Genomic DNA, 52,457 nt, shown 5'->3' on the forward strand with positions numbered 1-52,457 from the left:
TACCAATTGCCCAGGCAAAATAAGCTCTCCAAGGAGAAGGACGGGCATAGCTGGTGCTGAACTAGGGGTATGTCTACACTACAAAATTAGGTTGATTTTATAGAAGTCGATTTTTAGAAATCGATTTTATACAGTCGATTGCGTATGTCCCCACTAAGCACATTAAGTCGGCGGAGTGCGTCCTCACTACCGTGGCTAGCATTGACTTACAGAGCGGTGCACTGTGGGTAGCTATCCCACAGTTCCCGCAGTCTCTGCCACCCATTGGAATTCTGGGTTAAGCTCCCAATACCTGATGGGGCAAAAATATTGTTGTGGGTGGTTTTGGGTACATGTCATCATTCGCCCCTCCCTCCGTGAAAGCAACGGCAGACAATTGTTTTGTGCCTTTTTTCCTGGGTTACCCATGCAGATGCCATACCACGGCAAGCATGGAGCCTGCTCAGCTCACCGTCACCGCTGCTGTTGTGGGCAAGTCTACTGTGGGGGCTGCTGTGATCCAAGTAGCCAATGCAATCATTGACGTTCTGTTATCAAGGGTAGTGACTCTGGGAAATGTGAGGGCCTTTTTAGATTTTAGGTGCATCATATTCCTGTCTTTTGTCACTGGTGAAGAAGTCTTGCAGCCGTACATTCCAGTCCGATCGGCACTGTAACACCCCATAGCACTTCTGTGGTTGACACATGTAACAGCTCCAGGGCTCTTGCTCTTTTGCCTTGGCCGAGGTACCTTGCCCTACCCGGACCTCCAAGCATTTGACGCAGAAGCACCTTCAGCAGCTGGCATTGCTACAAAGCAGCAGCTCCTTGCCTTCGCAGCAGACGGTGCAGTAGGACTAGGTACCATCCTTGTCGGACATGTAGCTTGTCCGGGGATTCTGGGAACATCTTTCCCTGCCTGGCTCATAGCAACCTCCAGGGCACAGTGTATGGCTCCACCACTTCCCCTGCAACTCTGCTCTCCTGCTCCCCAGCGACAAGCTCGGCGGATCTGTTCTGGTCCTCCTGGGTGCCTTCGCAGCAGACGGTGCAGTAGGACTGGTACCCGTCCTCGTCGGACATGTAGCTTGGCCGGGGGTTCTGGGAACGTCTTCTCTGCCCGGCTCCTAGCAAACTCCAGGGCATGGTGTACGGCTCCACCACTTCCCATGGCTCCCATGGCTCATGAAACCTGGACAGTAGTAAGGAGCAGTTCAATTATAGGCTGAGCAAGTGCAGAATGGTGGTAGAATTTGCCTTTGGACGTTTAAAAGCTCACTGGCGCTGTTGGTCAGGCCTCAGCGCAACCAACATTCCCATTGTTATTGCTGCTTGCTATATCTGTGAGTGTAAGGGGGAGACGTTTATGGCGGGGTGGGAGGTTGAGGCAAATCGTCTGGCGTCCGATTATGAGCAGCCAGACACCAGGGTGATTAGGAGAGCACAGCAAGGCACGCTGCGCATCAGAAAGGCTTTCAAAACCAGTTTCATGACTGGCCAGGCTTCGGTGTGACAGTTGTGTGTGTTTCTCCTTGATGCAAACCCGCTCCCTTTGTTGATTTTAATTCCCTGTAAGCCAACCACCCTCCCCCCTTCAAAATAAACCATGCATTCTTGAAACCATGCATTCTTTCTTTATTAATTAAAAAAAAAATGAGATAACGGACAATGATAACGGTGGGGTGGGGGAGGAGGGAAGTTCAAGGCCACATTGCTTATTGTAGCCACACTAAAAATCAAACTGTTTGAATGACAGCCTTCTGTTGCATGGGCCATCCTCTGGAGTGGAGTGGCTGGGTGCCCGGAGCCTCCCCGCCCTGCGTTCTTGGGCGTCTGGGTGAGGAGGCTATGGAACACGGGGAGGAGGGTAGGCGGTTATACAGTGGATGCAGCGGGGGTCTGTGCTCTTGTTGGCTTTCCTGCAGCTCCAACAGAAGCTTCATCATGTCCATTTGCTCCCCCAACAGACGCTTCATCATGTCCGTTTGCTCCCCCATTAGCCTCAGCATCGCGTCCTGCCTCCGCTCTTCGCACTCAATTCTTTCCTGGCCTCTGCCACTGAATGCCTCCATGCATTAAGCTGTGCCCTATCAGTGCGGGAGGACTGCATGAGCTCAGCAAACATGTCATTGCAAGTGCATTTTTTTTGCCTTCTAATCTGCGATAACCTGAGGGACGGAGATGATAGGGGGAGCGTAGAAACATTCTATGCTCTATGATTCTGGGGGGACTGCATGGTCACCTGTGCCGCTGAGTTCGCCACGCTGACCAAACAGGAAATGAAATTCAAACGTTCCCGGGGCTGTTCCTGTGTACCTGGCTAGTGCATCGGAGTTCAAAGTGCTGTCCAGAGCGCTCACAATGGAGCACTCTGGGATAGCTCCCGGAGGCCAATACTGTCGATTTCCGTCAGCACTACCCCAAATTCGACCCAGTAAGGTTGATTTTAGCACTACTCCCCTCATCGGGGAGGAGTACAGAAGTCGATTTTAAGAGCTCTTTAGGTTGACGGAACGGGATTGGTTGTGTGGACGTGGTCATTTCTAAATCGACCTAATGCAGCTAAATTCGACCCAACCCCGTAGTGTAGACCAGGGCTAGGGCTAGTGGGGCATGGAAATGCCAGGCAACAAGCCTAAGTCGGCAGAACGCCTCGGCCTGGAATCTCTTTGGGGTTCTGCCTAGCGTGGCAGGGCCCCCCAGTTAGCAGGGAGGGCCCAGGGAGGTGCCCATGCATGTGCGTCGGTGACGGCCTCACTAGGAGCCCTGCGCAGCCGGCTCGGCTCTGGGGGAGGGAGCCGCCAGCCAGTCTGGCTCGCACATCGGCCACATGGTGAAAGGGTCAAGGCCAGTCGCCGGGGGCAGGTAGCGCGGGCCAGGAGCGTCCTTGCTGGGCCCCTCGGTGTTCGGCCAGCCTCTTGGCTGAGGGACGTCAAGGCAGCTGTGCCGATGTGTCCGGAGCTATGGAGGGAGGAGTGGGCTTGGCTCCCCAGAGCCTGACAGGGGGCTTGCTGGTGTCCTCCCCACCCCACCTTGCCCAGCCTCTCCTATGCCCCCCTTAACTCCCATCTCACCCGGCCTGCCCCCAGCCTGGCTTTCCCAGTGCCCCCCAACTCTCATTCCACCCAGCTTCCCCTGTCACCCGCCAACCCTCGCCCCCTCCACCCTCTCCAGTCCCCCTGCCCCTTTCAGCCTCCACCCTGCCTGGCCTCCTCCTTTGCCCCCTAACTTCCATCCCACCCAGTCTCCCCAGCGGCCCGTGCCCCCCAACCCCCACCTCACTCAGCCTTCTCATTGTCCCCCAACCTTCACCCCACATGGCCTCCACAGTGCCCCCTGGCCTCCCCAACCCCCACTATAGCTAGCTTTTCCAGTGCCTCCCAAGTCCCAACCCATCTGGCCTCCCCCATCCCCTATTCCCTCCCAGATCCCTTCCCCACCCAGCCTCCCCTCTGCTCCCCAACCCTCACCCCCTGGCCTCCATGTGACAAAGTGGGAATTTTCTGTAATATTTTTTCTGATGCTAATGCGTGCCTCAGTTTCCCCCAGTACTTTTCAGTGCAGGAGGGTTAACTCTGCTCCTGGGGCAGCGCAGGAGAGATGGGGGGGGGGGTGTCACCTCGCTGCCTGGCTTGTTAGAGGACTGGCTGAAACTGACCCGAATCAATGGAGGATCCAGAAAGACGACGGTAGCCCCTAGCACTGAACAGCTGACACCCCCCAACGCACTGGGCCCTGCAGAGTGGGCAGGTCTCTGCCCAGGGGTCTGGCTCAGCTGGACTCGCTGGGCAGAGCTCAGGGCGTGAAGCAGCAAGGCTGGAGCCCAGGGGCTCACTCCAGGAGGTAGTGAGGCCACATGGCCTCCCCTTGCAGAAGAGTGGGACCCCTTGGGGGGGGGGTCTGGCCCACTGAAGAAGGCACTGGTGAGACCTCATTTGGAGTACTGTGTGCAGTTCTGGTCTCCCATGTTTAAAAAGGATGAACTCAAACTGGAACAGGTACAGAGAAGGGCCACCAGGATGATCCGAGGAATGGAAAACCTGTCGTATGAAAGGAGACTCGAGGAGCTCGGTTTGTTTACCCTAACCAAAAGAAGGCTGAGGGGGGATATGATTGCTCTCTTTAAATATATCAGAGGGATAAATACCAGGGAGGGAGAGGAATTATTTCAGCTCAGTACTAATGTGGACACGAGAACAAATGGATATAAACTGGCCGTCGGGAAGTTTAGGCTTGAAATTAGACGAAGGTTTCTAACCATCAGAGGGGTGAAGTTTTGGAACAGCCTTCCGAGGGAAACAGTGGGGGCAAAAGACCTCTCTGGCTTTAAGATTAAGCTTGATAAGTTTATGGAGGGGATGGTTTGATGGGATAACGTGATTTTAGTCAATAGGTCAATAACGTGCCATCGCTGGTAATTAGTAACAATGGTCAATGATGGGATATTACAAGTTACTACAGAGAACATTTTCGGGTGGGTCTGGCTGGAGAATCTTGCCCGCATGCTCAGGGTTCAGCTGATCGCCATATTTGGGGTCGGGAAGGAATTTTCCTCCAGGGTAGATTGGCAGAGGCCCTGGAGGTTTTTCGCCTTCCTCCGCAGCATGGGGCAGGGGGTCACTGGCTGGAGGATTCTCTGCGACTTGAAGTCTTTAAATCATGATTTGGGGACTTCAACAGCTGAGTCAAGGGAGAGAATTATTCCAGGAGTGGGTGGGTCAGCTTTTGTGGCCTGCATCATGCGGGAGGTCAGACTAGATGATCATAATGGTCCCTTCTGACCTTAAAGTCTATGAGTCTATAAGTGGATCCTCCAAGGGACTGTTTAAAAGCTGGGGGTTAGCACCGATCTTGTGGCTCTGTGACACCTCCCCCACCCCACTCGGCTTCCCCGATGCCCCTGATCCCCCCATCCCCACCTCCCCTGGCCTCCCCAGCCTGTCCTGCTCCAGGACCCGCATCCCCCCCTCCCCGGTGGGGTAACACTCTTGGGCAGGTCAAAGGTCTCTGGGGATTTTATTCTCGTGCTCTGGCTGTGGGGGCCCCCTAGGAGCAGAGCAGCTGGCGGGCCTCCTCCAGGCTGCTGCGGGGGTGCATGCGGCGGCGGCGCAGGCGCTGCACACTGGCGTCCACGTGGAAGCCCGTCTGCTTGTCACGGATGGAGGCGTGCAGGTGCCGCTGGGTGGCCTGCATCTGCTGCACGTTGGCCGCCGCCTTCTGCATGGAGCGCTCCAGCAGCACGCTGCCCTAGGGGAGGGACAGGCGGACAGGGAACACTGTCACCTCCCTGCAGCCAGGTGAGGTACCCCAGCCTAGCTACACCTCACCCCTAACAGCCTGGTGAAGTCACCCCTCCTCCAGCAACATCGTCACCTCCCTGCAGCAGGGGGAGGTACCCCCACCTAGCTACATCTCACCCCTAGCAGCCAGACAAAGTCACCCTTCCTCCAGCAACACCATCACCTCCCTGTAGCAGGGTGAGGTACCCCTGCCAAGCAATGCTGTCACCCCTACAGCCATCACAGCCAGGCAAGGTACCCCCACTCAGCAACACCATCACTCCCCTATGGCTGGGGAAGGTATCGCTGCCAACCAATGCTGTCACTCCTACAGCCATCGCAGCCAGGCAAGGTATCCCTACTCAGCAACACCATCATTCCCTACAGCCGGGCAAGATATCCCCATCCAGTAACTCCATATAGCTGGGCAAGATACCCCCAACTAGTAACACCATCACTCCTGAAAGCCCCCTCAGCTGTGCAAGGTTCCCTTGCCCAGAAAAACCATCACCCCCATAGCCATCCCAGCAATGCAAGGTACCCCCATCCAGCAACACCTTCACCCTCATACAACTGGGCAAAGTACTCCTGCTCAGAAAGACCATCACCCCTATAGCCATCTCAGCCATGCAAGGTACCCCCATCTAGCAACACCGTCACCCTCATACAACTGGGCAAAGTACTCCTGCTCAGAAAGACCATCACCCCCTATAGCCATCACAACCAGGCAAGGTACCCCCAGATGGGCAACAATGCCGCTCCCTGCAGCAGTACCAGTGGGTGCGATCACTGGAAATTACCTGGGTGAGGATCTGGGCCTCAGGCAGTTGGGTGCCCACATGGCGCTGGTACACCCGCACCAGGGGCCGAGTCAGCTTCTCCCGCGCCTCCAGGTCCTGGCTGGACTCAGGGCCCTAGAACAATGTAGCAGGGGTCAGAGCAGGGCAGCATCACCTGGAAGAGCCCCCTCCACCCCCAGTCGGTCCCTTCTTCCCCTGCCTATCCCCCGGGTGCCCCCAGCCAGTCTCCCCTTCCCCTGCCCATCCCCCGGGTGCCCCCAGCCTGTCCCTTCTTCCTCTGCCCATCCCCCGGGTGCCCCCAGCTGGTCCTTTCTTCCTCTCTGTCCATCCCCTGGGTGCCCCAGCTGTTCCCTTCTTCCCTGCCCGCCCCCCCAGCAGAGTGTCACTCCCTGCCTGCCCCCAGCTGGTCTCCCGGTAAGGATAAGGCCTTTGTCTGTAGCCATATTGCAAGTCCTAAAGCCTAAGGCCTTCCTTTGCACCCAGATTAAAAGAGCCGCAGCCATTAGCTGAGAAGCAGGAAGTCACATCCTCACATTCCATCTAAATTACATTAAAACAATGTAATATCAGGCTGTTAAGAAGGAGACCCCGTCCTAATGGCACCCACTATCACCAGATAAAGAAACAGATCTTAAGATGGTTAAAGAAAACTTAGTTTGACAGAATTGTGTCTGTCAAGAAATCACTTATCAATAGTTGTGGTTGTGAAATCCTCATTTCTTTATTGTTTTGTCATTATGGTCCCCACTTCCCTGTTGTTTGTCTGTATGATCTCTGTCTGGTTCTTTAATTGTTTCTGTCTGTTACATAATTAATTTTGCTAAGTGTAAATTAATTAAGGTGGTGGGGTAGGATTGGTTAAAAAAATTGTTACAATATGTTAGCATTGGTTAGTAAAATTTTAGTAAAATGATTGGTTAAAGTACAGCTAAGCAGGCTTCAAGTTTCACTGTATAAACTGGGGTCCAAAAGGAAGTTCTTTGGGAACCAACTCCAGGACACAGCCCCAAGAACAGAGCTGCCAGACCTCAACACCCTGCCAATGACACCGTGCAGAACCTGGAGTCCCCCAGATGACCTGATCCTGACGGGCCATCAAGAAAAGTTCATCTTATTGGGAGTGGTGAGCATTTAATGTGTGGTGTGTGCATTCTGGTTTTTGGTGATTGTTAATAAATAGAGGTTACGTAGGATATTACTGTGCAGGGCTCTTTCACTGGTAAAAGATCCCGTAAACCCCTCAAAAGATTAAGCTCTGAGTCCACAGGGAAAGGATGTTTGCCTGGAGCCCATGGAGGGGTAAAGTTAGGTGCCTTTTGCCTGGAGTCCTAGGAACTGAAAAAGGGTTGGGGTGCCTAAATAAAGAGGGTTAAGCCTTGAGCCCTAGGAACTGGGTAAAGGTGGGTGCCCTAGAGTGTGTGAGTAACAGAGAATTTTAGCGGGTAACACCCCTGCCCGCCCCCCAGCAGTGTCACTCCCTGCCTGCCCCCAGCTGGTCCCTGCCTGCCCTCCCAGCACAGGGTCATCCCCCGCAACCCCCTCCGCCCCCACTCACCATGGTCATGCCCTGGGTGATGCCCAGCTCCCCGTGGAAGCGCTGGCAGCGGTTCAGGGTGCTGCGCATGCCCCCCAAAGCCATGTAGAGACGCTCCTGGCCAGGGAGGGAGCACAGGATGAGGTGTGGGGGGCATGCTGGGTCCCCGCAGGGATGGGTCACCCCACCCCTCAACCCCCAGGTTTGGGGACCACACCAGAGACCTTCCCCCTAGCCTGTAGGTGGGGCCTGAGCCCCCCGTGGCCTCCCAATGGGGGTGGGGCACAATCAGTCCTTTAGTGTGCCATCCCCTGCCCCAGCAGTGTGGATCTGGGCCTGTGGGTCTGATATAGGGATGGGGGCATGAGGGCAGTGTGGGGCAGGGGCTGTGGGGCTGGTATAGAGCTGCCTATGGGGATGGGGGGAGTGTGAGGCAGGGGCTGTGAGGCTGGTATAGAGCTGGGGGGATGGGGGAGCATAGGCAGGGACCGTGGGGCTGGTATAGAGCTGGGGGGCATGGGGGAGCATGGGGCAGGGGCTGTGGGGCTGGTATACTGCTGGGGGCATGGGGGAGCGTGGGGCAGGGGCTGTGGGTCAGGTATGGGGATGGGGTAACATGGGGCAGGGGCTGTGGGGGTCTGGGAGGGGGGATGGGGAGAGCATGGGGCAGGGGCTGTGGGTCTGGGAGGGGGATGGGGGGATGGGAGAAGCATGGGGCAGGGGCTGTGGGTCTGGTATAGAACTGGGGGGATGGGGGGAACATGGGGCAGGTGCTGCAGGGCTGGTATAGAACTGGGGACATGGGAGAGTGTGTGGCAGGGGCTGTGGGTCTAGTATAGAGCTGGGGGGATGGGGGAGTGTGGGGCTTGTATAGAGCTGGGCGGATGGGGAGAGTGTGTGGCAGGAGCTGTGAGTCTGGTATAGAGCTGGGGGGGATAGGGGAGTGTGGGGCAGGGGCTATGGGTCTGGTATAGAGCTGGGGGGATGGGGGAGTGTGGGGCAGAGGCTGTGGGTCTGGTATTGAGCTGGGGAAATGGGGGGGAGTGGGGAGGGGCTGTGGGTCTGGTATAGAGCTGGGGACATGGTGCTAGCATGGGGTATGGGCTGTGGGGCTGGTGGGATAGGGGGAATGTGGGGCAGGGGCTCCCCCAGCCAGGCTGAAAGCCCCACTGGTTTGGGGCTCCAGGCGATTTATGGGGCGGGTATGAGGAAGTGGGAATTTTCTGTTATAGTTTTATGATGTTTGCGTGTGCCTCAGTGTCTCCTCACTTGCACAGGGCTCCTGGGGGCGGGGGCGGGGCCGGGGCCGGACTGTTGGCTCTCCGGACAGGTCAGTCTGAATGAGGCCTGGCTGAACTGGCCGAGGCCGACCCCGGCTCCGTGGCGAATGCACCTGGACAAGGGGAAGGCCAATTGCCCAGCCATGCACCTAGTGCCCAGCGCCCCAGAGGGAGCTGGATCCCCCGCTCTGCTCAGGGAGGCTGGGCACAGACTGGGCTGGAGCCCAGGGGCTCTGTCTAGGAAGCAGGCCCGCCAACGGGGTGGGAGTGGGGGCAAAGGGGGCAATTTCCCAGGGGCCCGGGCATTTTAAAAGGGCTCCTAGGCACGCGCAGCGTGGTACCGGCGGCAAAGGCAGGGGCAGGGTGAGGGGTTCCATGGGGGGCAGTGTGCAGAGGGGCAGAGGCAGGTGGAGGGGTTCCATGGGGGCAAGGGTAGGAGGAGGGGTGGGGTTCTTTGGGGGGCAGCATGCGAGGGGACAGGGGCAGGGGGACGGGTTCCGTGGGGGGGCAGCATGTGAGCGGCAGGGAGAGAGGTTCCGAGGGGGGCAGCGTGCAGAGGGCAGGAGGGGCGGTTCTGTGGGGGACAGGGGCAGGGGGAGGGGTTCCGTGGAGGCAGCATGTGGGGGAAGGGATATGGGTTCCATGGGGGTCAGTGTGCGAGGGGCAGGGGGAAGGGTTCTGTGGGGGGCAGCGTGTGGGGGGGCAGGGATAGGGGGAGGGGTTCCGTCGGGGACAGCTTGTGGGGGGCAGGGGGAGAGGCGGGGTTCTGTGGGGGTCAGCGTGTAGCGTGGGGGGGAGGGGTTCCATGGGGGACAGCGTGCGGGGGGGCAGGGGTAGGGTTGGGGTTCTGTGGTGGGAAGCATGCGGGAGGATGGGGGAGGGGTGGGGCTCCAGGGGGGGCAGTGTGGGGGGGCCAGGAGGAGGGGTCTGTGGGGGGGCAGCGTGTGGGGGCACTGCATGCGGGGGACAGGGCTGGCGTTCCATGGGGGGCAGCGTGCGAGGGGCAGGGGGACGGGTTCCGAGATGGGCAGCATGCAGGGGGCAGGGGGAGGGGTTCCATGGGGGACAGTGTGGGGGGGGCAGGAGGAGGGGTGAGGTTCCGTGGGGTGCAACGTGCGGGGGACACAGGCAGGGGGAGGTGTTCTGTGGGGGGCAGCGTGCGGGGGGGGCAGGGAAAGTGTTCCATGGGGGTCAGTGTGCGGGGGGGCAAAGGCATGGGGAGGGGTTCTGTGGGAGACAGGGGGAGGGGTTTCGTGGGGGCAGTGTGCAGGGGGGCGAGGAAAGGGTGGGGTTACGTGGGGGGTAGCATGCGGGGGGCAGGCGTTCCATGGGGCACAGGGGGCAGGGGTTCCATGGGGGGCAGCTTGTGGGGAGGCAGGGAGCATGCCTCCCCCCCATACCTTGAGCACCAGGGTCTCGTCCATCTTGCGCTGCAGGCTGCCATCTAAGGCCTCCTGGGCCTGGTAGCGTGAGGCCGTGGCCTGGGCTGTGGCTGCCCTGAGCGTGGCCAGCACCTCCTTGGAGCGCAGGGTCAGGCACCGTGCCTCCTCAATGGCCGCCGCGCACTCTGGAGGGACATGGGATCAGAACTGCCTCAGTGAGGCTGGGCTCAAAATCAGGGTACTCATGGGCTGTGGGGGGGCTGAGTGGAGTGGGGGTCCCTGGGGGTACACAGGGGATGAGGGAGCTCTTGGGGGGGCTGAGTGGGGGGGGTGAGTGGGGTGGGGGTCCCTGGGAGTATGCATGGGCTGAGGGGGGCTGAGTGAAGGGTGGTCTCCAGGGATACACAGAGTCTCTGGAGGTCTGCGGGGGGGGGGGGTCTCTGGGATGGGGTGGGGCCAGGCCATACCTGGTGTGTAGGGCCCAACGGGGCTGAGCTTGTGAGTGGGGGCTAATGGTGGTACACAGGGGCTGAGGGGGGCTCTTGGAGGGCTGTGGAGGGTCCCTGGGGTGGGGCGGGCCAGATCATACCTGGCGTGTAGGGCCCGACAGGGCTGGGCTCCGGGGTGGGGTTCCTCACTACGAAGGGGGACGGGGGACGGCTCAGGCTGAGCCAGGACTCGCGCTCGGCTTCCAGCAGCACCATGCGCAGCGGCTGCCCCAACAGCTCCAGCACCTGTCCCCGCTCCTGGCACAGCATGCCCAGGGTTTGCTGGCACCTGCCCAGCACCTGACATGGAGGACATGGGTCAGTGTGTTCCCCACACCCTCAAACCCCCACACCCGCCCAGCGCCTGGAATGGGGAACAGGGGTCAGTGTGTCCCCCACACCCCTCACTCCCCACATCCGCCCAGGGCCTGGCACAGGAAACACAGGTCAGTGTGCCCCCCACACCTGCCCAGTTCCTGCTAGAGAGCGCGCCAGTGTGAGTGCCCAGCTCAGAGACAGCTGCGGGCAGAGGGACCAATCTCTGCAGCGCCTCTCTCGGCACGAGACTGCGGAGGGCCCAGCAGGGCAAGGGGGAAGCCATGGGAAGGGCGGGTGGAACCTGGGCAGGGAGGGGTGGAAGGAGAGACATGGGGCAATCCCTGGGATGGAGCAGGCTCCGGGGGCGAGGCGCCCTGACCGCAGGGCAGGCTGGTGACTGGTAGGCAAAGAGCACGGCGAGGGACAGAGCAGGGGACTCAAGACAGGCCAGCAGGGGACGGCCCGAGGGGGTGCAGGTTGGCTGAGCTGCTCCCTTTGGGATGGGATTTGGTGGGGGATGCCAGGGCAGCCCAGTGAGTGGGGCAAACGGGGAGACACCGGCAGGGAGCAGGCACATCAGGTGCCCAGGGGAGGGGCCAGCACCCAGTCTACGATGGGAAGATGCCCCAGTGTGTAGCATGGGCAGGGTAGACAGCCCCAACCTGTCACTACGGGGTTCCCAGGCTGCGTCCCAGAGGGGGGTGGGTGGGCTCCCTGCCAGCCACCAGGGAGATGACAGTACTCCTGGCCCTGACGTAGTGGGCTAAGGGCTGCTGGCGTCCCGCTGAGAAGAGTCCCCGGCTCCAGCACCTGGCCCAGTGCCCCAGGGGGTCCAGAGTGGGACATTGGACTGAGGGTTGCTGGGCTTTTCGGTGCCTGGGATGGAGTGCTGAGTACACTGCGGAGCCCAAGCCCCTGTCAGCAGGGGGCCCGGCAGAAAAAGGAGCTGGTAGCCCAGCCCCAAGGGGGCATGCTGGCAGAGATGGCAACCCCCCGACACATCTGCCCACCCACTGCCAGATCGACCAGGCAGTGCCCAGCACCTGCCCTGGCATCTAGTTGCTGTCTAGGCCTTTGGCCCCCGTCCCGGCCCCACCTTGAGGTGCGCCTCCGACATGTCCATGTCCCCCTCCAGCTCCACCTTCAGCCTCTGCAGCTCCTTGTGTTCCCACCGCAGCAGTGCGTCCACTTGGTCTGGGGCCTGCGCCGCGGGGGGACGAGCAGAGACGGGGGCAGAGTGAATGCTTTGTGGGGAGGGATAGTTCAGTGGTTTGAGCATTGGCCTGCTAAACCCAGGGTTGTGAGTTCAATCCTTGAGGGGGCCACTTAGGGATCTGGGGCAAAATCAGTACTTGGGCCTGCTAGGGAAGGCAGGGGACTGGACTCGATGACCTTTCAAGGTCCCTTCCAGTTGTAGGAGATAGGGTATCTCCATTAATTTAATGCCAGCCATTGCAGGCTTGGTGCTGGCTGCACTGGGGGGATCTGGGCTGGGAGCAGGGCTGGGTGTGTGTGGTAGGGATATGGGGCAGGGGGTGGATAGGTGTGGGGTTACCACCTGCTCTGTGGGGGGGCGGTGTCCACGGGTGGCTGTGTTGGGGGGGGGTGACTGTGAGGGATATGGGGCACGGGGAGGATGGGGAACATCAGGGGACTCTCATCTGCTCAGTGGGGGCTGTGCTGGGAGGGGATGTGGGGTGCATGGGAGGGATATGGGGTCCATGGGGCTCTCACCTGCTCTGTGTGGAGGTGTCGTCGGTGCCCGTGACAGGTTGTGATGGGGGGTGATGGGGCATAGGGGGTGGATAAAGAGTGTGTGGTGAAATATGGGGGACTTCTCACTAGTTTGGTGGGGGATTGGTCCCGGTGCCTGGCCATGCTGGGAGGTGGTGGGGCACAGCGGGGGATATGCAACTTGGGGGTATCTGGGGCATGGGGGGGCACAGGGGGCGGGGGGCTTTCACTGGCACAGTGTGGAGCTGATGCCTGCACCTAGCCCTGTGGGTATGATATGGGGCACAGGGGGCTCTCACCTGCTCAGTGGGGGGGCGGGGGGGCGGGCCAGTGCCAGCAGCTGGCCATACTGGGGGAGTGGCACGGCTTGGGGGAATACAGGGTGTATCGGGGATATGGGCCATGGGGGGATGTCACCTGCTGGTGCCTGTGTCTGGGTGCGCTGGGGGAACATGGAGTGCTGGGGCTATGGGGCACGGGAGGGATACAGGGCAGGATATGGAGTCTGGGGGGAATGGGGAGTGGTGAGATATGAGGTGGGGGCTGTCACCTGCTCAGTGAGGGTGGGGGTGTCAATGCCAGCATCTGACCATACTGGGGGGTGATGGGCACGAGGGGGGGATATTGGGTGTGGGTGAATCTGGGATCTGGGGGGGCTCTCACCTGCTTGGTGGGGAACCGGTGCCCACGTCTGGGCATGAAGGGGGGGACATGGGGCGTGGATAAGGGGTGCGGAGAATATGGGGCACAGGGGATATGGAGCATATGGGGATACAAGTTATTGGAGCTCCCACCTGCCTGATGGGGGGCTGGTGCCCATGCCTGGGTGTGCTGGGGGGTTACAGGATACGGGGGATACAGGGTGATAGAGGGCACAGGGGAAATGGGGCGCGGGGTATATAGGGTGGGGGCTCTCACCTGCTTGGCTGGGGACTGGTGCCCACACCTGGCCATGCTGGGGGGATACGGGACACGGGGGATACAGGGCGCGAGGGGATAGAGGGCACAGGGGATACGGGGCATGGGGCGATAGAGGGCACAGACGGGGAAATGGTGTGCGGGGAGATACAAGGCGTGGGCTCTCACCTGCTCGGCCGGGGGCCGGTGCCCGCGCACCAGGGCACTCTGCTGGTTGGTGAGCAGCGCAGTGCGCACCTTGGCCAGGGCAGCATCGAGGCGCTGGCGTGCCAGGTTGAGGCGCTTGGCCTGCTCGTTGAGCTCGGTGAGCGCCTGGCGCAGCCGGCTGACCACCAGGCGCACGGCGCTGGCGTAGCGGGCAGCCAGCCCATTGCTCTGGCTGGCGCAGTGGTCCCGGAAGCAGGGCAGGGGCAGCTGGCTCACCCAGGGTGGGGGCTTCATCTTGCTCTTCCACAGCGTGATGCCCGGCCCCTCGGGCGGCTTCTCCAGCGTCTCACCAGCCGCCGTCACGTCCAGCTTGAAGCGCCAGCCCTGCAGCCGTGTGCGGCGCTCGTAGGGTGTCTCCTGGGGCTGGCCTGAGGGGTGCGGTGGGCGCCACTGTGCCACCGCCTCCCGCCAGCAGCGCCCCCGCAGCTGCTGCGCTGACCGCACCGTGGCCTTGGCCTCATTGCGCCAGGCCTCCGGGCCCGCCCGGCCCCACAGCAGCTCAGCGGGGGGCCCCATGACTGAGCTGGGGGGAAAAGAGGGGTCAGCACCTCCTGGCTTGAGGGACCCCCTCTGACACAGACAGCCAGGGTCCTGAGCCCCGCCCCCTAACCCCTTCAAGGTGCCTTCCGGCCTGGGACCACCCAACTCAGGGTTACTCCAGCCCCACGGTGTGTGAATGGGTCTGACACAGGGCAGGGGATACTGGGCTGCCTAGGCCTATGGGTCAGATTCAGGGGCCAGGGAGAGATGGGGGGATAAGGGGCTGGCTACCTGGTGGGTCAGATCTGGGGGCAGGGAGGGGTGGGGGGAATAGGGGACTGGCTGGCCACTGGGTCAGACCTCGGGGGCAGGGAGGGGCCGGGGACTAGGGGTTTGGCTGCTCCATGGTCAGAGCAGGGAGAGGTGAGGGCTAGGGGTCTGGCTGTCCCGAGGATCAGAGCTGGGGGTAGGAACGGGCAGGGGGCTGGAGGTCCTGTGGTCAGGGCAGGGAGAGGTGGGGGGATAGGGGCTGGCTGCCCCATGGTGGCTCTCCCTGCCTGTGAGGTGCTATCCTGCCTGATGTGGGATCAGGCTGAACCCGGTTCCCTGTGCCCCACGGGTGGATGCCCCAGTGCCGGCGGTGCTGCCAGATCCCGAGGGCTCCTCCAGGGCACCCGCCTCCCTCGTCGCTTGCACCGCCTATCAGGGTCTGTGCCTCACCGTGGAGACTGTTGCCACGGCAGCGGGCACTCGCCTCACAATGCCCCTGTTCCATGTGGTTGTATGTGGGGGTGATCCGTCTCACGTGGCCTGGAGGGAAAAGGGGGGTGCCATGGGGGGATCAAACCCTCTGAGCCATCGGGGAGCAGACGGATAGGATTTTGCCCCTGGTACTGGGCCCGGTCCTGGTGGGGGAGCTGCGGGGCTGGGCAGTGTCTCTCCAGGGCAAGGGGTTGGAGTGACACCATAGTGCGGGTAAGGGTCTCACTACTGCTGCCAGCCGGGGGAGAGCTCCTGTGCACACCGTGCACAAGCGAGGACACCCTGGGCTACCCTCCCCTAGTGCCCATAGCTGGGGAGAGCGGGACTAGGGGGCAGAGAGCAATGCACTCTGGGAAGGGGGCTCCCACCGCCTGGCCAGTTGGGAGGCAGGAGGCCAGAGCCTGGTGCTCGGAGGACCAGGGCTGGGGGATGCCCTGCTTGCCGCCAACGCCAGGCCCGGGCACACCATCACTGTGACATGCGGCTGTGCAGACCTTCCGTAGCAGGACCAGGTGCCGTGACCCAGGGGTTGGCCATGGCATTTGGGGCAAGTTGTGAGCCGGAACTGGGCCTGCTAGGAGTGGGCAGGAGAACAGCCCCTGGAGGGGACACGCCCGCCCCCTTCTGCCAGCCCATCCCCCAGTGCTGGTGATGCCTCCGCCCGCACAACCCTGTCCTGATGGGTTATGCTTTAGGGATTATTGCGGGGCAGTTCTCCGGCCTGTCGCTCAGACTGGATCATGGGCACAGAGATCCCTTCTGGCCTGGGAATCTCTGAACCTACGACAGCCCCATGCTACCCTTCCACCTGGCCGTGCAGGCCCAGGTCCGAGCTTTCTCCCTGGGTCTGCCTGTCCCACCCTGAGTCTCATCCTGGCTCCCTTCCCCCTCAGGTCCCCATCATCCCCGCGGTGAGGTCATCGTGCTGCAACTTCTTGATCAAGAGGTTCACAGTGGGGGAGGAGGGCTGGAACCCTGGGATCAACCCCCTCCCATGTGGGGGCCCTACAGCCCCCCCCCACCCATCCCTGGCTCTCCTCTCCCCATCTCTCCCTCAGGGGAATGCACTGTCCAGATCCTCCTACAGATGCCGACACAGGGGCTGGGCCCAGATGCCATCACTGAGCTCATAGAGTGCGCACAGGAGCCATGCTCATCACCTTCCAGGAGATATCGGGGGGGGGGGGAAATCAAGGGAAAAGAGGGCACCAAAGAGTGACACCCCTCCCTGACCCCAGCACCAGTCACTGACCTCCCCTGGCCTGGGCCCCAGCACCAGAGAAAATAATATCCTCCCAACATGGGGTGACTTCCTCCCCAGAGTGAAAGGAATGACAGTATTCTCCAAGCTTGCAAATTCCTTTAGCCAAAGAAAGTGTTCAGCTGACTCCATTTCTCACAGCCTCTGGGAGATTTTGCTTTCGAAGATGACCTTTTGGAGTTACCGGGTACCTGAAATTTTCCCAAGGAAGATGGCAGAACTGTTAACCAATACAAACTGAGTTGTAGTTTTCATGGACAATATTTTGATATATGGGTTTGCAATGGAAGAAGACCATGAAACTCTCAATGAAGTTCTAACCCTAACCAGTCAGTCCGGATGGAAGCTAAACAAGGAAAAGTGCATTTTCCGCCTATCCTGAACTGAGATTGTGGGACAGGCAATAAACAAAGATGGACTCAGTCCTAGCCCTGAGAAACTTAAAGCAATCCGAGAATTGAATGCCTCAATGAACACATCAAAACTGAGATGTACTGGGGATGGTAAATTACCTTGATTGATACCTACCAGACCTTTCTATAGTGACAAACCCACTCAATGTTTTTAGAGTATGCGCAACCTGCCTCAGGCGGCACGTGACCAGGGTTCATCACTGAATTTGTTCCGCTGGTTGGATCATTAGCTTCCCTGGCCCGGGCTGGGTACTGACGGGGAGCGTGACATGAACACTGATCCATGCCCCCCAACCACTGAATGAGCTGTTAACATCCAACACTTCTTGGCTATGGGGGCCAAATGAAGCCATTGCCTTCAAATAGGTAAAAGAAATTATCTCAACCCATCCAGTTCTCAAGTACTACAATGTGAACAGACCCAGGGTCAATGCGGACGCAAGAAGCTATGGCCTGGGTGATGTATTGTTGCAACAATACGGATCTTAGCAGAAGCCAGCTGCATTTGGTTCTCACATACTCACGGCAGCAGAAAAGTGTATGCACTGGTTGAAAAGGAGTGCCTGGCACGCATATGGGCTTGTGAGAACTTTTACAGATATCTGTGTGGGTTGGATTCGTTCACACTGATAACAGACCATAAACTGCTTGTAACCCACATCAACAGAACAGACCTGGATCAAGCACGCTGAGATGCCAATGTCTGTTGTGAAGGTTAATGAGATTTAACCCAATTGCTAATTAAGTTCCTGGGAAGAATCTGGTGGTAGCAGACACCCTGTCATGGAACCCAGCATCACACTCAATTACCTGTGAGCTCGAAGATGACGTAAAGGCATATAGCAACAGAGGGTCCTGTGGCACCTTTAAGACTAACAGAAGTATTGGGAGCATAAGCTTTCGTGGGTAAGAACCTCACTTCTTCAGATGCAAGTGACTTGCATCTGAAGAAGTGAGGTTCTTACCCACGAAAGCTTATGCTCCCAATACTTCTGTTAGTCTTAAAGGTGCCACAGGACCCTCTGTTGCTTTTTACAGATTCAGACTAACACGGCTACCCCTCTGATACGTAAAGGCATATGTGGAGGCTGTGGACACGTACAGAGCAGAGTCAGAAAAGAGACTGCACCAGCTCCAAAAAGCAACCTTGAGAGACACACAACTTCAGGAAGTTCTAAGTTATCCTAGGGGCGGCTGGCCCAAGTATCGACAGGACACTAAGGAAGTGACAAGAGACTACTTTGTGGTGCATGGACAATTAAGTGAGTCAAATGAACTCACGATTAAAGGCAATTGCATTGTGATTCCAAACGAAATGAGAGGACAAATCCTAAACCTCATCCCTGAAGGACATCAAGGATTGACTGTGAACAGGCCAACCAGTCGGCATGGTGGCCAGGCACCAGCAAGGACATATGCAATGAAGTATCTACATGTGAACATTGCAGAACTAACAGACCAACACAACACCTCTACCAGCCAGGCCTTGGAAGAGATTGGCTGCAGATTTATGCAGATTCAGAGGACCTGGTTAGCATGGACTATTTTTCCAGGTATATAGAAATAATGTACTTGAAAGTCACATCAGGTTACAGTGTTATCAAGAAACTGAAGTATGCTTTTGCTCAGTTCGGTGTTCCAGAACATCTAATGATAGACAACTGACCACAATTCACTGCAGCAGAATTCAAGTAATTCCAAATGAAATAGGATTTTGATCACATTACTAGCAGCCTAGATTACCCACAAGTGAGTGGAGAGGCTGAGCGAAATGTACAGACAAGCAAGAAAATCCGATAGCAGGAAGATCCATTCCTTGCTCTCCAGAGCTACAGATCAACACCAACAGCAGCTACTGGATGCAGTCCAGCACAACTCATGATGGGAAGACAACTCAGGTTCTTTTCCAAAGTCAGGACAGTAGTTCTATCTCGAAAGTGGCCAGAGATGAAGAGAGAAGCCAAATTGGATAAAAAGGCTAAAGAGTTTTCGAACACTTTTACAGCAGACATCACTCAGTTAGAGAACTGTCGGCTCTGGACTGTGTTGGTGTCAAAGAGGATGGAGAACTCCAGTTTCATGAAGAAAAAGAATTCAGTGCCCAGATCGTATGTGATCGAGACTGACAGGGTGAGTTCAATAGGAACCATCGACATCTACAGTGTATACCTCAGAAAGAACAATTGGCAGAACAAACTCTACACACTAGAAGAGAGAAACTCAAGGCTTCCAGACCGACCACAGCCATTCATTGCCACCAATGGACAAGCAGATGACTAAGCTGTTATGTGTTTGGGATGTGTAATTAGAAAGCCAGTACGATTCAGAGATACTTAACTGACTATTCACTACTGAACTTCAAAGACAATGTGATAGTGTCAATAGTGTATGGTAGGAATGTAAAACGTAAAGACAGAGATGTATTGGAATGCTAAAAATGTATTACACTTCTCAGCTACTAGGTGTCGCTGTGTGCAACATACCATTTTTACGTTCACCTTAGCCACACCTGGCAGACCATTAAAGGATCTTATGGTGGACACATCTCTAGTGTGTCTCTCTGAGCCCTGGTCTACACTACGAGTTTAGGTCGAATTTAGCAGCGTTAGATCGATTTAACCCTGCACCCGTCCACACGACGAAGCCATTTTTGTTGACTTAAAGGGCTCTTAAAATCGATTTCAGTACTCCTACCCGACGAGGGGATTAGCCCTCAAATCAACCTCGCTGGGTCGAATTTGGGGTAATGTGGACGCAATTCGACGGTATTGGCCTCTGGGAGCTATCCCAGAGTGCTCCATTGTGACCGCTCTGGACAGCACTCTCAACTCCGATGCACTGGCCAGGTAGACAGGAAAAGCCCCGCGAACTTTTGAATTTCATTTCCTGTTTGCCCAGCATCATGAGCTGATCAGCACAGGTGACCATGCAGAGCTCATCAGCAGAGGTGACCATGCAGTCCCAGAATCGCAAAAGAGCTCCAGCATGGACCGAACGGGAGGTACTGGATCTGATCACTGTATGGGGAGATGAATCCATGTTATCCGAACTCCATTCCAAAAGATGAAATGCCGGAATATTTGAAAAAATCTCCAAGGCACGAAGGACAGAGGTTATAACAGGGACCCGCAGCAGTGCCGCGTGAAACTTAAGGAGCTGAGGCAAGCCTACCAAAAAACCAGAGAGGCAAACGGCCACTCCAGGGCAGAGCCCCAGACATGCCGCTTCTATGATGAGCTGCATGCCATTCTAGGGGGTGCCCCTACAATTACCACCCCCATACGTGGACTCCGTCAATGGACTCTCATGCAACAGAGATGCAGATTTAGGCAACGAGGAAGAGGAGGAGGAGGACGACGTTGAAGTTAGTGCACAGCAAGGAAGCGGAGAAAATGTTTTCCCCGACAGCCAGGAACTGTTTATCACCCTGGACCCAGTACCCTCCCAACCCACCCAAGGCGGGCTCACGGACCTTGAAGGCAGCGAAGGCACCTCTGGTGAGTGTACCTTTGTAAGTATTGTACGTGGTTTAAAAGCAAGTGTGTTTAATAATTAATTTGCCCTGAAGACTTGGGATGCATTCGCGGCCAGTACAGCTACTGGAAATGTTTGTTAACATGTATGGGGATGGAGTGGAAATCCTCCAGGGACCTCTCAATGAAGCTCTCCTTGATGTACTTCCAAAGCCTTTGCAAAAGGTTTCTGGGGAGGGCAGCCTTATTCCGTCTGCCATGGAAGGACACTTTACCACGCCAGGCCAGTAGCACGTAGTCTGGAATCATCGCATAACAAAGCATGGCAGCGTATGGTCCCGGTGTTTGCTGGCATTCAAGCAACATCCGTTCTTTATCTCTCTGTGTTATCCTCAGGAGAGTGATATCATTCATGGTCACCTGGTTGAAATAGGGGAATTTTATTAAGGGGACATTCAGAGGTGGCCGTTCCTGCTGGGCTGTTTGCCTATGGCTGAACAGAAATCATCCCCGCTGTGCGCCACGCGGTGGGGGGGGGGGGGGAAAGAGGTGAAGCGATCATCCCAGAGAATAGGGTGGGGTGGAGGGCTTTAGTTGGGTTTGTGCTGCACGTTAACCCGAAAACCACAGCCCCTCCTTTTAAATGGCCAACCCATTTTAAATGGCCAACCCAATGGGTGCTTGGTATGGGACATGAGGGCGCTGCTGTTTGAAACCATTCCAACATGGAATTCCAACTGGCAGGCCCTCAATATAAGAGTCAAAATGCGACCTTGTAAAGAAAGCACACATGCTATGTAATGTTAACAGCTTGGTTCACCGTGGAAGAGTCTACCCATTGTTCTCTAAAATGTGTCTTTTTAAATACTACTCTCCCTTTTTTTTTCCTTCCGCAGCTGCAAATGTTTCAACGCTCGCTGTATCATCTCCATCCCAGAGGCTAGCGAAGATTAGAAGGCGAAAAAAACGCACTCGCGCTGACATGTTCTCTGAGCTCATGCAGTCCTCCCACACTGAAAGAGCCCAGCAGAATGCGTGGAGGCAGACAATGTCAGAGTGCAGGAAAACACAAAATGAATGCGAGGACAGGAGGGACACGCGAGAGGACAGGAGGGACCAGCGAGAGGAGATGTGGTGTCAGCGTGATGAAAGGAGGCATGAAGCAATGCTCAGGCTACTTGAGGATCAAACTCATATTCTCTGGCGTATTGTTGAACAGGACAGGCAGCAGGAGGAACACAGACCGCTGCTGCAGCCCCTGTGTAACCAACCGCCCTCCTCCCCAAGTTCCATAGCCTCCTCACCCAGACGCCCAAGAACGCGGTGGGGGGGCCTCTGGCCACCCAACCACTCCACCACAGAGGACTGCCCAAGCAACAGAAAGCTGGCATTCAATAAGTTTTGAAGTGCAGTTAGGCCTTGTCCTTCCCTCCTCCACCACTCCACCCGTTGCTTCCCTCCTCCCCCACCCCTCCCGGGCTACCTTGGCAGTTATCCCCCCATTTGTGTGACAAAGTAATAAAGAATGCATGAATTTTAAACAACAATGACTTTACTGCCTCTGCAAGCGGTGATCAAAGGGGGGAGAAAGGGGGAAGGGGAGGGCGGTTGTTTTACAGGGAAGTAGGGTGAACCAAGGGGGCGGGTTTTTATCAAGGAGAAACAAACAGAACTTTCACACCGTAGCTCCCTGGCCAGTCATTAAATGGTTTTCAAAGCTTCTCTGATGCGCACCGCACACTGCTGTGCTCTCCTAATCGCCCTGGTGTCTGGCTGAACGTAATCAGCGGCCAGGCGATTTGCTTCAACCTCCCACCCTACCATAAACGTCTCCCCCTTACTCTCACAGATATTGTGGAGCACACAGCAAGCAGTAATAACGATGGGAATATTGGTTTCGCTGAAGTCTAACTGAGTCATTAAACTGCGCCAGCATGCTTTTAAACATCCAAATGCACATTCTATCACCATTCTGCACTTGCTCAGCCTATAGTTGAACAGCTCCTGACTACTGTCCAGGGTGCCTGTGTATGGCTTCATGAGCCATGGCATTAAGGTGTAGGCTGGGTCCCCAAGGATAACTATAGGCATTTCAACATCCCCAACGGTTATTTTCTGGTCTGAAAAGGAAGTCCCTTGCTCCAGCCGTTGACACACACCAGAGTTCCTAAAGATGCGAGCATCATGTACCTTTCCCGGCCATCCCACGTTGATGTTGGTGAAATGTCCCTTGTGATCCACCAGTACTTGCAGCACCATTGAAAAGTACCCCTTGCGGTTTACGTACTCGCTGTCTTAGTGCTCCGGTCCCAAGATAGGGATATGTGTTCCGTCTACCGCCCCACCACAGTTAGGGAATCCCATTGCAGCAAAGCCATCCACTATGACCTGCACATTTCCCAGAGTCACTACCCTTGATAGCAGCAGGTCAAAGATCACTTTGGCTACTTGGACCACAGCAGCCCCCACAGTAGATTTGCCCACTCCAAATTGATTCCCGACTGACCGGTAGCTGTCTGGCATTGCAAGCTTCCAGAGGGCTATCGCCACTCGCTTGTGAGCTGTGAGGGCTGCTCTCATCTTGGTATTCTTGTGCTTCAGAGCAGGGGAAAGCAAGTCACAAAGTTCCATGAAAGTTCCCTTACGCATGCGAAAGTTTCGTAGCCGCTGTGAATCATCCCAGACCTGCAACTCTATGGGTATGTCTACACTACGAGGGTAGTTGGATTTCTCTTAAATCGAAAATGTAGAATCGATATTGCAAAGTCGAACGTGTGTGTCCACACTGAGGACAGTAATTCGACTTTGTGAGTCCACACTAACGGGGAAAGCGTCGACACTGGAAGCGGTGCACTGTGGGCAGCTATCCCACAGTTCCCGCAGTCCCCGCTGCCCATTGGAATTCTGGGTCGAGCCGCCAATGCCTTCTGGGTAAAAAAAAAGGGTCGAGGGTGCTTTTGGGTAATTGTCGTCATCCGTCCGTCACTACCGCCCTCCCTCCCTCCCTGAAAGCGCCGGCGGGAAATCAGTTTGCGCACTTTTCCGGTCAGTGACAGCGCGGACGCCACAGCACTGCGAGCATGGATCCCGCTGCGACCATCGCTGCAGTTGTGGCCCTTGTCAACGCCTCACAGGTTATCATCCACCTTTCCCAGAGGCAGATGCAGATAAACCAGGCGAGGAGGCTACGGCACCGCGGTGAGGGCCTGAAGTCTGAGAGTAGCACAGGCCTGTCAGAAAGCATGGGACCCAGCACCGAGGACATCACGGCGACAATGGGTCATGTGGATGTTGTGGAACGGCGATTCTGGGCACAGGAAACAAGCACGGACTGGTGGGACCGCATAGTGCTGCAGGTCTGGGATGAATCCCAGTGGCTGCGAAACTTTCGCATGTGGAAGAGGACTTTCCTTGAACTTTGTGAGTTGCTGTCCCCTGCCCTGAAGCGCAATGACACCCAGATGCGAGCAGCCCTGACTGTCCAGAAGCGAGTGGCCATAGCCCTCTGGAAGCTTGCAACGCCGGACAGCTACCGGTCTGTCGCGAACCAGTTTGGCGTGGGCAAATCTACCGTGGGGGTTGTTGTGATGCAAGTAGCCAACGCAATCGTTAAGGTACTGCTCTCAAAGGTAGTGACCCTGGGAAACGTGGAGGTCATCATAGATGGCTTCGCCGCGATGGGATTCCCAAACTGCGGTGGGGCTATAGATGGAACTCACATCCCTATCCTGGGACCGGAGCACCAGGCCAGCCAGTACATTAACAGAAAGGGCTACTTTTCAATGGTGCTGCAAGCACTGGTGGACCATCGGGGACGTTTTACAAACATCAACGTCGGATGGCTCGCGTCTTCAGGAACTCTGGTCTGTTTAGACGGCTGCAGGAAGGTATTTACTTCCCGGACCACAAAATAACTCTTGGGGATGTGGAGATGCCTACAGTGATCCTTGGGGACCCAGCGTACCCGCTAATGCCCTGGCTCATGAAGCCCTACACTGGCGCCCTGGACACTGAAAAAGAACTGTTCAACTACCGGCTGAGCAAGTGCAGAATGGTGGTGGAGTGTGCTTTTGGCCGTCTCAAGGGGAGATGGAGAAGCTTACTGACTCGCTGTGATCTCAGCGAAACCAATATCCCCATTGTTATAGCAGCTTGCTGTGTGCTCCACAATCTCTGAGAGCGCAAGGGGGAAGACCTTTATGGTGGGGTGGGAGGTTGAGGCAAATAGCCTGGCATCTGATTACGCACAGCCAGACAGCCGGGCGATTAGAAGAGCCCAGCGGGACGCACTGTGCATCCGGGAGACTTTGAAAGCTAGGTTCCACAGTGAGCAGGGTAACCAGTGACTTTTAAGTTTCTGTACAGAGAAGCTGAACCTGCAACCGTTTCTTTACCCAGTTAATGTTGACTATCCTCTCCAGTTACAGACCCCCTCCACCCCCTTCCAAAAAAATAAAATCAGTTTTATTTTGTTAATGAACACTGTTGTCTTTATTACTGTTTTCACGGAAATGTTTGAAACCTGGGATGCAGACTGTGGTGGGGAGCGGGTGTAGTGTACTGATGCAAATGATCCTTCTAAACTCCAGGAATGACAGGATTCGCAGTGGCGGACTGGTTGTTTCAACGGAGCCTGCCAGCCCTCCTGAGCGGGACTGCGTGTATGTGGGGGCTATGTGACTTTATGGCAGGGGGAGGAGGGTTACAGATCCCCTGCTGCGTGGCTCTGTGATCCAGGACAAGGACCGCTGCATAAGATTTGTAACTGCCCTCCCCCGCAACAAAGTCACAGTGCAACCCTCCCCCCCCACGCACAGAACATGAAAACCACCTCCCAGACTGACCAGGGTAACTAGTCACTGCACTGTGTATGTGCCCTGCTGCTGGACCTGCCCCCGCCTCTGTACCCTACTGAAGGTGACTGTCCTGTCCAATTACCAAGCCCCTTCCCCCCCTTCAGACAGACTCTCCCTCAAAAGAACATGACTGAAACAGTAATGAACAGAAACATATTTTTTATTAACAACCACACATGAAACTGGGGGGTGAAACTTGGACGGGGGCTTGGGTGAGGTGGGCAGGAAAGGACTTTTCAAATTTTGGGGAATGACAGCCTTCTGGTGCTTGAGCAGTCTGCAGGGGTGGAGTGAGAGTTTTCACGGACTCTGCCGCCCCTCCTTCTTTGGACTTTGGGCGAGGGGGGTATGGGACTTGGTGGCGGGGGAGTGCGGTTACTGATAGACTGCAGTGGGGCTCTGTCCTCCTGCCTCCGTTCCTGCAGAACATCAACAAGGTGCCGGAGCGTGTCCGTTTGCTCCCTCAGAAGTCCAAGCAGCGTTTGAGTCGCCTGCTGGTCTTCCTGCCGCCACCTCTCCTCACGTTCCATGTGTGTCCGGTGCATTTGGGACAAATTCTCCCTCCACTGGTTCTGCTGTGCTGCCTGGGCTCGGGAGCAGCCCATTAGTTCTGAGAACATGTCCTCTCGCGTCTTCTTCTTCCTCCGCCTAATGTGCGCTAGCCTCTGGGAGTGTGATGCCAGGCTGGGTTGGGAGACAGTCGCAGATGTGGCTGTGGGAATGAGAAAAAAGGTAGTGAATTCCTCCGAAACATAAATGTAGTTGTGAACAAAGAACATAGTCTTTCTCTGTGAACAAGACCATGCACCGCACCTATCACATGCGCACTCAGGACAAGGTCGAATTTTCGGACCTCGCCTTCAGTGCCTGGGGTTTTGCACTGCCGATCTGGGAAGCATGGCAGGACACCGTAATCTCTGTAGCAGGCAAACATGGTAAGCCGTAGACTTGTGGCTACTTAAAACTTTAGTAGTACCACTGGCCTCCTTTCACATTGAAAGCAATGCCAGTCTCTGCTGCCAGCAATCGGCCAAGCATGAACTCTGGCCCTGTCCCACCCCCTCGCGGATGTCCCAGGGAAAGATCCCTGTATGCTGCCCCTCTCCCGCCTCCACCGCGTGGCTGTAAACCAGCGGTTACAGTTCTGTAAAGGAACTTGCAAGCAGTCCCAATACTAACAGTCCCCTACCTAATTCAAAGCAGGTCATCATGAGCGACATAACTATCATGAGGATCTCGGACAGCGAGAAGGAAAGGATGCTTCGGGAAAGCCTGCAAAGACCAGGGCCCTATGCCGCCATGCTGTGCAAGGCAATGATCCCGGAGTACTTGCTTGTCTCCTGGCGCGGGACCGTCTCCTACTTCGGAGGACCCAGTAAGGTCGCTCTCCCCAGGAACCTGATGAACAGGCTTTCCCATTACCTGCAGGAGAGCTTGGTCGAGATGTCCGTGGAGGATTATTGCTCTATCCCCGGACATATAGACCGGATTTTCATATAGCTGCACTGGCAGGGACTAAAGAGTGGAGTAGCTTGGGCAGCAGAATCATGCACAACTGGACACTGTTAGATTTTTTTTAAATAGTTGGAACTGAATACTTAAGCGCCCAGGGTAAAGAAATCATGAAGCACACATTGTTCTTATTCTTAATATTCCAGTTTTGTTAAAAATAAATGTTTAGATGTTTAAAGCACTTACCGCTTGATCCTTCCCCTGAATCTGTGTCCGGGTTACATGCTGGGGAGGGTTGGTAGGGGATCTCTGTAAGGGTGTGGAAGCAGAAAAAGAACTGTCAGAAAAGAACTGCAATGCATGACAGTTTGTTAGCAAAAGTCAGGCTAACTGTAGCCCTGATAACGCGAGATTTGTAGAAGCAAGGATTGTGTGAGGCGGGTAAAAAAGTACTGTGTAAAAAGTTATTGTGACCTTGTATAAATAAGGTGTAGAAGACCTTATGTAAATAAGGTATATTGTATGTTGGCAAGAGTCAAAACAATTAAAAAATAAGATATTAAGATGGCTTATGTATAACAAAATGCAGCTGTCCCTCATTATTTTTTGTAATGAAAGGTATAAATGCTTGTTGTAATTAGGTATTAGAGAGAGAGACCTGCTTGGCTCTCTCCCTCTGCACAATTGTGAGAGTTAATAAAGCTTCTGACTTGCTGTATCCAAACAAAAAGTGAAAACTCAGTTTTTCTCCGACAGGGTGATGAAGAGCTCCTGGCTGTCGGGGAAATCAGCTTGGTAAGCGCTGCCGACTGCCTCGTCCTCCTCCTCATCTCCTTCCTCATCTTCCCCGTCCGCTAACATGTCCGAGGAAGCGGCCGTGGACAATATCCCATCCTCAGAGTCCACGGTCAGTGGTGGGGTAGTGGTGACGGCCGCACCTAGGATGGAATGCAGTGCCTCGTAGAAACGGGATGTGTGGGGCTGGGATCTGGATCGTCCGTTTGCCTCTTTGGTCTTCTGGTAGCCTTGTCTCAGCTCCTTGATTTTCACGCGGCACTGGTTGCATCCCGGCTGTATCCTCTTTCTGCCATGGCTTTAGAGATCTTCTCATAGATCTTTGCGTTCCGTCTTTTGGAGCGCAGCTCGGAAAGCACGGACTCATCGCCCCACACAGCGATGAGATCCAAGACTTCCCGATTAGTCCATGCTGGGGCCCTCTTTCTATTCTGGGATTGCACGGCCATCTCTGCTGGAGAGCTCTGCATCGTTGCCAGTGCTGCTGAGCTCGCCACGATGTCCAAACAGGAAATGAGATTCAAACTGCCCAGACAGGAAAAGGAATTCAAATTTTCCCGGGGCTTTTCCTGTGTGGCTGGTCAGAGCATCCGAGCTCGGACTGCTGTCCAGAGCGTCAACAGAGTGGTGCACTGTGGGATAGCTCCCGGAGCTATTAGTGTCGATTTCCATCCACACCAAGCCTAATTCGATATGGCCATGTCGAATTTAGCGCTACTCCCCTCGTTGGGGAGGAGTACAGAAGTCAAATTTAAGAGGCCTCTATGTCGAACTAAATAGCCTCGTGGTGTGGACGGGTGCAGGGTTAATTTGATGTAACGGCGCTAAATTCGACATAAACGCCTAGTGTAGACCAGGCCTATGTGGTCCCACCAGTCTGTGCTTGTTTCCCGGGCCCAGAATCGGCGTTCCACGGCATGAGCCTGCCCCATTGTCACCAGGATGGACAAATTGCCGTGGCCCGTGCTTTTAGAGAAGTCTGTGTCCATGTCCTTATCCCTCTCGTGACCGCCCTGCCGTCGCTGCGGTCGCCTCCTCGCCTGCCTTTGCAGGTCCTGGTGCTGCATACACTGCAGGATAATGCACGTGCTGTTTACAGTTCTCATAACTGGTGCGGCGATCTGAGCAGGCTCCATGCTTGCCGTGCTATGGCGTCTGCGCGGAAAAAAGGCATGAAACGATTCTTAGACGTTGCTCTCAGTGAGGGAGGGGCGACTGATGACTGTAGCTATCCCACAGTTCCTGCAGTCTCCGCCAACCATTTGAATTCTGGGTTGAGATCCCAATGCCTGATGGGGCAAAAACATTGTCGCGGGTGGTTCTGGGTACATGTCGTCTGACCCCTCCATAAGGCCCCCCTGCCTTTGCTCTTCCTGCCCATGCTCTGTCCCCTCCTGCCAGCACCTCCTGCCCACCACCAAACAGCTGATTGGCAGGGCCCACCAAAGTAACAGCTGATCAGCAGGTGGGAGGCACTGGGATGGAGGGAGGGACAGGGGAGGCACTGATCCATGGGGCTGCCAGTGGGTGCTGAGTAGGGTGACCAGACAGCAAATGTGAAAAATCAGGATGGGGGTGGGGGTAATAGGAGCCTATATAAGGAAAAAGGCCCCAAAATCGTGACTGTCCCTATAAAATCGGGACATCTGGTCACTATAGTGTTGAGCACCCACTATTTTTTTCCCTGGGTGCTCCAGCCACAGAACACCCACGTATCAGCACCTCTGCAGAGTGCTATCCCTCCACCAGAGGCATGGCAGTGAGTCTGATACACACTGTACAGACGCTCAGACAGCCAGTGTATTTGAAAGCTTATGTAATCCCCCATGTGCTGTGTGGATCTCTGTTCCTGGGAACAATCTGCACCGTGGGCAATACATGGAGTCAGAACAAAACCCAAACAGACCCTGGCTTTCATTCAGCACAATGTGAGAAATGCGCCACCCAGGGGCTGGGGGACCAGAAGCACAGCACAGAACTGGGCTAGGCAGAAGGAGCTGTTGTTTGCAGGAGCGGAATTAGAAAAGTGGTGTGCAGCCCAGAGAACCGATCCCTTTGTAATATGTCATGGACAAAAAGGCAAGGATATCTGCAGAGCAGGGGGTCTCTACAGGCAAGCTCTTGGAAGAAGATAGAGTTTTCTGGATTGTTCCTTTCAGGCCTATTGTTTTACAAAGAAAAACACCTCCATACAAAGAGTTTTCTACCAGGGGTCTATTGAAACAACTGATGAGTGAGTAACCCAGCTATCGCTGAGAATAAAAGACTGTGCTTTGCCAGATGGTGAGGACATACTGCAGGATAGAATCCTAATGGGATCAAACTCAAAAGGAATACAAGAAAAAACACACACACCAACTAATGGAGGACAATTTAACATCAGGAAAAGCTTTTAGAGTAGCCAGAGGACAGGAGACATGCATGATGCAAAAAAGTAAGTGCAAGCGCTTACTAACACAAGTCAAGATATGCACACGATGAAACAGAGAGAGAGAGAGAGAGAGAGAGAGAGAGACACACACACACAAACTTACTTTTAGGGTGTTAGATTTCACCAAGCCAGTGACAAATGTGAATCCTAAAGTACTACAGTCATCTTATAACAGAGTCCCAGACAGTCCCCTTAGACACTCCGGTCTAGCTTGCTACCCAGGCAAGCTGGCCTATGTGATAAATGGCCACTTACTCCAAGAATCACAAATATCACAGGTTACACCCAGTCCCAGGAGACCAGTCACTCACCCAGGTCGATGGGCATCCAGGATCTCACCCCAAAAACAAGGCTGTGAGCCACTTCTATAGTAAATGTTCTAAAAGTTTATTAGCTGAGTAAAAAGAATGAGAGATTGAGAGGTTCAAATATATGCACAGATGAGTCACAGGCTATCATTTCAAAACGTAGCAGAGATGTAGTAATCTGCCAGTTTCCTGAGAGTCCTTCAGGGCTACCCAGAGTGACTCTGGAGAGCTTCATCTTCTCATCTGGTTATTCTGCCCCGTGGGAAGACAAACAGTCCTGAGATGACAAATTTTTCCTCATGTCCGTTGTAAGGGGTCAGACTCACCCCTGCAGCGCCTCCTGCTGGTTGTCTGGGGAATCAGCTCAATCCAGCCTCCGCAGCACCCTCTGCAGGCCAGTGATCCACCTTGTCCTCTGCTGGCTCCCGTGTCCCTCCCAGGACCCTGGTGCCCCTTGCTCTGGGTGCTGCCCCCTGGCAGTACCCACACACACTAGGTCTCCCCTCCCAGGGGAACCCCCACCCACTAACCCCACCTCACCTCAGTGCAAGGCTACTGCCAGTCATCATCTAGCCCCACACCTGGGGCAGACTGCAGTATCAGCCTACTCATCACTGGCAAGGAGGGTTTGGACCTGCTGCCTTGGCCTACCTCTGGGCTACCCTCTGCAACCCCCAGTATCCCTTGGCCTAATACTAGGCCACAGCCTGGAGCTTTCCAGGCTGGAACTCCCCAGCTCCTCAGCCTTTACCCAACCCTGCTCCACTCAGGTACTCTGTCTTAGCTCCCTACAGCCAGGCCCTTCTCTCCCTGAACCCAGAGAGACTGCTGAGCTCCCAGCCTCTTTATACAGGCCAGCTGAGGCCTGATTGGGGCGTGGCCCAGCTGCGGCTACTTCCCCAATCAGCCTAGGTAGCTTTTCCCACAGCCCCAACCCTCTGCAGGGCTGGCTTTAACCCTTCCCAGGCAGGAGCGGGTGTCCACCCCGCTACATCCGTATTTACAGCTTCTGCTCACAGAACCCAAGCTGCCGGCAGAGTTCCCACACAGGTCCTTTCTTCAAAGGGCGGGGAGGGGAGGAGCACACTTAACTAAGGCCATGTCTACACTAGCACTTATGTTGGCAAAACTTTTGTCGCTCAGGGGTGTGAAAAAAATCACACCCCTGAGTGACATAAGTTTCACCGGCATAAGCGCCCGAGTGCACAGGGCTATGTCAGTGGGAGATATAGCTACCGCCACTTGTTGGGCTGGTTTTATGATGTTGACGGGAGAGCTCTTGCCCATCGGCATCACGCGGCTACACAAGCATTCTTACAGCGGCTCATCTACATTGGTACAGCTGTGCTGCTGTCAGCTTGTAAGTGTAGACATGGCCTAAGCCTTTGCTCTTTGATCTCATGGCCATTTGCTTTCCAGGTGCAGGAATTAGCACTTTCCTGTTAAAGTTCTTCTTTTGCATTCCACATTCCACTTATGTCAGTAGTTTTACCAGCAAGAGTGCTAGAGCAGACATAGCGTTAGTTACAGGGGTATACTCAATGCAAACGTTTGCTATCACATTCTAATAGGGCACAGCAAAGTGAAAAACATGCATGCCACATCCCACCAGTTTTTAATGATGTTTGAATACTAAACACATCCCTCTCCCTCTTAACATCTGCTTTGAACGACATGCTCACACACATGGGCTGGCCCGGCTTCTAGCGGGGAGTTTGTCAGGTCTCAGCAGATGCCTAGGCCTTGGCTTACCTGCATCACAGCAGGTATAAGGGGAAATGCCCAAATCTAGATTTCTGAGCAACAAACACACCAGCGACACCAATACTGGGACTGACGCCTTTAAAATCGTTACGCATCCCAAGGGCAGGGGAATCCGTGAAAGGATATATCGCAGCAGAGGGAATTGAGGAAAGATTTCATGCTGCATTTGAAGGTATGGATCCACAGGGTCTGGTCTATGCCCCAGCCTGTCACCAGTCCCCTGGGAGTGATCCCGATAGGGGGCCAGGCCTCAAGGATCTGCACAGCTCCACAGAGGATGCCTCCAAGACTCCCGAACTGGGCTGTCTCTCTCCGGGCAGTGGCGTAGCCAGGTTCCAAGTGCAGGGGGAGCAAACATAAAAAAGGCACCCCCCCTTGGCTCCTCCTCTGGCCACGCCCCCCTTGGCTGGCTCCTCCAGCCGCTCCGCGCCCCCCCCCCTTGGCTGGCTCCTCCAGCTGCGCCTCCCCCCGTTGGCTTCTCCGGCCATGCTGCGGCCATGCTGCGCCCCCCTCAGAGGGGCTTGGTCTGGGGGGAGGGGGCCGGGCCCGGCGGGGCCCAGCCGAGGAAGTTTTTAGGGTGCAGTCGGAGAAGGGGGGGAGAAGAGGCGAGAAAGTTTCACGCGCCCCCGGGCGGGACTCATCAGCTGCTGAGCGACCTCGGACTTGGAGGAAGCCATGACACCGCGCCGGGCGGCCACCGTGGGAGGGGGAGGGGAGAGGCTCGTGGAAAGCTCCAGGCGGTGTGGGCTGCCCACCTGCCCTGAGGCCGGGCTGGAGGCTGCGGGCGCAGGGAAGGGGTGGCGGGCGGGCACTGCTCGCTTCTTCCGGAGGCTGGGGGGAGCGGAGCAGTGGGGCGGGCAGCAGCTGGCGGGCGGGCAGATCCCCCCCTCTCTCCAGCAGCTTCCTGCTTCCCTCGGCCCGGGCCTGACCTATGGCGTGGCGGGGCTGGTGGCCGCGAGCCGCTGCCGGGAGATGCTGCTGCTGCCGCATCCAGGGGCGGGGAGTGCTCGGCCGCCGAGCCCTGAGCCGCCTCAGGAGGCGGCCGCGGCGATGTTGGGGCCGCGCTGAGCGTGGGGCGCGATGGCCGAGGAGCCGGCCCCTTCACTCCTCCGGCCGTGCCCGTGCCCCCCCCCCCCCCATGGCTCCTCCGGCCGTGCTGCCCCCCCTTGCCTGCAGGAGTCCAGCGCTGGCCCGGCAGGCACTGCTTTTTAAAAATGTGCTGAGGGGAAGCGGTTGCTTCCCCTGCACCCCTCTAGCTACGCTACTGTCTCCGGGTCTCCCTGCAGCAAATCCGGCCAAGTTGGAATTGTGCCAGAGGCTTGTACTGGGCCCCTCCAGGGCTCAACGCTCTCAGAAAGTATTTGCAGTGACACCAGAGGCTTTTGCAAAATAAGGGACCCATTTATTACTCACCTGGCTGCAGCAACTGGAAGTCCTTGGTGTGACGTTGCACTCCATATGCTTTATCAAAAATATGTTTGTCAGTGTGAATATGATGTAGCTGGAATATGCTTTATGCAAAAGGTCTCTTGTAAGGTATAATTACAAAACTTATGATCTACTGAGTGTGTTCATCCTATTTGTTTGCATGTATTGTTTCTATGTCTAGAGTTAGGAGAATAAGATATAAACTTGTATTACTGATGTAAACATAGAAGTGGAAGCCATTAAGAGTGCTTCAGAATCAATGAACTGTGAATGGGTTTGTTTCCCTGCAAGCCTTCCTATGTAATGAAGGTAATGAAGAAGGAGGTCTTACAGTGACATGTGACCATGTCACCTAATACTGGAATCCATCTTAAACCTGGTGCTTTTCCATTTAGAAGGAGGGGTGGGGACCCAGAGAGACAAAGGATTCCTGCCTTGTGCCAAAGCTATAAAAGGGGGGTGGGACAGAACAAAGAGCCCTAGTCATGTGAAATCCCCTGCTTTTCACCTAAGATGCCTGCTGGAACTAACAAGGTCTGTACCAAGGGAAAGGATTGGGCCCAGACTAGGAAGGAGTCTAGTCTGTGAAAGATGCTTATTGGAACATCTCTGAGGGTGAGATTTATCTGTAATCAGTTTCTTAATGTATTAGGCTTAGACTTGCGTGTTTTGTTTTATTTTGCTTGGTAACTTACTTTGTTCTGTCTGTTATTACTTGAAACCACTTAAATCCTATTTTTTTATACTTAATAAAATCACTTTTGTTTATTAATTGACCCAGAATAAGTGATTAATACCTGGGGGAGCAAACAGCTGTGCATATCTCTATATCAGTGTTATAGAGGGCAGACAATTTATGAGTTTACCCTGTATAAGCTTTATACAGAGCAAAACGGATTTATTCGGGGTTTGGATCCCATTGGGAGTTGGGTGTCTGGGTGCTGGAGACAGGAGTACTTGCTGAGCTGTTTTCAGTTAAGTCAGCAGCTTTGGGCGTGGTTCAGACCCTGGGTCTGTGTTGCAGCAGGCTGGCATGTCTGGCTCAACAAGACAGGGTTCTAGAGTCCCAAACTGGCAAAGAAAACAGGCTCAGAGGTAGTCTCAGCACATGAGGTTGTCACGGAGTGTGGGAGATTCAGGGCCCTACACCCCCCACTTCCTGCGATTCACCGTGACTCTCAGCCAGCCAGTAAAACAGGTTTATTAAACGGCAGGAACACAGTCTAAAGCAGAGCTTGTAGGTACAGAAAACAGGACCCCTCAGTAAGGTCTATCTTAGGGGTTGGGGAGCCCAGACCCAGGTTCTGGGCCTCCCCCCATCTCCCCACCAGCTCCAAACTGAAAACTCCCTCCAGCAGCCTCACCCAGCCACATCCCAGGCCCCTCCTCCAGCCTTTGTCCAATTTCCTGGGCAGAAGGTATCACCTGGCCCCAACCCCTTCCTGGGCTCAGGTTACGAAGGGCAGCCACCATCCTTTATGTGCTGGCCATCAAATGTCATCCTTCAGTGAAGTCACACCCTTATTTCCCATCACCATCTAGTATTAATGCAGACAGTAAACTAGTAAAACTCCCATGCAGCATTACCAGGTTAATACTCCCTACTCTGTCACACAGGTAACAGTCCCAAGGGGGTCTCTGTGACTGAACCCGTCACACTTGGATTAGCCCAGAGAGGCAGAGGTTAAGCTATAGGGCCACCCTAGCCAAGCCAGCACCATAACGAGCCAGCCAAGCTGTGATGGACCCCATTTCTGGCTCTGTCCCTTTTTCAGTCTGCAGGGAGAGCTGTTGAATCTCAGGGAGAGCTGTTGAATCTCTCCCAAAGGCAGCCCTTCTCCGGCCACCCGGCCCCTTTCCCCCTTTGTTCTCCAGCTGCCTTCCTGCCCACCCTTTCCTGCCAGTGTCCCTTGTTCAGTTGTCGGGGAAGGGGGGGTCTCCTTGTCTTTTTGGATCCTCTGTCGATCTGGGTCGGTTTCAACCGGTTCTTTAATGACTCATATGTTCCACCCAACCAGCAAGGTCACACACACACACACACACACACACACACACACACACACACACACACACACACACACACACACACACACACACACACCCCTTTGTCTCCTGCACTGTTCCAGGAGCAGCATTAACCCTTTCTGAACACTTGCACTGTGTCACAGAAGGGTTGGGATGTTTACCAGGATATTGCAAAATCAAGCGATCTACCAGTGCAGTGCCAGCCGGGCATGCAGCCCCACGCCTGCCATGAACAGTGATGCCCAAAGCAGAGAAGGGCTCCAGTGTATAGAACAACTGGGTATAACCGAAGAGGCAGGGGAACCTTTGGGATGGGTTAACTTGATGGTTGCAGCAGGAAAAAGCCCAAAACACGGGTGTGGTGTGAATATGAATAGCCCCTTGAGACCTAAGCAAAGCAATAATGCGGGAACACTCCAGCCTCCCCAGCCTCAGTGACCCTGCTCACAGGCCAGCCACAGCCAGCGTACTCAGTGTGCTAGATGCTCAGTCTGGGTATTGGCAGGTCAGGCTGGCTGAAGAAAGCAGCAGGTCAGACACCGGCACCAAAAGCTGGACCTTCAGCAGAACACTGTTTGTTGTGCTATCTGCCCGAGAGAGATTCCAGAGGCAGGTGCATGAAATACAGCAAGGACCGAGAGTTGAAGTCATCATGGGTTGACACTCCAGTGCACATCAACACTGGAGAACTCTATGCCAACCTCCCAGGGATGCCCGCGGGAGCCACCTGCCAGAGTGGGTGAGGGAATGGGGCTTTTTGTCACTTTGAATTTTTGGAGACAACTGGACATGGGAAATGTTTTGATTGGGAAGTGCAGGCGCGGTGCCTCAGGAGAGTGTTCCCAGCCTCCTGTACTGCTGGGCTCTCTAGCCAGAGGGCCTCTCCCATGATGCATCCCCTCCTGGTGAGATGCCGTGGTGCATGCTGGGGGGTGTAATCTGGATGGGGTGCCCTGCACAGAGAGGAGAAAGGCAGCACAAGCTATACCTCTCAGGGCGCATTACCACAGCATTTCCAAACAGAAAGATTTGGGGCATTCGAGGTTTCTAAGGAAAGTCAGAATTTTCCATGTAAAACAGACATTTCCCAGGACCCACGTTTGTTTTCTCCCCACATCGGTTTTCCACTGAAGAACAGTTTGAACCAGCTGATGGCACTGAGGCTGGCAGGGAAGTCTGGCGCTCCAGGTTCCCCCCTCGGCCACAGAGCGCCATTAAGTCCCAATCCTCTCCTGCTGTGATTGTGATCCCCAGTCCAGCCCCCGGCAGGAGCTCCATGGGAGATCGGGGCCCCAGGCACCCAGCTGTGCTAGGCATCTCGGTGACCCAGAGACGTCATGGTGCCACCTGGCAGAGAGCACAGAGGCTACCTAGCTCTCCTAGGTCTACGGTCTACATTACAGTGCATCAGAGAGCGGCATGTGAATTCTCTGCCAACAGCCAGGATCCCAAGGCTTGTCCCAGTCATGGCGAGATGTATGTGTGGGTGATATTTAATGATGGAGCCGATCTGCAATTGCTAGCGGCAAATATCTCCAATGGCTGGAAATGGGACACTAGATGTGGAGGACTCTGAGTTACTACAGAAACTTCTTCCCCAGGTGTCTGGCCGGTGGGTCTTGCCCACATGCTCAGGGTCGAACTGATCGCCACATTTGGGTTTGGGAAGGAATTTCCCCCCGGGTCAGATTGGCAGAGACCCTAGGACATAGATGACTCGTGCCTCCTGGTACTGGGGGGGAGGACAATCTAAAGGGGAGGACATGTGACCATCCCATGTGTCTCCTCTGTCCAGCAACCCCCCTGCCCTGTACCCAGCCCAGGGCTGCCATGCTCTCCCCACCCCACGTTACCTGCGAGGGGAGGGACTGTGTCCTTCTCCCACTGTGCCTGACCCCCGGCACGTTCTGTCCCTGTCTCTGGCAGTCGGGCAGCTGAAGCTGGCCTCTCCGGGTCGCTCCTCCATGCAGCTCAGTGGCTGCCTGTGAGAGCCCAGCTGGAGAGGCAGTGGGCCACCCTGTCACAGAGTCACCGGGGTGATGCTCTGGAACTACTCCCTGCAAAGCCAGTCAGGACTCTGGGGGAGCCTCCTCTCTCTGAGCATACTGTCTCCAGGGCAAGAAGCTTACACAGCTTCGACTTTCCTGGGTCTGACCTCGGAGCATTCAGCATCCCCTTCCACACCGTGTGCTTCCCACAGCGAGTCCACCCGGGCGGGGCTCCTGGGGAAGTCAGAGGGCCCTTCACCCCAACTCCGCAGTCAGACGTGACTCTCAGCCAGCCAGTAAAACAGAAGATTTATTAGTCAACAGGAAAACAGCGTAGGACAGAACTAGTTAGCACAGAAATCAGTGACTTTCAGCCAAGTCCATCTTGGGGGGAGGGGAGCCCAGAGCCAGGGCTCTCGACCTAGCCCTTAGCCCCAAGCCAGCTGAGACTGACTCACTTCCAGCTGTCTGGCCCCTGCCCTGCCCGTTGCTCCTTCTCCGGCCTTTGTCTTGTTTGTGGGCCAAGAGTCACCTGGTCGCATCCCCCTCCTGGGTCTCAGGTTACGAAGGAGCGGCCATAGCATCCATGCAGGCAGCTGGAGCAGCCTCTGCAAAAGTCACACACAGCATTCATGCAAAACAGTAAGACTCACATAGGCCCACATATAACATAACAAAGGAAAATCCCCACTTCGTCACACACATCCCATACAGGCCCAGCTGCTGGGGACAGGGGCCGAGTGAATTGGAATCCCCTCTTCCCCCCAACATGTTTGGCATGGGCTAGCCAAAGTTCGGGGCCCTGCTAGTTGCGTCCATTAGGAGAAATGGATGATAAAGCCAGGGATTCTCTTTGGTTATTACTTATATATCGAGTCCTGTTTCCCTGAACACAGGAGGGTTCAAACGGCAGGAGACAATCCCTTTCCTCGCTGTTCCAAATCTGCTTTTCCACGCAGCGCTCTGTGCCCAAACAGCTCTCTCTCTCTTCAGGTGCCCTAGTGTGTGTTAATATAGCACAGGGGCCAGTTAATGCATTACCCACTGCTGTGCATGAGAATGTACGCCCCTGCGCTGTGGACTAATGTAGACCAGCCCTTAGTCTGTCTGTGCTTTAGTTCCCCCATCTGTAAAACAGATAATACAGGTGGTGATGGTGGGGAGGGTCGTGAGGATCAATACAACACTCATCCACAGCTCTTATCTAGCACACTCCACCAGTAGATCTCAAACCACTTTACAAAGGAGGTCTGGATTATTACCCCTGTCATGAACATACAGCTAAGGGTAGCATAAAATCCCTCCTTTACCTGTAAAGGGTTAAGAAGCTCAAATAACTTGGTTGGAACCTGACCAAAAGGTCCAATAAGGGGAGAAGATTCTTTCAAATCTGTGGGGGAAGGTTTTTGTTTTGTCTCTCTCTGTGTGTTCTCTCTGGGTCAGCGAGGAATCAGGGCAGGGAAAATACATCTCCCAAAGCCAGACCTGAACTAAGCATCTAAGATTACAGATTGTAAATAATAGGAAGGAAATGCGTTAGATTATCTTTTGTTTTAGCTTGTGAATTGTCCCTATGCTAAGAGGGAGGTTTATTCCTGTTTTTTTGTAACTTTAAAGTTTTGCCTAGAGGGGAATCCTCTGTGTTTTGAATCTTATTACCCTGTAAAATTACTTTCCATCCTGATTTTACAGAGGTGCTTCTTTTACTTTTTTCTTTATAATAAAGTTCTGGTTTTTTAAAGAATCTGATTGGTTTTTAGTGTCCTAAAAACCCAAGGGTCTGGTCTGTGCTCACCTTCTTAACCTATTTGGTTGGTTTATTATTCTCAAGCCTCCCCAGGAAGGGGGTTGAAGGGGCTTGGGGGAATATTTTAGGGAAACAGGAACTCCAAGTGGTCGTTTTCCTGAATCTTTGTCTAACTCACTTGGTGGTGGCAGCAGTACCCATCCAAGGACAAGGAAGGATTTGTGCCTTGGGGAAGTTTTTAACCTAAGCTGGTAGAAATAAGCGTAGAGGGTCTTTCATGCGGGTCCCCACATCTGTACCCCAGAGTTCAGAGTGGGAAGGGAACCCTGACAACCCCCATTTTACAGGTGGGGAAACTGAGGCACGGAGTGGGATTGATGTGATGAGGTGGGGATTTTCCCTTATGTTGTATGTGAGCCTATGTGAGGCTTACTGTTTTGCATGAATGCTCTGTGTGCCTCAGTTTCCCTGTGTATTGCACCAATGTCTAGGTGGTGGGAATAAGGGTGTGTGACTTTTGTGCGGCTGCTCCAGCTGCCTGCATGGATGCTATGGCCGCCCCCTTCATAACCTGAGACCCAGGAGGGGGATGCAACCAGGTGACTCTTGGCCCGGAAAGTGAGACAAAGGCTGGACGAGGAGGAGCAATCAGGGCTGCCCGGGGGGGGGGCAAGTGGGGCAATTTGCCCCAGGCCCCGCAGGGGCCCCCACGAGAATGTCAGAGGCTCCCCCTGGCCTCCGCCTTCCCACATCTCCCGGCGCCTCAGCGCACCGTGTCCAGGAGCGGTCCGGGACAGAGCTAAAGCGGCGTGGCTCCACTGGGGCCTGAGCTCCTCCCACTCAGAGCCGCATGGTAAGGGGGCGGGGCCTGGGCGCCTCCCGCTCAGAGCCGCATGGTAAGGGGGCGGGGCTGCAACCTGCGGCCAAGTGGCGGGAGCTCAAGTCCTGTGGAGCCACGCTGCTTTAGCTCTGTCCAGGGCCTCTTCTGGATGTGGCACGCTGAGGCTCCGGGAGAGGGGGGAAGCGGGAGGAAGCAGCATGGTAAGCCCCTCTGAGCCGGACACTCCCCTGACCCCCCCCCCCCTGCTCCAAGCCCAGCCCCTCTGAGCCGGACACTACCCTGACCCCCCGCTCCGAGCCCAGCCCCTCTGAGCCAGACATCCCCCTGACCCCCTGCTCTGAGCCCAGCCCCTCTGAGCTGGACACCCCCCTGATCCCACCCAGCCCTGACCCCCAGCTCTGAGCCCAGCCCCAATGAGCCAGACCCCCCTGGACCCCTCCCAACCCTGACCCCCCGCTCCAAGCCCAGCCCCTCTGAGCCGGACAGCCCCCGACCCCTCGCTCCGAGCCCAGCCCCTCTGAGCCAGACACCCCCTGACCCCCCTCAGCCCTGACCCCCCACTCCGAGCCCAGCCCCTCTGATCCGGACACCCCCCGACCCCCCCCCAGCCCTGACCCTCAGCTCTGAGCCCAGCCCCTCTGAGCCGGACACCCTCCAAACCCCCCCGCAGCCCTGACCCTAGCCCCTCTGAGCCGGGCACCCCCTGACCTCCCCCCGCAGCCCTGACCCCCCAGCTCTAAGCCCAGCCCCTCTGAGCCGGACACCCTCCAAACCCCCCCGCAGCCCTGACCCTAGCCCCTCTGAGCCGGGCACCCCCTGACCCCCCCCCGCAGCACTGACCCCCCCCAGCTCCGAGCCCAGCCCCTCTGAGCCGGACACTCCCCTGACCCGCCGCTCTGAGCCCAGCCCCTCTGAGCCGGACCCCCCCCCCCGACCCCTCCAGCCCTGACCCCCAGCTCCGAGCCCAGCCCCTCTGAGCCGGACACCCCCCTGACCTCCCCCCCGCAGCCCTGACCTCCAGTTCTGAGCCTAGCCCCTCTGAGCCGGGCACCCCCTGCAGTCCTGACCCCCCAGCTCCGAGCCCAGCCCCTCTGAGCCGGACACCTCCCTGACCCGCCCCCAGCCCTGACCCCCAGCTCTAAGCCCAGCCCCTCTGAGCTGAACACCCCCCTGACCTCCCCCCCTCAGCGCTAAGCTGCCGCTCTGAGCGCAGCCCCTCTGAGCCGGACACTCCCCTGACCCGCGGCTCTGAGCCCAGCCCCTCTGAGCCAGACACCCCCCTGACTCCCCCCACCCACAGCCCTGACTCCCAGCTCCGAGCCTAGCCCCTCTGAGCCGGGCACCCCCTGACACCCCCCCCCCCCGCAGTCCTGACTCCCAGCTCCGAGCCCAGCCCCTCTGAGCCAGACAACCCCCTGACCCCTCCCCCCACAGCCCTGACCCCCAGCTCTGAGCCCAGCCCCTGTGAACCGGGCACCCCCTGACCCAGAGCCCAGCTCCCCACCCCGCCCTGGGCAACAACAGCGCCACCCCCAGGCAGCGACAGCCCATTGGCACCAACCATTACCATCCCCCAGCGACAGCCCATTATGTAATTGCAAATGTATACATACCATTAAAGCTTTTAATGTTTTTAAATAATGTATTTTGTATATTTTCAAATTATTAAAAATTAATTTTTGAATGTATTTCACTGGTTAGTATCATGTATTTGGAAATGTAAAAATATAGTATTGCAACTTTTATTTATGGAAGGGGCCCCCGAAATTGCTTTGCCCCAGGCCCCCTGAATCCTCTGGGCGGCCCTGGGAGCAACGGGCAGGGCAGGGGCCAGACAGCTGGAAGTGAGTCAGTCTCGGCTGGCTTGGGGTGCAGGGGGAGGGCCAGAACCCTGGCTCTGGGCCCCCCTCCCCGCAAGATGGACTTTACTGACTGTTTTCTGTGCTAATAAGTTCTGTTCCACGCTGTGTCCTTGTCGACTAATAAACCCTTCTGTTCTACACGCTGGCTGAGAATCACTGCTGACTGTGGAGTTGGGGTGCAGGGCCCTCTGGCTTCCCCAGGAGCCCTGCCCGGGCGGACTCACTGTGGGAAGCGCACGGTGTGGAAGGGGATGCTGAATGCTCCGAGGTCAGATCCAGGAAGGTCGAAGCTGTGTAAGCTTCTTGCCCTGGTGACAGTATGCTCAGAGAGAGGCAGGCATGCTACACCAGCATCCTGGCTGGCTTCATATGGAGTCCTAGCTAAGGTCGCCCAGAAGGCTGGTGGCAGAGCCAGGAATAAGAACCCAGGTGTCCTGAGTCCAGTGCAGTGCTCTATCCACTAGGCCATGCTGCTATTAAAGATCGCGTGAGGCAGGGGTGCTGGAACTATTTTTAGTGGGTGCTGAGAGCCATTGAACCAAACTGTAAACCCTGTGTATGATGGAAATAAATTCAAGGCAGGGAGTGCTGGAGCACCCCCTCACTACTAGTTCCAGTGCCTATGGCATGAGGTGCTGCGGTGCTCTGGCCACGGGGGTGCAGAGAAGCTATGTTAGCTAATTTAGGGTTTTGCACTGTTGTAGCGAGATCAGGGTGGGCATGCAAGTCACTTTTAACATGTCTGTACTGGAGCTGTGCACTGAAGCAGCTAGATGAGTATGAGTGAATCTGAATTCATTCCAGACGTCGCTGTGGGCACGAACAGGGCTCCACCATCCCCGGCTATCATGGGTTGCTCTTTGAGTGTCATAGAAATGTAGGGCTGGTAGGGACCATGCAAAGTCTAGACCTCCATGGAGAGGCCTCTATGTCCCATAATGTCCCCCCCCCCTATAAATATTGTCTGATAGATTCTTTTGATCAGCCCCTTTTGAGACAGCCCTGCTATGGCTGTCAGTCTGATTTCGTTCATAACCCAGGTCCCCAATATCTCAGTCTTCTTTTCCGGATATCGTTAGCAATTAGGGGTTGTTGAATTTGCTAATGAATCTCAGCATTTGTTATAAATTTATTCCATTCAATTCCCACTCTTTTTCTAAGGTCTTTGATTCTGAAGGCATTTAGATGGCTGCCTGCCCATGGATTCGCTAAATCAATCAATCAATCAATCAATCAATCAATCAAAAAAACAAAAACAAAACAACCCAGTATAGACAGCTCCCTGCCATTTGGGATGCACCCCACGTGACTTTTTTTGGCAAAAAATGCAGATTTGGGTCAACTGAAGCATTTTGCGAATCTGTGTTAATTTTGCAAAAAATTGTTTCGATCCAATGAATAAATTAATCCCCTACCCAAACCCAAAACATTGAGTGTTGACCTGTTAGAAAGGAACTGTTTCCATTTTTCTGATTTAAACGACTCTTCGTTCGATCAAAATTCCTTTTAATTTTATTCTTTTTTAAACATAAAAAATGGCTCACCGTTGAAACAGACTGGTTTTGTCTGGGGTGGAATAAAATGCTGCATTTGATCAGAAATGCATTTTTCTTTCCAACTTTTCAATTTACTGAAAACTTTTAAAAAATCATTTTGGGACTGACCTGAAACAATGTTTTTTCTTTGATTTTTCAGAATTGCCAGAAACCCCCCCGCAACTCCATTATGCACACCGCCCTTGTGCCCAGACACCACGGTGACAGATGCAGCATATAAAGCTGGCAAGATCCCCACTAGGCATTTAGAGCAATCTAGCCTGCCCTGTTCAAAGGCAAGAGGTCAGGCCGAGATGACGTCATGGTGACCCTCTCTGAAAGTTACCCCCCACCAGGGTACTACTCTGTGGTCCTTTAAAAACCAGCGGTCTGTATTTTGTTCGTCAAACAGTTTGTGAGGATCAACCCAGAAACCCCCTTTTTTAAATCCAAAATTGTAAAATGAATTGAATTTAATTTTTTGTTTTATTTCCAAAATTTTCATTTTTCGCATGTGTCTGCATTTCCCATTCTCACGTTTTCTTTCTTTGTTTTTCTTTAATTTTCCAGTGGAAAAAAAGTTAGAGAAAGTGTTTTTTCTGCCTCCAAATTGCTCTCATTTGATTCCCACTCCTCTTCCAGAGGGAAAAAAAAAAAAGATGGGAAAGTTAAATAGCAAGAGAACGTAGAAAAAAGACACATGCACGCATGCACCAACAACCCTCGATCCCCCTCCAAAACGGAATCCTTGAATTGGAGAGGAAAACGTTTTGAATTTCAGATTTTTTTTCATCCTTAAAAAAAGAAAAAAAAAAGGAAAGAAAGATTTTTCATGAAAAAAATGTCATTCTCGGAATGGAATGAAAAATTAAAATTTGGACCAGCCAGACTCTGAAACCCCTGAAGCCAGACCCCCTGGCTGGTTATTTGCCACTTTCTTTTAGGGTCAACCAGTGAGTGCTGGGCCCTTCCTCTTTAACGCTCAACGTTCTTTAAAGAAAGTTTAAAGGGGCTGGTTCCCCTCTCGGTCATCCTGCTGTAAAGGAGTCCCAGCCGTGTAGGCCGGTGGTGGAGAGAGGAGACACACTATGGCCACTCACCCCCTGTAGCACATTTTTCCTCTTGTGATTGCAATCTGAGAACATATCCCACAGGACTGGCCCCTTTTCTCCACCCCGCTGCCCTGCTCCCTGCATGTAGCAGAGTCGGGCCTCGAGTGCTTGCTGCCTCTATCTCCTGTTTGCCCTGCAACCTCAACAGAACTGCTTCTGAGGCCACATCTGCTCTACAGCCACGGCAGTAACACATCTACGGCACTGCAGCTGGGATGCTGTAGCACTGTAGTGTAGACGCTGCCTACGCTGACAAAAGGGGATTTTCCAGTGATGCAGTAAATCCACTTCTCAGAGAGGCAGTAGCGAGGTGGATGGAAGAATCTATCAACCTAGCTGCGTCTCCACGGGGGGGAGGGGTCGACCTATGTATGGCCCGCGGGGCATGAAATCTGTCATGGGGGGGGTCACAGAGGGTGAGGGTGCCAGCGGCTGCACAAGCAAGAATTCGCCCTGTGAACCCTTTATTCCTGGTGATGACGCGTGAGAAGGAAAGAACCCAGCGCTTCTCTTCCATCCCAGGGCTGGCAGTGAGAAAAAAGATCTTATTGCTGGGAAACGGAGCCCCTGTGATTGCAGGGCACTATAGGGTGACGAAACAGCCACGTTTGAAGAGTCACTTTTAGGATACGTCAGTACTAAAGCTGGAAGTGTGCTTTCCAGCATGGGTTTTCAGAGGTAGTGAGGCCATCGGGCCGTCCTGGAGGGGTCTTGGTCTAGATGCCCTTGGGCCGTCCCGTGTGTGGGGGGGGTGTCTCCAGCCCAGAGGCCCTCGGGCCATCCCGGGGGCCTTCTCCCAAGCGTGCAATGTGAAATGGAAGTGCCAGGTTTTCCTCTTCTCTCCCTGAGGAGGGGACAGGGCAGCCTGGTGCAGGCTCTCGGTGGCAACCACTCATGGCGTGCTCCCCGCGTGCTCCCTGTGGTGCTTGGTGAGGGCTGAGCGAACACTGAAGCCTTTCCCGCACTGCCCGCACCTGTAGGGCTTCTCCCCGGTGTGGGTGCGCCGGTGCCGCGCCAGGTCGGAGCTCTCGACGAAGCCCTTCCCGCAGTGGGGGCAGGTGTGGGGCCGCTCGCCGGTGTGGGTCCGGCGATGCTTGGTGAGGTGGGCACTCTGAGCGAAGCGCTCGCCACACTCGGGGCAGGCATAGGGCCGCTCGCCAGTGTGGACGCGCCGGTGCCGCTCCAGGTGGGAGCTCCAGGCGAAGACCTTCCCGCAGTGCCCACAGGGGTGGGATTTCCGCTCGGGCTGGGGTCCCAGGGCCTCTGAACCCTGAAGCAGCTCCAAGCTCTCCCTGAAGCAGCTGCACGTCCCCTCCTGGTGGGCTCTCCGGGGCTTGGAGCCCAGCCTGCAGTCCTGGCACTGGGGACCCTGCTGCTGTTGTGGTGGCCCCAAGCTCTCCCCAGCGCCCTGGCTGCAGCGGCTGCGTTTCCCCTTCTGCTGAGCGTTCCTGGGCTTGGCCGGGCTCTGCTTGCGAGCAGGTTGTTGGCGCTGCCTGATGCTCCCAGCTGTGTGGGTCCGTTTGTGTCGTGTGAGGTCAGAGCTGTCCCCGAAGCCCTTCCCGCAGTGGGGGCAGCGGTAGGGGCGCTCCCCGGTGTGGGTCCGGCGGTGCTTGGTGAGGTGGGCACTCTGGGCGAAGGCCTCCCCGCACTCCCTGCACCGGTAGGGCCGCTCGCCGGTATGGACACGCCGGTGACGCTCCAGGTGGGAGCTCCAGGCGAAGCCTTTGCCGCACTGGGCGCAGCGGTAGGGTTTGTCCTCCAGGTGGCCGCGCCGGTGGGCCGCCAGGGCTGGCGGGTCACCGAAGCGCTTGCCACAGTCGCCACACTTGTAGGGGCGCTCGCCGCCATGGGCCAGCTGGTGCTGCCGGAGGTGGGAGCTCTGGGTGAAGCTCTCACCGCACTCAGGGCAGGCATAGGGGCGCTCGCCTGTGTGGACGCGCCGATGCCGCTCCAGGTGCGAGCTCCAGATGAAGCTCTTGCCACAGTCCTGGCACCGGTAGGGCTTCTGGCCCTGGGGCGTTCGCTGGTGAGCTGTGATATCCTGCAGTTTCTTGGGGCTGGGCCCCTGAGGGGCGGGTTTGCCCTGTCTCCTCCCTGCCCCTCCCAGCCTCACCCCAGCAGGCCCCTGGCAAACAGCTCCTGAAAATCCTTCCGGCAGCATCTCCCGTGGTTCCGCTGGCTCAGGGCCTTCCTTTGGGGGATTCTCCTCCTCGGTCTCACTCGCCGTCCCATCACCTGCCAGGACAGAGGGAGAATAACTCCCACACTCCACTCCTGCATGGCTAGGTCTCAAAGCACTTTACAAACCCCCGTTCCCCAGATGAGGAAACTGAGGCACGGAGTGAGGGCATGACTTGCTCAAGCTCACCCAGCAGGCCAGTGGCTAAGCCAGGAATGCACCCCAGGTCTCCTAGGTCCCTGTCCAGTGCTCTGTCCAGTCGGACACTGCCTGCCTGGAATCCACTCCCTGCTCTGGGCGGAAGGAACCTCGGAAAGGGGGGAAACAAACTAAAATAGCTCCCCGGGAGATTAGAAAATCACGGGCTGAATCCCCCAAACCCTCACCCAGAGGAGGGGACCAATTCTGCCCCCACACCCCATCCAAGCCCTCAGCGGGGAGGGTGCCACAGCCAGGTGTTGTCAGGCTGGGTGAGAAGCTGTGAGTGATGCTCACCAGGAGGCTATGACGCCCGCTGGGCACAGTCCAGACCTGGGACAGCAGTGGCAGAGCCGGGGACGCTGATGGGGCCCGGGTGGGAACCCCAGCTGTTTATTGCCCAGTCGGCATAGCTGATCCCTCACCTGAGCCAGACGCTGCTGGGATCTCCCTCTCCTTGGAGCCTCTGCGACGCCGTTCCAGTCGGGAGATCACCTCCGCTTTCAGGAAGGGGAATTCTGTGGGGGGGAGTCAGGCGGGGGGAGGGGGGGAACAGAGCTCATTAGGCAGCGACCCCCTCTCCTTGCTCGCTGCCAGCGGGGCTGTGATCACCACGATCCACAGCCCCTCCCTGGAAGGCTATGGGGCTGCATGGGGGTTCCCCAACTCCCTCCATGTGATAAGATGCACATGGAGAGAAGCCACGTCTACCCCAGGGGATTTATTTGGCCCAGCCACTAGAGAAGGACAGGTCCCCATGCACAGTGAGCACCACACAGCTGGGGTTTCCCTATTCCCCTACCGAATGGCAGCTCGGTTGCTCACTCCCCCAGGACTCTTTGACCAGCCTTGCCCTATCCCCAGGGCCGGGTCTGCATCTGCAGAGCCCCAAGCACCCGTTATGCTATGGTGTTGCCAGCCCTTGCGATTGTCTCACGAGTCTCGCAATATTCGGGATTTGACCTCAAGCCCCGGTTGCTGGAATTGTGAGATTGTGCCAGAATCTCAGGGTTCACTACAAAAAGAGATATGAAAGATGTAAATTTCTAGCCCAGGTGGTGAGGGGCATTGACAAGCTATCACTTTAAATTCTCAGGAGGTTTCCTGGTCCTGTTGGCAGGCTAGTGGGCGCTATAGGGAAGCATGTGACCTGGGTCTAGCAGCAGTCAGTCTGCAAAGACTGCATAGAGCAAGGTGGGGTGAATTGTGCCACATTGCCTGAGGGAGCAGCCTGTTTTCTCTCTCTCTGTTTTTGGTTCTTGTGCATTTCAGTTCTGGATTCTAAGCAACCAAGTTCTGTTGCTTCCAGCTAGAGTCTATTATGTTTCTATCTCGCTTCTTTGCATGTAAGCCAGGAACGCAACATGGAGCTGCAGAGAACAGTTTGAAAACGTGACCCTGAGTGTGACGCTAACGGCTCAAAAACCAGAAGGTGAAGAAAAGAAGCCCAACATTTTTATGTTTTCAATCTCATGATTTCAAAGCCAATCTCATGATTCCGGGGGTCTGATTCAGGAGTTTGGCTGCGGTAAGAATAACACCCCAACGGTCGTCAGAAAGGACAAGCCACATTTTTTAACCCCAGCCCCCTTCTGTGCTGGTGTGGAATCCCTGGGAGACTCTGTGGGGAGGCCAGTGGGGCAAAGGGAATGGGCAGTGCCCCCTGGAGGGGGGTCTGGTGATCTCCAACACCAGTACAGGTTACAGTGACTCTAGCGTAGCACAATAGGGCACTAGCTCACCCCTAACCATGCCTTAAGATTGGGCCCTCCCTGGGGATGGAAAATACGTGTGAGTGACATGAGACTCATGATCACAGGACATAGTAGTGGAAGGGACCACCTGGCACATTGAGTCCCCAGCTATCTCTGACAGCCCCGTCATATAATCCCATTCAAGCTGCAGCTTCAAACTAGCTGTTCCTGAACCTCCCTCCTCTGATGGGTAGAATCCTGCCAATTTCCAGCCTCAGTTTACTCCTGACTAGTTTATCCCCATTTGTTCTTGTGCCGACATGGTCCGGTTGCATTAGCAGATCTTCCCTCTCCCTGGAGCTCACCCCCCCCACTCCAAATGAGAAGCAGCCCTCTCTCAGTCTGTGTCTGGCTGGGCTGAACAAGCTGAACTCATCCACGCTCCTCTTGTAAGCCGACTCCACTGCCCTGGGCATGCAGAAGTCCACTAGCAGGGGCCGGAGAGGTGATGGTCTCTCTCAGGCTGGCATCTGTGGACTATGGGGCTGATCCCACTGAAATCTAAAAGACCCAGACCCTGAGCAGCGCTTCAGAGACACCCCCACCCCCCATGTCCAAATGCCCGAGGGGACAGGAATCCTCACCCAGCGACATCAGGGTGTCGTAGCTTTCTTGCATGACGTCCCTGTACAGGGCTTTTTGGTGAGGATCCAGCAGGACGCATGGCTCCATGGTGGAATACACACCCACCTCCTTGCCGGCCGCCGGCCCCTGGAACAGCCAGAGACCCTCACTCAGAACCTGCTGTCCCAGCCACCCCCCCCCCCCCCCAGTTCTTCCATGGGCCCCACTGCCCCACCTTCTGGTGCTACCTAATGAATAGCACTCTGAAAGGCAGCACTCTGAAAGGCACCCAGGGGGTGGTCTTCTACCCCGGCTCTGCCCCTGGTGCCCACAGCCCAGCCATGTTGCCACTCATGCCTCGGTTTCCCCATCTGTAAAAGGGGGAGAATGACCCTGAGCTCCTTTGTAAAGCACCTGGAGATCTGTGGATGGAAAGCGTGACAGGAGAGCTCCTGCTATTAGCATTCTCACCCTCATCCTCCCCCGCCCAGCCCTAGCCTTTAACTCTGGGGTGTTTCCAGCTGGGCCTGGAGGCTCAGGCACAGCCGTCCTAGTGAGGCGCAGATGATCTGCCATTGCCTGTCTGGGATGAGGGGTTCCCAGACACCTTTCCCCACTGCGGAGTGTGAAGCCATTGGTGCCTTGGCTACTGCCATGGCAGGCCGCTGGGGTGGGGGCGGCTGGTACCCCTCTCCCTGGAATGTCAGCGCCATGCTAGACAAGTCCGTCATTAACCCCTTCCCCCTGCCTGCTCGCTGCTCCCCCAGCCTCCTGGATGGGCCACCCTCAATCCCACGGCCCGGCCCGCGGGAGGAGGGCAGGATCTGGAGCGTTATCCTGCAGCCGAGAAGGGCGAGCAGGGGGAGGTTTCAGGAGGGGCTTTTGGCCCATTTCTCACCCCAGTTCCCCCAGGGCCTTTCCCTGCATACAGAAGAATTAGACCCACAGATGCTTGGAAAACCCTGGGGCACTTTATTCCTGGGCAGACCCGGCCCCTCCCACCAGGTCCAAACCCACCCTGACATTGGTACCCCCACTCCCAGGCACAGAGCCTCTTAGCCAAGTGCAGAACCAAAGGAGCCGCTCTGGGGGATCCCCCTGACACTGTCCCCAGGGCAGCGCATCCCCCCAGCAGCGCAGGGACCAGGCAGAGTCAGGAACTGGCTTTTCCTCTCGCTGCTCCTCCCCTTCTCCCCAGGAAAGTCAATCTGCCCCGGGGCGCTGCAGGGAATGGGGCTGGGCACGGCTGGGAGCCGGGAACCTCCCTCCCCACTGACTGCTCCTGTTGCCCCTGCCAGCCTCTATCTTTGTCTCCCTCCTGCCCCCTCTCTCCTCCCCTCGGGCTGGGAGACTCGGTCCCTGGCTGGGGGCGTTCGCTCTCCCGGAGCTGGCTCGGCTCCTGTAGGGGCTCAGGGAGGGCAGCAGCTATGGGACTCGCAGACCCCCGCCCCGAGAGCAGAGCTGGGGCGAGGAGGGGCCGGTGGTGCAGAGTCACTTTCCTGCCCGGCCCCAGCCCCTTTCCCCCGGGTCTCTCCCCTCACCTGCAGGCTCCGGCTCAGGGGCTGGTGTCGGCAGAGCCTGGGGCTGGTTCCAGCCACCGCAGGAAGTCCCCTCCCCCTCCCCGGGCTGGGCACAGAGGGGGGTTAGTGCAGGTCTCTCCCCGCACAGACCCCGCTCGGGAGCAGCAGCGGCTGAGCCCGGGCTGCAGGTTCTCTGCCCGGGAAGCTCAGCTCTCTCCCGGCGGAAGAGGAAGCGGGGCAGGCAGAGGAGGAACCAGTTTCCCCTCCTTGAACATCAGCCACTGTCCTCTAGTGGCAACAGCTCCTCCTCTCTGGCCGCTCCAGCGAGAAGCCAGCCCTGGGGGCTGAGCGGTTCCCAAGCCTGTCACTGGGCCCCATATAGATTCATAGATTCTAGGACTGGAAGGGACCTTGAGAGGTCATCAAGTCCAGTCCCCTGCCCTCATGGCAGGACCAAATACTGTCTATTCTAGACCATCCCTGATAGACCTTTATCTAACCTACTCTTAAATATCTCCAGAGATGGAGATTCCACAACCTCCCACCCGTCTGGGACCCAGACAGAGCAGCCCGACTGGCTCCCAGCTGGCTGGGTCAAGTCTGGAAGCAAGAGCGAACCTCCCTGCTGAATGGGAAGTGAATCGGGCCAGGGGTCCCGCCTGAGGGCCCCCAGAAATAGCTTGTTAATTACAGCCCCCCCCCCAAGTCCTCCAGCGCCCTGGAAGCGCACCCAAATCAGAAAAAAGAACAGGAGTACTTGTGGCACCTTAGAGACTAACAAATTTATTAGAGCATAAGCTTTCGTGGGCTACAACCCACTTCTTCGGATGCATAAGAAGTGGGTTGTAGCCCACGAAAGCTTATGCTCTAATAAATTTGTTAGTCTCTAAGGTGCCACAAGTACTCCTGTTCTTTTTGAGGATACAGACTAACACGGCTGCTACTCTGAAACCCAAATCAGAGCGGTTTGGGTCCGGGCCAGGGGCACTGGAGCAATTTGTACAGTGGGGGTGCTGAGAGCCACTGAACCAAACTGTGAACCCTGTCTATATGGAAGCCACTTCAAGCCGTGGATGCGGCTGCACCCCCCACACCCATTGTTTCAGCACTGTGGGGCAGGGACAGTCCTTTCCTGGTACACATCCAGCCCTGACTTCTGACGCGGCATCATCAGTGCTAAACACGCTGAGTTCCTGGGCACCCCTCGCTGAGACCAGTGTGTGTCCAGGGGGCTCTCAGGAAGTCCCAGACACAGCCAAATAAATGAAAATCGAGCCGGGTCCCTGAGGGGACTATAAGTACTGGCACCGGCCACTGTCGGAAGACAGGATACTGGGCTAGATGGACCTTTGGTCTGACCCAGGATGGCGGTTCTTATGTTCTACCAAAGCTGCTATTCCCAGGGAGACTCCTTCCCCTTTTTCAGACTACTTTAAGCACTGGCTCCCGCTCCAAGGCACCTATTTCTCCTGCCAGCACTGAGGATCTGGGATGCTGGATTATTTATTGCTTACTATTTTTATTAACATAAATAATATCTAGCACTGAGCAGCCCCAATCCTGGCCCAGGACCTCATTGCTGCTGTACAAACACGGAACAAAACCACAGTTTTCCCCGACCATCCATGCACACGTCTGTTTGTTACAGTCATTGTTGTCAGTCTGAGCAAGGCCAGCTTCAAGCATTCAAAAATGATGAGTCAGGCCCCCAAATCACGAGCTACACTTACAAATCATGCACTTGCCAAAATACCAAATGGGGGTTTCTTTTTCTTTGCTTTCCTGTTTCC

General features: G+C 55.7%; 2 protein-coding genes across 2 annotated transcripts; both read right to left on the minus strand.

Moving 5' to 3' along the window:
• Positions 1-5,025: 5,025 nt before the first annotated feature.
• TEKTL1 (tektin like 1) lies at positions 5,026-14,435 on the minus strand. The gene is made up of 7 exons (XM_065415285.1): positions 13,881-14,435; positions 12,157-12,261; positions 10,844-11,042; positions 10,273-10,439; positions 7,614-7,709; positions 6,059-6,172; positions 5,026-5,226 (listed from the first exon to the last, which is right to left on the minus strand). Exons 1-7 carry the CDS (start codon positions 14,433-14,435, stop codon positions 5,026-5,028), a joined length of 1,437 nt encoding a protein of 478 aa, XP_065271357.1.
• Positions 14,436-45,344: 30,909 nt separating this feature from the next.
• LOC135887560 (zinc finger protein CKR1-like) lies at positions 45,345-49,255 on the minus strand. Its single transcript, XM_065415286.1, has 4 exons — positions 49,168-49,255; positions 47,255-47,347; positions 45,960-46,687; positions 45,345-45,806 (listed from the first exon to the last, which is right to left on the minus strand). Exons 1-4 carry the CDS (start codon positions 49,253-49,255, stop codon positions 45,345-45,347), a joined length of 1,371 nt encoding a protein of 456 aa, XP_065271358.1.
• Between the last annotated feature and the right edge of the window lie 3,202 nt (positions 49,256-52,457).

The sequence above is a fragment of the Emys orbicularis genome, chromosome 13 (assembly GCF_028017835.1).
Source record: "Emys orbicularis isolate rEmyOrb1 chromosome 13, rEmyOrb1.hap1, whole genome shotgun sequence".
Classification (NCBI taxonomy): Eukaryota; Metazoa; Chordata; order Testudines; family Emydidae; genus Emys; species Emys orbicularis.

What these genes read in the sequence shown, in the direction of transcription:
- LOC135887560 (XM_065415286.1), bottom strand. Translation starts at nt 49,255, where the DNA reads ATGGAGCCATGCGTCCTGCTGGATCCTCACCAAAAAGCCCTGTACAGG. An exon ending in CCCAGCAGCGTCTGGCTCAG is followed by an intron (nt 46,688 to 47,254) that starts GTGAGGGATCAG and finishes CTGTCCTGGCAG; the next exon opens with GTGATGGGACGGCGAGTGAG. An exon ending in GACACAAACGGACCCACACA is followed by an intron (nt 45,807 to 45,959) that starts GCTGGGAGCATC and finishes CCCCAGTGCCAG; the next exon opens with GACTGCAGGCTGGGCTCCAA.
- TEKTL1 (XM_065415285.1), bottom strand. Translation starts at nt 14,435, where the DNA reads ATGGGGCCCCCCGCTGAGCTGCTGTGGGGCCGGGCGGGCCCGGAGGCC. An exon ending in ACGAGACCCTGGTGCTCAAG is followed by an intron (nt 7,710 to 10,272) that starts GTATGGGGGGGA and finishes CTCCCTGGCCAG; the next exon opens with GAGCGTCTCTACATGGCTTT. An exon ending in TCACCCAGGGCATGACCATG is followed by an intron (nt 6,173 to 7,613) that starts GTGAGTGGGGGC and finishes ACATTGTTCTAG; the next exon opens with GGCCCTGAGTCCAGCCAGGA.